The sequence below is a fragment of the Phaenicophaeus curvirostris genome, chromosome 2, assembly GCF_032191515.1.
Source record: "Phaenicophaeus curvirostris isolate KB17595 chromosome 2, BPBGC_Pcur_1.0, whole genome shotgun sequence".
In the NCBI taxonomy this organism is placed as follows: domain Eukaryota; kingdom Metazoa; phylum Chordata; class Aves; order Cuculiformes; family Cuculidae; genus Phaenicophaeus; species Phaenicophaeus curvirostris.
Window position 1 is genome coordinate 9,334,519 of NC_091393.1, and position 72,089 is coordinate 9,406,607.

The window sequence follows — 72,089 nt, forward strand, 5'->3', positions numbered from 1 at the left end:
AAAACCAAACAAGACCTTAATTTCTCATTGAGTTTTGAATTTCCTGAAATCTAAACTTGAAAGAGGTTTCATCTCTCACTCAAGAGGTAAAACCGTCTGGTGAGAAAAGGCAAATAAAGGTTCACAGTGCACGGGCTTTCTGCAAATAAATGACTGACTGTCTCACCAGTGGGTCAGTGTGATGTAACTGCAACAGCATTTCAGCCTCATCTGTGTTGCAGGACCTTGGGAAAAGTAAGTTCAGCTTCTTCTGATGATCCTGTGTCATCACAGGAGGGTTTTCAGGGTACATTCTTTATATGTTAATAGTTTTGCATATTATTAAACTGGATCTAATTATGCTTGGTTTGCTAGGAGCAGCAAATCATATTCACAATTGTGTTTTCATTTAAAAAATTATTCTATATAAAGATTTCATTAAGATGTTAATTGCTACCAGAATTTTCTGCACATAAATAATAAACAAGAATATCTAACCATTATTAGAAAATAATTTCCACATGTACAAAGACATTTACTTTAACTTGTTTTAGATTTTAAATGAGAAGTACTGTGCCTGTCTAGAATTACCAGAAGACCCTCTGTTATGAAAATGTGGCCTTATTTCCATTTCTACAGAGTGCTATTTGCCAGGCGGCACTAAAAAAATAGGTGGTACCTTTTAGCATTGACAAAAAGAATGGCTCATATAAAAAAAAATCTAATAATAGGAAACATTGTGCAGGTTTAAAACACTGAAGAAGTCAGCGCAACATAGCACAGGCTGTGAGTTTTAACCAAACAAGGGTGAACTCCGAAATTCAAAGAACCCTGAGTGAGGCAACCAGGTCTCTTGCCAGAATCCCTTCGAATTTGCTGGTCTTCCTTTGTGGAGAATCCACTGGGAGATGAAGAATGGAGCTTCCTGGCCCTTGGGTGGCTGCCAGCTCACAGGTAGCAAAGGCAGCCAGGACACGGCTGTGGACAGAGCTCCTTCCTCCACTGAGGTGGCAGCAGTTGGAAATGACACCGGTAAGCTCAGTCACACCACAAGAAAGCATCAGTGCTTGTGCCTATTGGTCTCAAGGTGTAATGGCAAGGTTTGGTTTATTTTTGGCCTCTAGAAAGAGGCTTTCTCCCTCTTGCAAAACATTTTGGACACTGAGATCAAACAAGCCCTATGTCAGGTCTGCTGATGTGTCCTGTTGAGCAACAGCCGTCTTCAGTGACATGGTGAGAAGAGTGAAAAGGAAAAGCACTGGCAGTATCAACAAATTCTCGCTTCTGTACCTTCCCTCTGGCACCACAGGCTGACTCTATGTGCAGGAAAACAGAGCTTTTGCTTGGGAGAAAAGTGGAAAGGAACAAGAGGAATGTAAATGTGGTGTGAATCAGAAAACACATTCAGAATTATAAAAAGTCTCTACTTCAAGAGGAGCTACAATTGAAGCCTGAAAGCCTGAGCAATAGGAACTAGGAAATAGAAAAAGGAAATTAAATTTTTAAGACCCTGTATATTTAGATGGTGTTATCTTCAAGACAACAAACAGCAAAGGGCCAGGAAATTCAAAATTAAATCCAACACTCTCCTTATTTCCTGATCTTCTCTTGTTAAGCATAAAAAGCACAGCCAGGATGAAGTTAACATTATAGTTCCTGCCATGTGACTCTACTGGCATCATTTTCATTGCTATATATGTGTGTACCAACCCAAACTGAAACTAAAAAAAAAAAAAAAAGATTAATTGCCTTGACATGCAGAAAGAGGCAAGCCAAGAATTTCAAAGCTGTAGTTCACAAGAAATGTAACAAGCCCAGCTGCTGATCCCACAGGTTTTCTCTGTAAATCCAATGTGAAAGTCTCATGGAGAAAGTTCATGTCTGGTGTCAGCCTGTTGTTATTAGATGACACTTATTGATTAGTGTCAGCTATCTGACAAGTGTTTATCATACCAGAATTCAGGTCATGTAGTTCTTTGGTGCTGCTCTGACACATCTGCAATCACCTACAGTGCATTAATTCCTGTGAGATGACTATGAATGGCAGGAGAAAAACTTTGTGATCTCACCCTACCCTCCTCTGCACTCACCAACTCACCAGGGCTGCTGGCTGCCTGAATCTCTCATCATGCTCTGTTGTGGTGTGAGATCTTCTGAGGCACAAGACAATGATCTAAGTAACAGGATGTGTCTAATGCTGTGGGCAGTTCCTGTGCAGGGAAGCTCATCTGGAGAAACACACAAGTGGGACCGTGGGACATGTGGGATGATGCAATGAGGTGCAGTCAGCTCCCATCCAGCCAGATGCCCATGTCCAAAGCCCCAGGAGAACACCTACCGATGAGAAGTGTATGGTAAGTCCTTCCCAGGATTTGCAGGTTTCATCACAAGGGTTAAATGTTAGGAATAAAACCCACCAAAGCTCTTGGTGTGGAGCTGCTGCAAGTGATGCCTGAGTATAGCCCCACCATTACATGCTTTATGGAAACTTTGAGGGAAAAAACCCTGTGAAAATGAGACAGAAATTTGCCATTTTAACTTCTGAAACTTCAGAGGTCTCCAGCCTTTCTTTCGCCACACTGTCACCTCTACAGTTAAAAAAGCTTGAACAAAAAGAGAAGGAAAAACAAAGAAAGACTCGAGAAGGGAGTTGGGTTTTGGCACAGTCATGGATCATTATTCGTTTTATTCATCCTGAAGGGAAAAAGACAGAGAGGTGGAGTTCCAGCTTCATAGAAATAAAAAAAAATGGCTTGTTCATTATTCAAGATGTTAAAACACAAATTTCATACTCTTTAGAATGAAAACCAGAATGAAGCATCCATCCAGTTTTGTCCAGCACTAGCCACAGGCAGCGGCAAAGGAGAGCTTCCCTAGATGCATGCATCATGCGATAGTCCATATGATGCAGGTAGCAAAGGAATAAGAGAGAGCTCTAGCAAAGAGAAGAGGCAATGACAAGGCACCCAAAAGCACTTCTGAGTGCAATTTAATTGTCGCTCCTCTATATATTAACCTCCCGCTCTGCTTAATTGTGCAGCAACCAAATATCCCATCCCAGATCCGTTTTCTCGCCTGAAGGGAAGGTAAAGCTACTTCTCTCAGGAGAGAAACTCAACTACCAAACTAGAGGCTAACATGCAGAATTTCTCCCTGCATCCTATATGCTACCCTCTCTAGTCAAGTTGTACCAGTGTATGGAAACATGAGAGATTCCTGAGGCAGGGCATGAGGGGAATCGCTGCTAACAGCCTGTGAGTGGTGAAACAGCAGTCCAGGCATCTTCTGTTATTTTAGCATAAAACTGTTTAATGTAAGATGCAGACACAGGCATCCCCTCCAAGCTTAACAAGGGTTGTGTTCCTACTAGCACCTTTGTACATCTAGACCAATGAGTCTTGAATTCTTCTCTGAGTAGTGGCTGGGCTCCGACAGCTGCTCCTGGTGAAGACAGAGTGGGTGGGAGACATGAAGATGGATGAAGCAGTAAGTGAAGTTAGGAGAAGGATATGGTACAGGGAACACACAGGAACAAATCTTATCCCTGTGCAATCTACCAGGGCCAAATGAGAAGCTGGTTCAGGAACAAGGAATGTCGTTTGTATCTACCAAATGAGAAACCGTGTCTGCAAAGGAGTTAGGATGTAGGGATAGCAAGCAGCTGATTACAGACATCAGTGTCACAGGGCATGTATGGTTCTTGCCTGAATAGATAATGCTGTTAGAAGAAGTATCCAAACATGAGAGATAAAAGCTTTTGAAGAGACCTTTAAGAAGCTTAGTCATAAAAGAAGATTGAAAAGTGATTGTCTAGTATGTGTTGGTGAGGAAAAAATTTTCCATGAAGAAAAAATATGAAGCAGTAAAAGACTGGTGATTTTAGCAGAACCAGAAACCAGTGGCTAAAAAATGAAGCCAGATATGTTCATATTGTTTAGCAGAGAAATCAATTGCCAAAGGAAGCACTGGACTTCAGGCCTTCAGTGTCCCCAAAGTAAGGCTGAGTGCTCTTCTTGCAGGTATTGTTTCAACCTCAGCCGAGTTACCAGCCTCAGCAGAATAAAAGACAGACAGAAGACAGACAATAAGACCAGATAATCTGGTGGGTGCTTCTAGATGTGCACTTTGTGGACAGAAGAACTTAAGGTCTTTAAAGCTTTCTTTGAAAATCACAAATGTCATCCCCTGAGATTAGCAAGCGCAGCGCATAGGAAGCCTGGATAAAATCAGTGGTTCAACAATAAAAATAAGAGATTCAATTATACATAGCTTGCCTCTATGCTATTCAAAGAGAGCAGGAGTTTTGCCTTCCACTGGCTGGGAACCTACTGTGAACACCACTTGGACTAGGAAGACTGCTGATGTTTTCAAAGAAGTACATCATTCACCTGATGAACTTTTTACGAGACAAGGAATTCAACTTTATCCATTTATCTACAAAGATAAAAGTCTGCAGGCTTTAAAATTGAGAACAGATAAAAAAAACTGGCTGTTGTTTCAGGACCATTTACAGTGAAGTAAATACACTAATCTACCAGTTTATAAGGTTTTTCTCTCAGCATCCTGCCCCACTGAATTCCTCAGTGGCCTTCTCTTCCTCCTTTTTCAGTTGTTTGGTTGAAGTCCTAGCTCCTTATCAGACTATGGCCAAAGTTAATGGGGAAAATGGGGGAGGGGGAAGCCTTTCAGCCTCTATTTTGCCTTTAAAATGCCTTCCTACTAATCTCCTTGGGTATGTTCCCCAGGTTTGCTTAACCAGCCCTACCAATCCTGACAGCATTGGCTGGTCCGCTGCTCCCCAGCTCTTCTGCTCCTTTGGTGTGTGCTGCAGGAACAAGCCTGCACCCCGCTCTGTCTTCAAGTGCACGCCAGAGACAGGGGCTGGACAAGTCCTGTACAGCCCACGTACAGGAGTGACATTCTTAACACTCAGACTTGCCATTTTTACAGTTTTCCGTGATTTCTTAATTTCTGAACTGACAATTCAGATGTTCTGCCATGTTCTTTCTATCCAGCCAGTTCATCCCCTCAGTGAAGATCTTGCTCACAGGCATCTCTCTTTTCATGCTATCTGCTCCTTCTCTACACTCCCAGCAGGTCACTAAGCACAGCTTCTTTGTCCTACTAATCTCAGGATGCTGCTTAATTTCTTTTTTCTTCTCAGCCTTCCTTCCACGATGATTTGTCCAGCACTCCTGGTTTCTGCTCCCTTCCCAGTTTCCCCCCTCCCAGCCTATCTTACTCTTGCTCTTTCCTGCCTCTCCTCCATCATCTTCAAGTCACAGTGTCATTCCTTTCCTGTTCAGCCTTAGTCTTACTACACTAAGGAAGAGCTAATGATGGAAGAGTAACGTGGGGGGGGGGGGGGCTGGAATGGAAAAAGAATGCAAGAGAAATGGTCAGGACGGGATTAGCAGCCTATTTTTCCATTGAGTGGATTCACAGAAAAAAATAAAACATTTGACTGCACTTCCCGCATGCCCAGAAAGAGAGAGAGTAGCCTGGGGATCATGGATTTCTGCCTTAAAGACTAAAATTTGGCAGCTATAAGAAGCAGAAAATTGGCTCATTGAAAATATCAAGAGATTTTAATTAACAATTTGCCATTATTCTAGGCGTGATACAACATAATATTATCCCAAAGCGGTATCTGCTTCATCTGCATGACAACTTCGTAATATTATTTAATTCTTATGTTGTGATAACATGTGATACTCTCAGCAAGGATCAGGACATCGTGTTATAAGATTTCATCGGCTCATATACCACAGCATACATCTCTACAGGAAAGGGCTTATGGTCCAAAATGAAGATTTAATCAGCTCAAGTCTTCTGATTTTGCCCAGTAACTTTCTGATTATAAGAACACGAGGATAGAGTGCAAAACACATGTAGGCTAAGTAATTTTAAGTAACCAATTATCCATATCCAGCCATGCTGGATTTGGGGTTTAATTGCTTCAGACATGCAAGCTTTTCCTCCAGATATCTTTTCACAGCCCAGAAATACAATTTCCTGTTAAAGTAGCATTGTCCTGAGAATTCACCATAACGAATTCTCCAGTCTGAGCACTCTGACCCAGTTCTAAGTCAGAAGTTTTCTGTACAGCTAAGCCAAAAACTTGGTAAATCATAAGTGAAAAATATTGCTCTAATATAACACGATTCTCATAATGAAGTAGAAGCTGAAAACTCAGCTCCTGAAAAATCCACCTCTACACTTCACAGACAAATAACAGGAAACTGCAGAGCTCTATTTCCAAACCCCACATAAAATGCTGCACATTTGACTTAACATTTAGCTGTAACTTTGTGATCTATATAATCATAAATCAAATTATTTCCTTATTTTCTCCCTGTAATAGCTGCACAGTGCTGAAATTTTGCCACCAATCACGGATCACTGCATCAGTTTTCAGCTAGCATTTCTTTATTTTATTTTATTTTATTTTATTTTATTGAGTATCAGGTTAAAAAATGACCCATATTTCTGTGACAATCTCTCTCTTGTATGCATAGCAGCAAAGAAAGAAAAAATGTACATACTTATTATTTTGTTAAGTGTGTCTGACTAAATGAAGTTATAAAAAATAATGAAAATCTCTGCAATTCACCATAAAAATGTCATTTCCAGAAAGAGCCAGTAAGACTGTCAAAGAAAAAAATCATTTCTATGGTATATACTATTAGACAATACATAAATCAAACTGCACATACATGAAGACTTAAATAACTATATAAATGCATCCTAAATTTCCTGAGACAGATGGTGGAATGGTGGATCACATACAGACAAGACATGCATTCTCAAAAGATTTTTCTTTAAGAAGAATTAGAAAGGAAAGGTGAAAGAATAGTGGAAAAATACTTACAATATTATTAAATTAAAACAAACCCCACGAGATTATGCTGCTATATTAGACAATGCAAAGCAAATGAAAGCAAGAAGGGATGATAGTAATTTTGGCCTTGAACGGGAGATTGATTAAACATATGTGAGGACCTATTAGTTCAGGAAGGAACGTAGGTACAAGCTTAAGTTTAACCTTTGCTTTGGCCCCTGTATCCTGGATCCAGCAGCTGGAGTACTGGGAGGAGATACCAGAAGTCCTCTGTACAGCAAAGGCAGGTGAGAAGTTCCCCTGGCAGATGAACTGAGCTTGATGGCCCTCGAAGGTGTGGTGTATGGGCGATGTCTGAATGAGGACAAAACTACGAGCTCCCAGAACACTGGGATTTCTGTACAGATCACACTTTGTAGAACAGACAAGGGAGGCTGCCTAATCTGCGTTGTCCAAAAACACTTGTAGGCAGAACAAACTCCCAAGATTGTGAAGATATTTTTATGTGACCTTTGCCCCTTCTGCTTCTAGTCCTTTTATGCTTCTCCCCTTAGAAATTCTCCAGAATCTCACTTCAAGAGCTTAAATACCATGGATTTAAAGAGGAGTTCAGCACATGCCTAAGGCCTGAGAATAAGAATAATTTCATACCTTGGGGTGATCATTAACGATAATGTTTCCACTGCAGCCAGCAAACAGAAGAAGATAGAAATATTATACTGAAATCTATGGAAGAGGAGAAACTCTTGTTGGTTCTCTTAATTAACGCACTACCTGAAACTACAATCATAGAATCATTGAATCACTAGGTTGGAAAAGACCTTTGAGATCATCAAGTCCAACTGCACTTGTCCATTATTAAATCATATCCCTAAGCACTTCATCTACCCTTCTTTTAAACACCACCAGAGATGGTGACTCAACCACCTCCCTGGGCAGCCTCTGCCAGTGCTTGATAACCCTTTCAGTGAAGAAATTTTTCCTAATCTGAACCTCCCCTGGTACAACTTGAGGCCATTCCCCCTCGTCCTATAACATATCACTTAGGAGAAGAGACCAACACCCACCTCTTTACAACCTCCTCTTAGGTAGTTGTCAAGAGCAATAAGGTCTCCCCTCAGCCTCCTCTTCTCCAGGCTAAACAACCCCAGCTCTCTCAGCCTCTCCTCGTAAGACTTGTTCTCCAGCCCCTTCACCAGGTTCGTCACTCTTCCCTGGACAAGCTCCGGGACCTCAATGTCTTTCTTATAGTGAGGGGCCCAAAACTGAACACAGGATTCGAGATGTGGTCTCACCAGTGCCGAGTACAAGGGCAGAATGACTTCCCTGGTCCTGCTGACCACACTGTTTCTGATACAAGCCAAGATGCTACTGGCTTTCTTGGCCACCTGGGCCACTGCTGGCTCACAGTTAGAACACCTGTTTCTGGATATCCTTTATCCATCATGGCTGTCCACCCTGTTACCAAATTAATAAGTATATTATTCAGACAATGAGATAAAAAATCAGGGAGAGTTGCTACAGGATGTGTTAAGATAGTAATTTTGGACTTTCTATGTGTTTCATACTGCATCTAGTACAAAGGGCAATTCATTTAAGTTTATATTTAGGGTGAGAGAGTGATAATATAGTGGTTGTGTGATGGCTGCTTGGACAGAGTAATCTTAACTTCAGGAATTGCCTCACTTCTTGCAGTTTCTGATAGCAGCTTCAACAACAGAACAGCCTGTTTACCCTATCTGTTGAGCAGCAAGGCATGCTACCGTATTTTATGCTACAGTTTTTGTATGAAATTTTCTGAAGTTTTTTTCTCTATTTTATAGGAAGCTTTAAGGAGTTAGAGGACAAAAAAAAAAAAGGCAGAAAATAGCACTTTTTTCCAAAATATAAGCCACTAGTGAACAAAACCTCCTTGATCTACCCTAAGGAACCCACACTCATCAGTACAGATTAGTTCAGCTGTTTCTGCGTTTCATTTTCTGGGCCACTCTGCTTATGTATCTATTACTTTTTGCTGGATTTGCCAGCAGACCATGGAAATTTAAAACCTTCAAAATATTAACCCAAATAAGATTGGAGGTTCTTTGCAAATGTTATTAAAACACAAAACAGTTGTATAATATTACATCTTTGCATCATTACAGAAAAGAATATTCTAGTTCCCTCTCTTTCTCTTTCAGTTATGCTACACTCTAATTACAACATGAAAGCACGAATTCAAAAGTCAATCACAGAGCAGGTCTTCATTTTTACCATACTTTCAGTGGAAGCATTTTCCTGATTAATAACAGCTCACCTTGGTCTATTTTTAAGACCAGCGTTCCAGACCTAATCTCAGACTCACCACAACACAGTGTCTTTGACTTCATGGGATCAAAAACTCAATTTGAACATGTAAGCTAGTTTTGTAAACTGCAAAATTGTTATTGTCTGCTTTTTCCTTCTCTATGCATTTTCTTCTTAAAGTTGCAAGACTTCTAGGTTTGTCCACCAAATGATTTAAAATGACATAGCTAATGATAGTGTTACCAAAAATATCATTTCCTTTTTTAAAAAAGACATTTTTATAGACTTAAGTGCACATCATTTTTGAAGATGATGTTTTATTTGCAAAAATGTAAATGATCTTTTCACTGAACAGCAAACAACGCAATGTATCTCTGAAAAATATGATAATGCTTTTTTAAGGATGTGCAGATGGTGCAGTTAGAACATCTGCAGCAGCGGAGAATCTGAAGAGAACAGGAATTCTTTGAGAGGATGAGTTACTACCTCCAATCTATTTTTTCACAATTTTTTCACAATGTTCTTTATTGAGAAGCATTCTCTACCCTGAAGTGCTCAATATTTGGCCTCTTTCCAGAGCTTCTACTATACTCAAGAGAAAATCTTAATCATAAAATCTATTAAACATTTTAATCAGTTCTACAGTCCACTTTTCAACATGTCATCAGCTCAGTTTTTTATTTGCATCAAACAATGTTTATTTACACAAACAGGAAGCTCCTTCATAAACAAGACAGTCCTGTAATGGAAGAGGGTTAGAGAAGGTCAGCAAGGATTGTTAGAGGTATGGTGTGGTTTTGGAGTGAATTATCACTAGGTAATGTTGCACTTTTCAGGCCAGAAAGAAAATAACCAGGGAGTATGTTAGAGGTCTAAAAGACAGCCCCTTTCAGGGAGCAGATAGTGTGGGTTGACAATTCATTGTATTTTCAGGTAAGGTGTGACAAATAAAGTTAGCAGGAACTGGATTCAAGCTTGACAAAAGATGCAGTTGCGCTTTGGATCTCCTTGCCACAGGATGTTTTATGTGACAGAAGCTTTCATAGGTACAAGGGGATGCTGAACAAAGCCATGAAATCTATTCAAGATTGCTAACTGCTTCAAAATTGCATCTGGTTTAGAAAACCTGCAAATGCCTGGAAGCTGGAGGAATATATGTGGGAAATATCATACAGCCTTGTCTTGGTTTTGTACTCTTTCCTATACATGCTTTTTTGTCCATTGATTTGATTACAGAGGCAGGTAAATCCTTGGTCTGACCCTATGGGGCTGCTCTTCTGTTTGCATACTTTGGTCTCCTTGATGGCAGAAACGGTTACATGTGCAGATGTTTAGGTAAAATTTAATGAAACTTAAGAAGAAACTTTCAATGATCTTCCCTACCATAACAAATCCTTCCATGTTTCAAAAAGAAACTGGATTATAGTGATTATATAGTAGGTGCTGTGTTTGAAGATCATCGGGAGGTAAGAGGCACTTTACAAAAATATTCTCTGCTTAGACTATATGACTAGTTTCATGTAGTCTAGATTGATAACTTCACAAAATTAAGACAGGTTAAACACATAAATTTAATGTCCTCACAGAAATCTGTCTTTGGTTCTCCGGTTCAGAGGTGACCAGACTATTAACTACCTAAGGAACGAGATCCACCTTAAAATAGAAGTATTTTTACCCATTTCACTTAAAGCTCAGTAATCCAAGACAATGAATGAACTGTAAAAAGTACTTCTTCAGACCAGTATTTGAAACATATTTTAATTTTCTTTATATTGCATTTCTATGTAATCCATTTTTCCCCTAATTTTCTTTAAATACTTCACCTCTGTGAGTGAGGACTCAACCACTTCTTCTATTATTGCTAATGCAGATGATGAGAACACTGTACCTATAGGTTCAGTCTCCAGTTCCTTGAAAGGCCAGTGCAGACCCTGAGGAGCGGGGCTATTTATTCAATGTTACATAGTGCTCTTTTGTTGGCCAGCTTCTCAGTTTGTTTGTGTTCCCCAGATTTTGATTTCCAAATACATTTTACACCACCCCTGAAATGGGAGAAAAAAAAAAATAAATGAAAACATACTTTGAAGCAGGTTTACAGAAATTTCTCTGAATCATTCCCTTCTCATCCACAATCACCGTAACTGCTTTAGGAAGTACTTCTTTCCCATCTCCAGCAGCTTGTTCCTGTTCCTCTGCTGGCAACACAAATACTAAACCACAGAGAAACTCAAATAGTTCACCGTAGGTCATGTTCGTCATCAGTAAAACCATATTTTGATCAAACAAAATGTAAATCACATTGTATGCTGTCCATCTCCCAGTGAAGAATCATAAATGTTGTGTCAAAGATTACACCAACTGTCACAATGATTCCAATTAACAGGCCAAAGGTCAGAACGGCACCTATCATTGTTCTCCCTGGGTTTTTTATTTGCATTTCTGAAGAAAAGAAACACATGGTCATTATAACGTTTATATTTTCAAAGTAATCAGGAATTTAATCCAATGTGCAGGACTGAAAAGGAACAGGGCATGATTATTTACTGTCTGACATCTTTCACAGCCTTCAGGCTTTCACTATATCAGCAAAAGTTAGAGTAGCAACTTTCTATACCTTCTTTACAAAGGCATATCTAATCAAGGAAGATGCAAAGAAATGGAGATCAAGCTATGTAGAAGGGATACATGTCACTTACCAGCCATGAAACACAAAGAACTGCAGTTCCTAAAGACAGGAAAAATTAGAGTGGGAAAGGTATCTGTTTGATACATATTAAGAATGATTAATATAATAATTTTTTTTGCTTTAAGGAATGCTTTAATATAAAAATTTAATGACATATCCATGTAATATACATGAATGATAAAGACAGGAGAATTACCACAGGCTGTCTGCTGCTCAGGGCAGGCTGATTTCTTTGTTCTGTGCCTGGTAACAGGTGCTCCATCATCCAGATCTGAGGCACCGAGGTACCACCATGCTATAGAATAATTCTAACAATGGTAATTGCTGCCATAATAATGATAATAATGAAACCAGGAGAAAGTATGCTAACAAACGACTGGATTCAAGGGTTTAAGTGCTGCTTTTCAGTTCCCTGTCTCTACCTAGACCTGCAAAGCCTTTATTTAAGATAAATAACCCCTGAGCATGGCAAGGGATTGTTCTACATGGCCCAGAAACAGATAGCAAGGAGGAGCTGCATGAAGCTGAGAAATGAAAAATGTAGCAAGGAAATAAATTAAAAAAAACCTATTTTGTAATGCTGCAGCCTATTTGACAATTCATCTAAGGAAACCAAGGGCCCTGGATTACTTAGGATGTTTCTCTAAGACCAAACATACCCATTAGGAGATGACTCTAACAAACAACCGAGAAAGAGTGGAAAATGCTGAAGATGGTCAACCAGCTTCCCTCATCTGTTTTTTTGTCATTGTAAAAAGAAACACCTGGAAACCAAACCCAGTCACCCTGCTGTGAAATTCAGTTGACCTTATTTGTTCAGCCTCATTCAACTAAATCAACGAACCACCAGGCATCTTCCCAGATCATTCCAGCTTTGACAATTTTACACAGGCCAAGCCTAATCACCCTTTCATTTTCCTTCACTTAATTTCCAGAGCAATAAGTTGCTAGCTCATTGCTAACTGGCATGCAAAATTTGTGTACACACTGGCAGGAATTCTGTGTAGCAGAATTTCTATTCCTATTTCATTTCTACTCCTATATAGGGTCCTGTGGCACTGTCTTTACTGTAGTATCTAAGCAACTTTTCCATCACATAATTTGAGTTCCGTTCTCCTACATCACAGAAATTTCATTCTGAAATTGTTAAAATACAGCTCATCTAGAGGTTTCTGCTGATCTTTCTGCAAGATACAGGACAGGTAAGAATGAATGGTGAACTTGCTGAGAATATCATATAGACTAAGTCTGCATATTGGGGTTTTCATAGTAGAGCTACTTGCTTTTAGACTAATTCACTTTACTGACTGGATGGTGTCATTTTAGAATTACATGCAGTTGTGGGGAATGGAGGTTAATGAAATTTTTTTTTGATTTTGCAATTTCATTATTGTAATGTATTTTCCCCTTGCCAAGATGTGAATTTATAACTCTAAGAATAGGTCTGTTTACTGACTGTAACAGGAGCCTGCTGAAGAGAAAAGCAAGTTTCATGTTATCCACAGCTAATCTAGTAAAGTTTTCTTCCTAGGCAAGAAATTCTTCCATTAGTCAAGAACCAGAACTGCCCAAGAGACAACAGGATAATACAAAGGGGAAGCCTCCATATAAACATGTGTTGAAAATGCAGGTAGGAAGCAGACAGGAAAGTGGCTTCCCAATTAGTTGATCTACAATGAGTAAAGAGTGCTTCACACCAGGTGCACTTTTAAGGCCCTGACTGGATGTCTAAAGTCCAGGCAATGCTCCCAACTGCACTCAGACTTTCCAACAGCTCAAATGGTCCAAGCACTGCATATATCCTCCACCCAAGTGCCGATCTGCTATGCCTACGGGGGGACAACCGGCTGGATTAAAGGGAAATTTAAGTGTTATATCTGTTGTTATTACAGCCTGCTAAGAAGCTTGACAGCTTTTATACCATCTTTGCACCACCAGAACAATAGGACCGTAGAAAATGACTGCTTTCTTATTTGGGCTGAAAAAGATACATTGCATACCTCCCTCACACCAAGCACCAGAGGAGGACAGCAGCCCAGACTCTCCAGTGGTGTGGCCCAGTAACAGTATTTGCCTTGTATACCAGTTTAACAAAGCTGCTTTGATTTCTATGCAGTGCGGTGCATCACTGGACTGTTCTCTGCCTTTGTGGAACACTCACATCTAATTTTCTTAAATCCAAATACATTCAGAAGCATTTCTTACCACTGCTAGCATTTCCCACCAGAAAATATCAGCAATACAAATTCTGTCCCTGCATCCTATTAAGTAATTTCTGCAATAAGAAACAGATTCATAATAAAGTATATCGTAACGCATCAAGAAAGTGGAACACTTGCTTTTCAGCACCAGTTCTGTCTAAAGGAAAACTGCTACTTCTGCCAGTTGCACTGCTCCTCTTGATCCTCGTCTTCCCCTGGGTTTTTCATTGAGCTGGAGTTCCTCCTAGACCATGATGTTGACTGTAAAGCAGTGCTCTGTCTACAAGCAGATGCAGTTATTTATACAGTCCAGCAGCCATAGGCATTCTTTCCACCAGTATTCAGATGCAGAAAGTATGTATTAGTTTGGCAGAGAGGAATGAGATTTTGCACCTACAGACTGGTTTCCTCCCTTCCCCCCTCCAATATAACTGTGCTGTGAAGGTTTTTGTTTCCTTTCTAGATTAGCCATAAACTTTTCTTATGTATTGAAAGTGTATGGATATATTCTAATGGCAGAGCAGGATTACATACAGAGGAAATCCAGGCTGTTAATCTTGGGTAGTAAAGTTCTGCATTTCATTTCTGTGCAAATGCAAGGACAATGTGGCCATGCTGATTACATGTTTGTACAGCAGTCAGTTACAGAGATGTGACTTTTCTCTCTCAAGGAAGATATTCCACTGGAGTCATCAGCAGGAAATATACTGAAGAGAGATGGGGGCTAGAATGGCTTTTGAGATGCAGAAACATTACTGTGTTCATCTCCACAGTAGTGCCGCTAGACACCGCTCGCTCTCTCGCTCATGAGAAGCTTGGAGCACAGCTGGGATCTCAGTAGGCTGACACCTTTCACACAGCACCCTAATGAGGATCATTCTCTGCTCTTGCATTCCTCCCTTGCAGAGTCCTCCCTCCTCACAGGACTATTATTAGCAAATATGAATAAATCACCTTCCAACTCCCAAGTCTTCACAAAACACCGAACATCACAACAAGCGGGACTGTGAAATCCTGTCTCAGGGCAGTGATTTTGTAAGAAGGACATATAGATATGTCAGTTATTAAAATATGGGATTTTTCTTGCCAAGGTCCCAATATTTTTTTATGAAGACAAAATACCTTTTCCCTGTTATGTTTTTCTTACTGTAAAAGACAAAGACAACTCATAGGTCTTAACAGTTATGAAAACAAGTGGAAGAGCCAAATAACAAAAGACCACTCACTTATGCAAAAAGGTCATTATGACTGTTCACCAAAAGGTCACTGAGATGCACAGTGATCCCTGGTAAAGGACACATGGATGTTCTCTGCATAGATTTAAAATGAACTCCTATGTAGTTTTGCAACATGGCAAATACACACAAATTCCTCTGAGGTTTTACCTGCCCTTTTGCAATATCTTTCCTTTCTTCCACTGCCCACGCCTCAAAATCTGAAGCATAGGTGTCATGCTATGTATTTTCAAATGGTGGCTTTGGGGCCAGGCTTGCAGATCTGGTCACTGAATCTGGACCTTGCTGTTCATGCAGGTAAAACATCAGAACTCTGGGAAAAGGAGAAAGGATGGGACAAAAGTGAACACATTCACTCCTTTTCTGCTGTACTGACAATTTTTAGCTCTGTCAATGACTTCAAGGCTTTCTCTCTAGGAAAGTGCCAAGAAGAAAGGCCGCTCGCAGAGCAAACACATTTCCACTTCCCCCACCCCATCCTGTAGCACTGACATGAAGAAATGTACTTCTGTGAAATAGTGAAAAGACTGATCTAGGTGATGAGAAAGACATAGAAACTTAAGCTGGTTGACTTGAGTGAGGCAGAGAGGTGGTCAGAATTGCCTCAGGTGGATTTAAAAAAAAAAAAAAGGTAATTGAGTTAATGGAGAAGACCCACTCTTTTCCTGACTAGAACCGATTTGACCTTTCAGCTGAACATGAGCCAGCAGTGGCCCAGGTGGCCAAGAAGGCCAGTGACATCTTGGCTTGTATCAGAAACGGCGTGACCAGCAGGTCCAGGGAGGTTATTCTCCCTCTGTACTCGGCACTGGTGAGACCGCTCCTTGAATCCTGTGTTCAGTTCTGGGCCCCTCACCACAAGAAGGATGTTGATGCTCTGGAGCGAGACCAGAGAAGAGCAACAAAGCTGGTGAAGGGGCTGGAGAACAGGCCTTATGAGGAGCGGCTGAGAGAGCTGGGGTTGTTTAGCCTGGAGAAGATGAGCCTGAGGGGAGACCTACAACTACCTAAGAGGAAGTTGTGGAGAGGATGGTGCTGACCTCTTCTCTCAAGTGACAGGGGACAGGACAAGAGGGAATGGCTTTAATCTCCACCAGGGGAGGGTTAGTCTGAACATTAGGAAAAAAATTTTTCACAGAAAGGGTCATTGGGCACTGGAACAGGCTGCCCAGGGAGGTGGTTGAGTCACCTTCCCTGGAGGTGTTTAAAGGATGGGTGGATGAGGTGCTGAGGGGCATGATTTAGTGTTCGACAGGAATGGTTGGACTCGATGATCCAGTGGGTCTTTTCCAACCCGGTGATTGTATGATTCTGTGATCTCCCAAGATCTATACAAGACCCTCTTCCCATAGACCACTTGGCCTGTTGTACAAGGTGCTGGTGCCCAGACAGGGAGGGACTGGCAGGGCGACTCTCGGGAGGAACAGCTGGGACCACCCTGTCCTGGACACAGCTGTTTACAGCCAGCTCCAGGCAACTCCAGCTGATCCAAACGGGTGGGGATGGCAGCCAGCTAGGGCAGCTCACCACAGCCACCCAACCTGTGCTGACTAGAGATCTTCATGGGCAGTTTTGGATGCTGGAAGAAATTCCAGTTCAGTCCTGTAGATCACCTACAAAAGGAGACTTTTGTCCTGTTTCTGATGCTGATTTTATGATTCTGCCCTACTTGACATTGCAGCTTGGAGACCTGATAGATAAATGGCAAAGAAAAAGATGTTTGCCCAGCAGAGAGACTTAGATTTTCTGAGGTAGAGAGAGAAGCCATCTCACTTGCCAGGGGTGATAAACTTGCCTCAAATTCCATAATCCTTATTTAAAATAATCTTTTAATGAGGAACTGGGAAAGGCAGCTCTGTACCATGGGCAGAAATGTTGCCCCTCTCCAGAGTCTAAACAACACAGCATGCTATGCTTCCAGAGGACAGAGCAGTTCTGCAAAATACAAGGCAGCAGCTAAGAAAGTCTATGTCTGAATACAAGGAGTCTTACCACATCCACTGATGCTGTCAGAAGGATCCTTCTCATTTCACCCTGATCCTGTTGGAAAAGCATAGGCAATCTGATCTGGCTAAACTTCTGACCATCCACAGAGCGCAACACTAGATCTGTATGATGAAAGTCCCAGTACAGCCTCAGCCAAAGGATGCTGATCTGGCACTAAGCAGCTCAACCCATTCCTTTTAAGCTACTTAACAAGCTTTTGAGTTCAGATTTCTGTATCGCCATAAATATATTCTGAACCAATAAATCTCAATCCTTGTAAGAAGTTCTCAGTGGGTAGGTCTGTTGGGTAGGTTTCATCTGACCGCTTTTCACCAGGACTACTCAGTCACAGCTTAAACACAAGTGTGTGAGTCCTCCTGTTGATGACTCACTGACTTCAGTCAATGAGACCATTTGCATGCCTAAACCTAACACAGATTATGTGTTCTGCTAATTCAGGTCTCAAAAAGGAAGCTTCCTCTGTACAAGAAGTAATGTAGAGTCTGAATATTGGGACAAAAAAATAAAAAAAAAAAAGCTTTGGATGTCTTATGAGTGCCAGATGGATTTAGAAAATGAATAAACAAATTCCATGTTATGTACAATGTCAGAAAGGACTTCAATAGAGATACAAAAAACAGCCTATCTGTGAAGAGAGTGAGGGAAAAAGCATGATTCCAAGCCAGACGGTTTTACCTAGGTAAGCAACATGGAGGGGAGAAACATGAGGATTTCTCCACAGATTTATTTCTTTCTAGTCTGCCATAATTTTACATAAGACCTGAATCTACATTATTTCAGGAAAAGCTTAAAATTTTCATGAGCAAGCCACTTTCACCCTTTCTCTGATTAGGAAAGGTAGAGTTTCTGAGCGGCTGTTCTCATGGTTTGAGAAAATCAGCACACTGCTACCTTTCCTGATCAATTCAGCAAAAATCCCATTAGTAGTGGAAGTGAGAAAGACAGTACTGGGAAACTGCCTCATGATGTATTATTTTTAATGTTAAACTTTGCTAAATCCATTGTGTATAATCTAATTCCAAATGGCCACAAAAATTAAAAACTCAAAGGTTGTTTTCCTGCTTCAGTATTGAAGTGGAAAGGAGATTTAACTGCAGAACTCATCCTATGTGGCTAAGTGAGGCAAAAAGATGTCTATGTTAACCAACCTGGGTGCAGTAAAAAAATAAGCAGGTAATAGAAAAGCTTCCTTATTTTAGCTTGAGTTTTTACAGAAGATAAAGGAAATACTCATTCCTAACACAAGGAACCTCTTCACTCCCATCCTGCCATTTTCCTTTATGTGTCTCTTTTATTGGCCTGCATTTCATGACAGTTATTACCACAGCACACAAGGTCCTACCCATATACTACTGGTGACATGCAATCTTACGAAGATTGAATACAACATAAAAAACACAAGGCCATATCACTAGAAGACTGTAAGTATCTCTATGAGATCCCCGGTTGTTGTGTAGACTGCGTGTTTCACAGAGGTAATTGTATTTCCATCTTCTTGAGTTTCACACTGAAAAGTAACAGAATAGGCACCTCTGCAAACTTCCATAATAAAAGCTGAATCACTGGGAAGAATGTGCACTGTCTAGTCATATATAAAATCAAAGAAAAGGAGAGGGGTGTATTTTTACATACAGAACTGCAAAGACGAGTTGCATTGTGACAGACTCACAGAAAAGTGCTTATCCTACTTCAACAGCTTTCAATCTGTCAAGACCTCTTGGCCCCTGGAAAAATTCCTCACATGTCACCAGCACCTCCTACTTTAATAACTGGGAAGGGCAAAGTCGTTGTGACTTGCTGGCATGTATTCACTCACCAGACACTATGCCCCATTTCTCTGAAATAACAGTAAACATTACTCTCTAAAATTATCGTTCCCCATGAAATTGAAGCTGCATTAAGGAGCAAACCCATCTGAGTCCTCATATTACCAACTTGCCAGTGAGAAATCACTGTTTATTTGGGTTATGACAGCAAAAGAAATAATCTGCTCAGATGTCTGTACAGTTTAGATGGAGCATACAGTAAATAGATGAACTATGCAATTTTTCAGCACAAAGTGGGGTTCAATTACTCACCTTATTTGGAATTAGCATCTTCCAAATGTAGTTAAATCAATTTTCAGGAGGTATATAAATACAAGGCATCTTTGCGCTGGCATGGCCCTCAGAAATTGGTATTCCCCCTATAGGTGGAATTTTTAATAGGTACATCATCAACTATCATAAAGTTAATAATTCTTCAAACCACAGAATGGGACTTGGAAATTATCCTTTCCCTTAAAATTACTTCAAATACTTTTTGCTTGGTCTAATATCTGGAACAAAGCATGCAGCAGAAAAATGGTATTTTACAGGGACTTGAAATCAAACAGACATCAGTACAGAAATGAGATCTGAAACTACTGGATTGCTCAACAGGGTACTTGGAGGGTGGAATGCAATCACCGTGTTCCACTTCCACCACACTAACAGAGTATAAGGCTGTTTCCTTCAATCAATTTATTTGCTCTAGATTACTGTATCACAGTGTTTCAGTTACATCCACAGTCTGCAGTCCCCCAGCAATCCTCCACAAGGGCAATACATTTGCTTCAGTCCCAGGGCATCTACTGGTTAACAGAACTTCTTGAATGCCAATCCCTTTGTGGTGAAAAAAAAATGTATTTCTCTCTGTGTCTTCATTTCCTTTGAACTCTGGTTTTTATTTTTCTTTTTTTCTGGATGTTAATATGATCTATCTACCAAATACCAGGCAAACTAGATCTTAACAGCGTGCCTGCTAAAGTTATCCCATGTTGGTATCTAAGATTTCAAGATAACATTTACTTCTGTCAGACTCTGCATCACAGAGAGCCAGATTCTTAGAATCATCATGTGTCAGAAGAAGGATTCAAAATGAATTCAAAACTTTTCTTACGGAAAAAGAATTTGAAGTGACACTAATGTATGTTCTGCAAAACAGTTAATTCACTTTAAATATCAAAGTATTTAGGCTCCTGGCCTTTAAATGCTCAAATCAGATGGCACAGAGAATCCTGTACAAACTGCCAACTCAGTCTGCCTCCAGTCTTGTGACTGTCTGAGTGTCTTCAACTCCCACTAAGGTCAACAGAAGCTGAAGGCTCTAAAAACCTCCTGGCACCGGGACTGGGACATCTCAAGTTACCTAACAGTGACCAACAATGAGTGATATGCCAACAGCCTCCAAAATGATGCCTCTCTGAGCATGAAGACTTGTGGTCAGTGAGAAACAGATGGAATCAATTCTTACCCACCAGGACTCTATCTGCAACATGGAGGGTACTGCTGAAGACAAAGAACAGGAGACAACCGAACACAATTGTGTAAATCAAGGAAAATTCCCACACAGTGTTCAAGGAAGCAAAAAAAATGTTCACTCTCCCTATCAGGATTTCAATGGGAACATCCCCGTTTTGACAATTACAAACAAATTCAAAACAAGTGCTATAATTGTTTTTGCCAAACAGTGTGTACACAGTTCATTGGAATGACATAGATTGTGGGGGAGGCAAGAATAATATGTTTAGGGCCAGTAAACACTGAAGGTTTTGCCATTTTTCCAGAAGCATTTTGTTTACTAATAGGCATGGGAAGAGGAGAGTTAACCCTCATCTTGCAGTAGAATAATAAATAGGAAATTCGTTTGAATATTGCATTTGTGATGCATCTGCCTTCCTGCAATGTGTATTATATAAACCAATGGATTTCAGAATGTCTCAGAGATGTCATGTAACTCGTGAAACCGTACATCTAGTGACAGAGGGAGGCAACACCACTTACTGAAAATGACACAAAATGAGGATCGTTCTCCACTCCAGAGAGTGTCTCATCTCATGGATACAGAGACAGACAGAGACATACAGAGACATACAGAGACAGAAACCTATGAAAACCCAAAAGGCTGGCTTGATAAAACCTGGGTGCTGGGCTAACCATAGTCACGTTCATCAGGAAAAATCTCACCATGTCTTACCTACATGAATGAGTCTACGGAGATGCTCTAACAAATGCAGTCTTAACTATACAAGCCACCCTAACAGAAAACTGGACACTATGCAGTAAATACATTCCCCAAATGAAATTCACCCAGAGAAATGGAAATTAATAGACTGGTGGAAGGTGGGGGGATGAAAAGGGATGCTCCACAATGAACTGAATACTTAGCATTACAAAAAAAGCAGTTACTAGACAAATTTAGAGTTAGGAGTGGCCAAAACAACTAGACCACAATGAGACTAAGGCAAATTTGAGGCAGGTATGACATTACATCATTAATATATGCTTTAAGTATGCTTTAAGACCTCTGTAAATCTGGACTTTATAGGGAAAAAATAATGGAGTCAGTTCAGAAAGCAAGAAATAGAAAGGGCTAGATAGATGAATCTAGGGAAGAAGAAGGAGTATGAAGGACACAAAGAGCTTACAGCTTTACTGGAAGAACCAAGAAGCTACCTTTCAGCCTTTCAACAGACAAACATGTCATGCATTGAACAGCCTAGACTAGAATGAAGGCTACAAACATGATCTGAAGTCCAGATACAACACCAGATATGCCCTTTTCTTTTTTGTTAGAGCTTCTCTTTCCTGGTTCTTCAGTAAGACTATACACTTTTCAGTATTAAAGGAGTCAAACATTTATATTGGATCTGATTGGGATGGAATCAACTTCCCTCATAGCAGCCCTCACAGTGCTGTGCTTTGTACTGGTAGCTGGAAGGGTGTTGATAACACACTGATGTTTTGGCTACTGCTGAGCAGTGCTCCCACAGCATCAAGGCTGTCTCTCTACCTCTTCACACTCCACTCCCGCCAAAGGCCAGCAGGCTGGGGCTGGGCAAGAGGCTAGAAAGGAACACAGCCCTGCTTCCCTGAAAGTGTCTGGACATCATCCGCTGATGGAAAGTAGAGAAAAATTGTTTATCTGTTTCCTTTGCTTTGGTGCACGGCCGTTGCTTTTCTTCATTAAACTGCCTTTATCTTGACCCATGAGGTTTTCATCTTATTTTCTGCTGCTGTTGCACTGAGAACGGGAGTCATAGGACAGCTTGGTGGCATCCAGCCAAGGTTAACCCACCACAACATTAACTCTGAGGGACCAAAGATAAAATGGAGACAAAATTTAATGAAATTCCCTGGAAATATGGAACGTTTGAGACATCTGCTTAAGGGATGGGACATAAGGAAGATCTTCTTAGATCCAGAATATGCATGCATCAGAGCAAGTGAGGTTATTAAGAGTATGGAGACACAAATACAGCATCAGTATACGGAACATAAAAGCAGATTTGAAGTGATGAAGTAAAGAAAGAGAAATATTTAAGTATGTAGAAGCAAAACCAACAATCTCCTAAACCTGTTCTCAGATGTGAAATAGGAGAGAATCAAGGAAGTTCTGTCACTGGAAATTTGAAAAAGTGGCTGGAAGAAATAAAAAGGCATACTCTAGAAAACATCAGACTGATAAGGGCAAAAACTTGACTCTCTCTTTTTTTTTGTGGCCTTACCAGAAGGCAAATTTGTTCAGACAAAAATAATATCATTTCTGATTCAAGAGTGCTTCCTAAGCAATATAATTACCAACTCACAGCAGTTTCTATCATCACCTCAAATGCAGAGTTATCTTCTTAAGGCTCATCTCATTTTTCCTCTCTCCCTTCCTACTCCAGAATGATACCTCCCTCTCCATGGCACAATTTCCAAATCGTATAAATGTGGAATACAGAACAGGCTACTGCAGGCAAGCAATTTTTTGGCAATATTGTATGTGGGAAGACATCTGTGAGAAGCATCAGAAGATCTTTCATCTTCTGAACATCTCACAGATGTTCACAAATAGCGAAAATTGTTACTTTGGGGAAGGCAGCTCGTGTGCCAATAAATGTAGGAAACTGGTTTAAAATAGGAGCTCGCAGGCTGTGAAATTAATAAAACAACAGATCTGACCTAAACTCCTAATGACAATCAGCTTGATTGTTTTTGTTAATTATAGTTATTGGCAATTGAAATCAATGAGAGGTGAATGAGGGCAAGCAAATTACAACTGCTAAATTGCTACAGTTAGCACTTTTTTTTTTTTCCAAAAACAAATGACAATATGTTTTATTCATCTGCTTTGCAACTTACCACATGTAACTGCATAATCCAAATTCTACTTCCGTGGACACTGGCATTCAGACCTGAATGTAAAGTCTGAAGTTACATCTATAATACAAAGACAGGGATGGAAATGCCCAATTAACAGGAAACTCACTCCTTGAAATCTTTTCTACTTTTTAGTTGAAATGGTATTTGCCAAATTTTTGCTTTCACTAACTGAACCAGAAAAGCAAGACATTTATGAAAAATTTATCATAAAATCCAGTGTGAATAGCATTCATGTTTAAACATTAAGAGGATTCTTGAAAAAGAAAAAAAAATATTTTTCTTATAAACCACGCTATGATGTTAAATTAGCCTACTGAATTCTTTCAGAAGTGTGGTGTCTAGGTTCTATGCAAATTATAGGTCTTCCCTGAAAAGAGTTAAGAAAAATTTTCATTGAACAATATTTAGTTAACTAGTTTCCTTGGTCTTTCTGGCTAACATATACCTTCCCACATGATTTTTTCCCCATCACACTTCAGGGTCAGGTTTAGGCAGCTAGCACAAAGATGAGTCAACCAGGTACAGTATTTTAATTAGATACTGGGGTTTAATCACTATGATTGGGTTCCTTCCATTTTGTTGTAGTACTTCGAGGTTACAGAATGGGTTTCACAGAATGTACAAAAGCAAAAGGTTCTCATCTCCATCTGGGATTCAAATCTGTATTATATATTTTATTCCTTATGGCATGCAATTTGAATGTTTGTTTATAAGGATGCTGAGATACAGTAAATGTTCTATAGTGAAACTAACTTCGTGAAGCTTCTTTGGAAACTATTCATTAAATATGCAATAGGTCTTTTCAATTCTTTCAAATGCAAAGAGAAAGCACTATGACTGTTTTTACAAGTCTACACTGCCAGTCCCGCCTACTCAGATTATTTTTTTTCTGATAACAAATACTTACCAATGTAAAGTTTGCTTTCACTGTCTCTCATTTTTTTTATATTCAAGATTTATGTTTACAAAATGTTTTTTCTGTGCAGCAATGCAAGTTTATATATCACTTCTTGCTACTAAATCTCTGAGTAACATTTCCATTTTTCACACAGTATCCAAAACTCTAAATTTCTCAGGCTGAAAGGAACAGATCCATTTCTCTTGCAGTCAGTGATATACAGATATAAACCCTGAATTCCTCCATTGCAAAGGATTTACACTACAGCAGCATAGTGCATTCTCCACAATGATGCACTGATACTGAACTGCTTTTCCCAAAGTTATAAGTGAACCATCAGTCTTATTCTTCAGTTATCTCTAACTGTCTCTATGGCTTTGACATTTACTTCAGCATATAAGCTGTGCTTGTCAGAACAGTCTTCTAGTGCATGCACAACAAACCTTAAACAAGAACTTGACTATCCAGTTGAATGATAAAAAAATCCAACCTTAGCCAAAATATAAGGAAAAATATGATAAGACTAAAATCCTATGAAAACAGACACAAACTTTAAAACAGCTAGTGTATCCTCGAACTTTATCTGTAGTGGAACTTAAAAAATAACAACTTCTTTAGAAGATGGTTTCCACCATGAACATCCGATCATGTTTCCCTTATTTTTTTTAAATCAATGGCGCAGTCATTCAACAGTCTTATCTAACAACAACAGCAAAGAAAAGGAGGGGAATTTAAGGATCCTGTCTACAGTCTAAATACAGTCCTGTTTTCACCTTGTACTGTGTTAGTTACACTCATTCGTGTGCGCAGAATAAACGTAAACATCCAACAATGAAAGGAAAAGAGGGCAAGGGTATCTTCAGATGATGTCAATTCTCAACTCAACAGATTTCTCACAAATCATATCAGGTCATGGTAAACCCCAAACATCTACCCTGGAAGTATGCCTTACAGTGGTTCAGTCTTGAGGTGACAAGCTGAGTGTAGCCTCAGCAGGGTGTCATCATATCTGAAAGGAAAAGCTGCCTTTTCCAATCCAGACATATCTATTTAAATTAAAAAAAAAAAAAACCAAACCAAACAAAAAAAAAACCAACAAAAAAAACCAAAAAAAACCCCAAAAAGCTTCACAAACAAGAAGGGACACAAAACTTCAGATATTACTAACACAAGTTTGAGGGGCTTCGCCAATTAGCAAAAGCAAACATATACTAATTATAGGTGAAGATATCAACCATGATACCCTTTCAGGTTGCTTCTGGCTTCAGAAGCGCCACAATATGCAATGTGACACTTCTATCAGAGTTTCATAATGTTGAACAGACTATACTTCTAAATAAAAAAGATACTGTATTTTCTAAGTAGTAATACTCCAAATAAACCTTTAAACATATCTAAACATTGCAAGCTGGGTGATTCTAAATTAACAAGTTAATCAGGAATCACTAATCCTGATTTCTGATTTAATGATTTTTTTTTAAAAAAAAAAGCAATGAAAAGCACGAACCCTCCATGCCAATATTGCAATGCAAAGTTTTGTATTGCTTCTTTTACATGCATTTCCTCCACACATTTTAAATGAACCAAAATGTTAAGAAAGCTTCCAATAAGAAAGTACAGACCTTTCCACTTATGTAAGATAGCTGGTTCTGGTTGCATCAGGTTCAGATAAAAATATAGCGTCGGGCCTCTGCAAAAAAAATTATGTATATAGCTGCCATTAGCATTAATAGGAGTTACATATGTAAATCCCACACATGTTGATAAGAATGTGCTAAGGAACTGCATTTACATTCCTATCAGGGGGCTGCAATTAGTACCAGCACGGCACAGGCAGTCTGTATTCCTCTCTCCATTTGGAAGCCTTGTAAAACCTATGTAGAACAGATAATCTTTGCCACTATACACCATATTAATTACAAGCCACATCACAGCATACATGCAGAATATTTTGACAAGCGCTTCTTACCAAAAATGTCAACAGAGAGCACTCAAAGTCATGGTTGTGAACTGCAGGGGAACAAGCTCACCCCGGAGCCTGGCATCTTCACAACACTTGTCAAGTATTGTGGCTTTAGTGTTCACGGGGTCCTGGAGGTCAAAGTGCAGCAGGCAGGGAAAGTAGCATGGCTCCATCCCCAAAGGGGCACTGCAAGGGGCAGCTGAGGGGCTGCAGCTTTCCCAGGATGGAAATCTTTCTATGGACAATCGGCTTTGTGCTTTAAAACACATCAGCTGTGACCCTGTGCGGTTCGTTGCTCCATGACAGACGGAAAGGGTTTGCACGTATCCGAATCTCCTTAGCCCACACTTTTGGCTATGAGAGTGACAAGCAGATCTGGAGCTTTCCCCGTCTCCCCAGCCTCCCCTCCTTGAGGGGGACCCCTGTGATGCTGCATTGCTTAATAAAGCACCAAATCCACTCCAACACCTTCCCACTGCCTGCATATGACACTGAGGAGAGATCATTCCATCCTGGCAGTGATTTAGCTTTGCTCAGGAAGCACAGCTCTGCACAGCCCAGCAAATATCAGCTCTTCCACACGAAACCCTGCTCTCCTTGCACCCCTTGCCTCCAGAGAGGGAAGCCAGGTGGGAAAGGGGGAACTCCAGGGAGTGGGAAGGACTGGATCTGCAGGAAAAGGCACAAGCCTCGACACCTGACCATGGTACCGCACCTCCACACTTCCACCCCGTAGCCAGGGTGGCTGCTCCGGCGCCCCGAGGCTGCAGCAGGGAACCAGAGTGAGAACAGCTTGCAGCCACTCTGTTTGCCATTCCCTGGTGATGGGAATGCTGCATTCGCATGCTAGAGCACAAGCCCCTCTTTCTAATAAAACAGATGGCAAACTTTGTGGCGTCTCAGCTTTGTGGCTACCTGCTAAAGGTGGTCCCAAGTAATGATATTTGCATTTGCAACTAAAGCTTTTGCTGCTCCTAAGCCCAGAAGTGCGGGTCTAGTTTCAAATCTTTGTGGCTGACTCCTTTTTCTTAGAATCTTATCCTAGGTTTTCCACCACACCTTTCAGCTCCGCTGACGCCAAAGCCCTGTGCAAAGCGGGTGGGGTTGGGTGCATGGGGGTGGTACAAACTGAAGAAATCATAGAATGGGTTGGGTTGGAAAGGACATTAAAGATCATCCAGCTCCAACCCCCTTGCCATGGGCAGGGACACCTTCCTCTGGTTGCTCCAAGCCCCATCCAACCTGGCCTTGAACACCTCCAGGGATGGGACAACCTGTTCCAGTGCCTCACCACCCTTACAGTAAAAAAATTTCTTCATAATATTTAATTTAAATCTCCCCTCTTTCAGCTTTCAGCTTCTTCCATTCCCTTCTGTCCTATGCACCTATCTTCAGTGCGGGAAACTTGCAGTCATGAACAATGGGCACATTGGACAACAGTTCTGATTGTGCCAGGCCAGAAGTTAGAGAATATAAGAGCCTGCCTGCAATGAGTGTTCCTACCATCCAAAATCAGTGACTGCCAGTGATGCTCCCACGTTTTACACAGAAACCATGTTATAGTCACTGCTTTGATGTTCAGAAAGCCTCTGCAGATGCCCCAAGCTATCTGGGCGAGAACTTCCTCCTCAGCAAGAATGACTTCCATCAACCACCACATTTCCCCAGAATAAAGAAGCACAACCCACAGGCGGTTGCCTTGTGAGTGCAGAGCTGGACCTGGGCTGCATGAAATTTGCTTTCATGGGAGCTGAAAATGAACAGAGCTCTCCCTGCATTTGAGATTACCCATGTATCTTATCTTTTTGACATAACCAGAATAACTTCTTCCCAGGACACCTGCTCTCACATGTGCAATAGCGAATATGGAAGAAAATTCCTGGAACTGATCATGCTACTTCCCTAAAGGCTAGAAGAAAGATTATTACTTTTATAAAATACTTGGGAGTCCCTCAGATGTTGAAGGCAGAGAAAGCTGGAGAAGTGGGAAAATCCTATTTGATGGGTAATGAACCATCATCTATTCAATAAAGTTCATGAAACTGTCAAAGTTGATGTTGTCAAAATAATAATTATATCCTTATTAGTAATAGCTTCTATTTTTATATCTTCAGGACACAACGTCATCTAGAACTAGGAAAAAAATCAATATTGAATACAACCAGCTGTCTTCAGAGAAGGGAAAAATGTTGACAAATTAGATTAAATTCAAGAGTGTATTCTGGCTTTTCTTTCATCGAGATATTTTCATCACACTTTCTAATCTGTATGCATATGTAATATATATCTATATATACACAAAGGTACAAATATATTCTGTGTCACTGTGGCTGTTTGTGATGGGATGCAGGAGACATTTTCCATGAAAGAAAGATTAACAGTTTCCGGAAAAGTGGGACTATGTACTGCTGTGGGAGAAATAGATCTTCACCATCTCTACAGAATAAGCAGAAACTCCACTTTTTAGGCTGAGACCCAGTAAAAGGTTGGATGGCATTTTGTGTATTTTCTCAACATTATTAGTAAGCAGCAAGGTCATTTCAGTTCCTTTCTTGAACTTCACGTACTTGGTGTGAGTCTTCATCTTTTTCTATTGTCTATCTTCTGCTCAGACCCTCTGATTTTTTACAGACCCTTCTTATTTTTCTGTTTTGTTTTTTTTTTAAAAGAAGATAACAATACTAATGGTGACAGGCAATATCCACTTGGCTCATGCTTTCAAGTGGCTCTGTGTAGCAGTAGTGAGCTCCCAAGTGGGCAGGGTTGTTCCACCTACTCGTATTGCTCTCACAGCTGGCTGTACCACAGGCTGCCCAGAGAGCAGACTGGCAAACAAACAGATTGGAAAGAGCTTGCAGCTGCTTGTTCTTCTCCCCAGTCTCAGGACAGCCATAAAGTGTTTCTGCAGTGGGAGTATGTATTTGGAAGCTTTCTTCCAGGCTGCTCCTTTTCTCTCCTCGCTTGGCACCATCTCCCACGCAATCATTTTCCTCAGCCATTTACAGGAAGAACAGTCTGCCTGGACTTGTAGCCAGTATCACTCCCCTTCCCAGGGTTAGGAACAGTGGGCAGAGTTACAGTACTCTTTAAAATTACTCATATGTGAAGCTGGGGATGAGAGATGCAGTTTGGGGCAGCAGGCAGAGCTTCTTAAGTGTGAGAAACACCTGGAATATGATTAGCTCTTGATTCTGCCTTCAGGCTACATGGGATGTGAACTTTCAATTTAGCCATATAATGCAAAATGGTTTCTTGCTGACTTTATTAGTCTAGTTGCTAATTAATAGACCAAATAGCACCATTGCCACAATGCCAACAGACTTGTACTTTCGCCTGAACTCACTCTCAGCAAGAACATGGCTAGATTAGATGCTCAGTAGTTTTCTGAGTTAATAACTGTACTTGTGAAAGGTTCAAGTGGTGTGCCGCCAAATTACATAGACCGCATCTACAGTGAGCCAGAGGAGTATTATCTCTTTTATTCACACTGATAACACAGGTTGTTAACAAGGTAAGAAAAATGTTTGATACACTTAGAAAACATGAGTTCTATGCAGTGCTGTTGTCTGTGATAGGACTCTGTTGGCCAATACAATTTCTTTATTCTCTGTGCATGGCCAATAAATAATTCTGTAACTCATATCTCACAGAAAGCTCCTGCAGCAGGAACTCATGCCAGAAGGTCAGCACATGTGTAGTGGTCAAAGGGAGATGGGCAACAGTTTTGAAAAATGCCTTGTCTTGTTTTGTTCCTATACACAGATAATAGCATGCTTCTTCCACTGGGTAAGAATTGTTGCCATAGTAATGTTTCCAGCACTCCCTTGGATCAATAGCAGAACACAGGGTTTTTCAGGTATTTCTGTTGTTTGCAAGCCTGCAGTCATATCCCATATATATTTCTCTTCCCTTCTATAAAATAAGTATGTTCAAAGATCTTTCAGCGCTATAGAATTATGTGAACAAAGAACATAAACATGGTGTATAAAGATCCTGAGTCAGAATCAGGCCTCTAACAGACAAGTGCAGCTCTGCTTAGACAGTAAAGTTGCATTTGCTTAAAGCACCGAACGTGGCCCTTGTAGGCCTACCAACGCCTCTCCAAATGCAGGAATCATAGAATCATCGAAACATAGAATCACCAGGTTGGAAGAGAACCACCGGATCATTGAGTCCAACCGTTCCTATCAAACACTAAACCATGCCCCTCAGCACCTCATCCACCCGTGCCTTAAACACCTCCAGGGAAGGTGACTCAAACACCTCCCTGGGCAGCCTCTGCCAGTGCCCAACGACCCTTTCCCTGAAAATTTTTTTCCTAATATTCAGCCTAAACCTCCCCTGGTGGAGCTTGAGGCCATTCCCTCTTGTCCTGTCCCCTGTCACTTGGGAGAAGAGGCCAGCTCCCTCCTCTCCACAACCTCCTTTCAGGTAGTTGTAGCGAGCAATGAGGTCTCCCCTCAGCCTCCTCTTCTCCAGGCTAAACACCCCCAGCTCTCTCAGCCGCTCCTCATAAGGTCTGTAAGGAACTAACAGAAGCCGCAAAACTGCTTGCATTTTTTTGCTGAGGGTCTGGATGTAGTTCCATTCACAAATCAGTGGGATTTTTTCAGTTAATTTAAAGTTCATTCACTACCTCATGGTCACTGTATCGGCACCTGGTGTATTGCCACAGCATAGGTTCAATCGAGCTAGATGCTACTAATTCTAGGATGGGAGTGAAATGGGAGCTTACCTTAAATTGTTGAGGGACGGATCTACAAAAGCATGGATTTAGTCACTGCACTCCTGCTTTCAGCTACCACCTTCAACATGCAGATCCTCAGAATCTGCCCATCTGCTCTAGACATGCCAAAAGACTGTGTACATGTTGAATAGAGGCCCCTACATTTCCCCTACATAGCCTAGCAGTGAGGGCACATCTCAGCGTTTGCAATAAGATCATTTAGATGTTTACTGGGAACAATTCCATTCCCAGTAAAAAGTTTGCAATAGTCACGCTGTGTAGGAGTTTTTAAAGTCAATATGAGCTGTTCATGCTAGCTGGCCTCTGTCTGAGAATGGCTACAAGCACGTTAATGTATGGAAACACGATTTGGTTTAACACAAAGCACTGCTATATCTAAAAGTCTTTGTGAATTTAACATGAAGAGCTGAGGACAGACTCTTCTGAGGTAGAAAGTGTTCTGCTTGCAATATTGATGTACAAGCAATAAAGGAGAGCACAGTTTTACATCTGTTTAGGAAAAACATCTCAAACTCTGCATAGAATTTCTCCATCGGGTAGTGATTCTTTTACTTCAGTAGTTCACATCTAAACCTTATAACTCACAAGACTATTATGCATTTTTCTATGTGTAGATTCCTTTACAAAGAGCGGTATTTACCTACAGATGCTGCACAAAGCTCCTTCAGGTATTACAGTTGTTTACTTCTAATTGGAATGGTAATGTTATCTTCTGCAATTATGTGGTACATTTTTTAAATAGTGACTAATATTTCATTGCCTGCTGAAAACATCTCCAAGTCACAAATACAAGTAGTTTCTGCGGGAACAGCAGCAATCAGTACTATAGATGCAACTTGGAGAGATTCATTAGAGTTCCCCCACAATTCCTCGGCTGGTATCTGCATGCATATATCACCATTGAGCACAAAAAAAATTGGGCACTACTTCCTCTTTTCCTCTTATTCTGACATTTTTCCAGATATCTGGTATTTCATATCTACTTATACTCCCCCTTCCACTGAAACCTAAGGAGCTTTCCTTTATCTTCTACAGCTCCTCTTCCTTGCTGGCTGCAAGGTCCTCTTGATTAGATCCACACATCTGGCCTTCCAGAAAGGAAGACGAGGAGAAAGGAGTAAGGGGAGAAGGAGAAGATACATGCCTGGGTTTTGTCATGGGATACAGTCAGGATGCATCCAGGCTGCTGAACATTGGAAAACACTCTCAAGTCCTGTGGCTTGTAAGTAATCCTTTGTCTTCATGGCCTTGTAAAGAGAAGGACAGGGGAATTCAACTGAGTTTTCTGTCCATGGGCAACAGCATGCTGTGATGATGTGTGTTGCCCATGTTATTTAGGAGGTACACACACCTTTCTGTCACCCAGCCTTTTTCAACAATACCCATTAAACATTTTATGCCAGAAATATCAAATGTATTTTTAGATTTTCTGGTACAGTCTCATCCATTCTCATGTTACTCTGAACAGAGCATGGTGAGAAAGGGTAGAAATACAGTAATTCTATGTGAGGAGAGAGAGATTGAGAGCTGGGAGAATCATTGCCGAAAGAGTACAAACCAGAGGTCACAATTTGGTCTCATGGATTTTGGTCAGAGTGGTTGTTCATGTGTAAACAGGGACTGCACACTAGTCCAATTAGTTCAAAGCCTGCTCATGTGAAGGACAACTGAAGTTTTCTTAATAACATCACAAGCACCCGCACCCAAGTCCTGAGTATCAACAGTGCTGAGAAGGTTCAGTTTTATCTGTTTCTGGCTTGCACTCAGAACCAGTGAAAATAAAGTCTGCACCATAAAAGATATTCCGGGTTTTATAGATAAACGGGTAAATTTATAGACTGGCATTTCAGGACCAAAATTATACCCTTAAAATACAGCAGCTGCAGGCACGAACATCGCCTAGTCAACCAGCTCTTCCTGTTAAGATTCTAGCTGATACCTTAGATCAGCTCGAGAAGCTAATTGCTGTAGTGAGGTCTTATTTTCTAGCTCAACTGCTGTTTGTTCCCTAAGGGAATGCCCCAGAGGCTACCCCTGGCACTTCAGCCTTTCTGTTTACCCACTCTCTCATCCAGAATTCACCCGCCTCCACATGGTGTTCCTTGGCATCCTCACTAGCACAGAGCTTGCGATAACTCTAGTTTTGCTCCTCTCTGCACACAAGCGAGAAAAACGCCTGCATATAAGCCAACACACAAATGCCCTGCCACCTGGCCAGAGGCAGACTGCAAGGCACTGCTAAAAAGATGCCAGAGCTTCCACGCTGTCCCCATCAGGCAGTTCATTGCATTCAGGGAACATGCTGGTTTCATCTGTTGTCCCCTGCAGTTTGGCAGAAACATCCTCTGAAGAGACCTAGCAAGAGCTAATGCTTATTAACTTCTCCTCAGATATCCATGGGTCTGGATGCTCTGAGATACCATGGTAATGAGAGCAGTAAGAGTGTCTAGACAGACAAACAGACAGTAGTCCCACAGCTAGGAGAGAAATTTTGCCAGCAGATATTTCATCAAATTAACTACTATGTATTCTGAACAGAGGAACATGTGAATATGCAGCCCATGTGTACTCTGAACCTAGTGATTGCCTGCTATGACAGTTTTTATAGAGTATCACAGAGCCGCTGGCAAATATGCAATTAACAAAATACTTAAAAAATTAAAATGGCATCTAACATTTGACAAGCTGTGCTATTAAAAGCACTTCTTCAGTAGTATAAGATTTTCCTGGTAGTGATAGGGAGCCAAACCAATCTTCCAGATTGCAGTTCTTAAAAGGAGGGAATTAAATCACTTCAAAAGACTGTCTCTTACATAGTCTACACTTGAAAGTCACTATAACCATTTCTGAGACAGATTCCAAAGTGCAAGATCCATTTCTGTCTTAGATGTTGATCAGTTGTGCACCATTCCCGTACATGTATTTGCCTTGATGAAAAAAAATCTTGATTGACTCAGGTGCAGAAATTAGGAGTTACCTTGAATGCATTTGTTTGTTTGTTTGTTTGTTCTCAAGCATAAATTATGTTTGAACAATAAGGGCATGGCTCTCCACAGGGCCGAGCACTTGCAGCTCACATTTGACTCAGCTGGAGGTAGATGCCAAACAGCTCTGAAAAGCCAGGGTTGTAACTGTTCCATTGGACAAGATTTATCCAAACAGTATTGATCCACGACTAAATCTCAGTATAGGGCTGCCTTTCCCTTTCCAACCTACCATGCTTACTTAGAGGTCTAGATTCTGTGTAAAACATTCAGAATAATAATTTTTTTTAATTAAAAGACTGCAGTGAAAGGAAAAACAGGCAAAGATTAGTGCCTTGCTCACTAGTACAATAAAAATAAGTAAATACAATTCTAGTCAATTATCCATCACTCAGTACAGAGGCTTCTACTTAATCTAATCACTGGTTAATTAGATTGTCTGTTTTATTTGATCAAATCTACTGTAACCAAATCGCCTGCATTTGCATTGTGCTTTGTTTATTTTGATGATTTTCTATTATTAAAAAGGTCACTGTCAGGTCAATTTAGGCCTGTATTTGTTGTTTAATACAATGGGGTTTCATATTGCATAAGTATTTTTCTGCAGAACCCAGACTTTTAGAGCTGTGCAAGAACTCAAGGATCTAAAACCCAAGAATTTCAAAGAAATTAGGTGCCCCGCTCTGATTAAAAAGCAATATCTTTGACAACCTGCGCTACATTCAATGAGATATTTCCCAGAATCAATAAGGCATTTCAAGAAGGAGTATAGAACCTAAATGGAAAATGTACGCAAGAAAGGGTTTAGGCTTGCCGTTTCTAATTCAGAGTCCACTTTGTTTCCTCTTGATCCCAAGGCAGGCTGGGGTAGTGCAATGCAGCTGTGCATGCAGCTGAGCTGCTCAGCTGGTGGATGGTAATGTGTTAAGCCAAGGTAATCTGGTTGCATGTCTCAGTGTCTAGAGAATAAGTCCTATTTTGTCTTTCAATGAGACCTGGAGCATTTTTAGAGATGTTTTACCTTTCTCTAAGCTGACAGGTACGCTTATATGATGTAACTCTCTATCCCAGATGCCAAAAGTGAAGTGACGTGCAGACTAAAGGCAGAGTATGAAACAGGCCATTCCTGGGTGTTTTGGAAGAATCAGGAGAAAGATACTTTTTCTTTTAACAAATAGAAAAGATTATGGGCTTCAACTGAGGGGATTATGATGCCTTGGTCCCATAGTAACATTAGCCCAGTGCAGTGAGGACACCCTCAAGCTACTCAAGCTGGGTCAACTGATAAGCAAACAGACCAGAACTGGGACACTGAAGGGTTCAGAGGACCTGAAAACAAGAATAGGCACGACTCTTTAATTTTTCCCATGTAAATGTGAATACAGTGGCGTTTATTGCTTCTCTCTAAAGTACTGTTCAAGACCATGGTAAGTGCATGAGGGAAATTTCCTTATCTTGAATTTGTGAGAGCTGGGATTGGTGATAAGAGCAGGGATAGTATAATAAAGAGTGCTAATCTCATCATAGCAATCCTGCTGTGTATATTGCTCAGGGCCAGTTCTAGGTACAGGCAAAATAGGCAGTTGCCTATGGCAACAGACTGCTGGTGAAACCAAAGTGAGTTCAGGCTCCTGCAGCTGCCTTTGTCAGTGAAAGTGCCCTGGAGAGCCAGCCTGATGGCTGTTGCTGGAAGAATCATGTGGGGCCATGGCTCTTTGTGGCAGCAGTGAAGTCTTTAGGGCTTCCTTCTGCAACTGTTGTCATCCACCCTTTGCTCCCCTGACACTTCTGCCGTAGCAGAGGTGGAAAGCATGACTCTCCAGGACCCTCTCCAGGCTCAGCTACTGCTCTTCTGCATCAAAATTCAGTCTTGCCAGCACTTCTGAGATGTCTGGAGCTGACTTGCATTATGAGAAGCTTACGGTTACTTGGGGCAGCTTGAGGTTACCCAGACTTATATCTTTATTAGCTCCTCAGAGCAACAGCAACACCAGCACCAACAGAAAGAAATCAGAAATGTGTCACGCTGCAGCAGAAGAAACAAGACGGGCCTTGCAGAAATGTGCCGGCAAAGATCAAACAATTTTTTATGAAATCACGCCAGAGAACTAGCAATATCTCTGTGCCAAAATGATGTTGAGCATGGTAAGTGAAGAATTGTTGCTGGGTCATTCTCTGAGCTGAATCAAAGCCAAGACCCACCAGCTAACAGCCTCACAGTTCTACCCTTTCCTGTTGCATCTTTGAACCAAGCAGAGTCTAAACACCATTTGTGCTGAAAAGTCATAACTATGATTTCCAGTGCTTTTGCATTATAAAGCAATTTCTGAAAAGTCATGATTTCTCATTGGCAGGTACTCCATCATTGGGAAGCATGTGAAGAGGTGCTTTTTTGAAGAATTTTATTCCAAGGCTCATGTACTGGTCTGCGTGCATTCATGTTTACAGAGCACTGAACTGTGTTTGCTTTGTTGTCTTATTACTAGGAATATTATCTGCCTGCAAAACACTACATATTTGGGAAGGGATTTGGTGTGAGGGTGAGGTTACTCAAAGTTTATAATTTGCTCTCATGACCAATTACAGTTGATGCCCGCTGCTGAAGTAGGTAGGCTGATTGAAAAAGGCAGCTCCTTTTTTCCATGTTCATAAATGATCCACTGCCTTTTGGTAGTGGTCTGCGAAGGTATAGCAAAGGCATAAAGTTAACAGCTGGGCATATACTCGCTCTCACCTCTTCTTTACAAGGTGAGATTCAATTCTGCCTCAAAGACCAGTTCCTGGGTACCTGCATATTTTCTGCCTTGCTTAACAAGCTCTCCATACCTGTGCAGTCTGGAATTCCTAGTTCTGCTTTTGCCTGGACCACACTCACAAATAATGTCCAGATTTATTTATTTTTTGTCTTTTAGCTGCAGCTTATTCTCAGTTACAGTGCAAATCCAGAGCCAGCAGAAATGACCAACTCCAAAACTGGTGGGAATTTAAAGGAGGATCGGCAGCCAGTCAGTGAACAGCCAGTCAGTAAACAACTCAAAATTCTTCCATGTCACTCTCAGTTCCTGGTTGCTCACTCCTAATAATTACATGTGGAGAATTTGATTCATTTATTTGTGGCACCACTGTGGAATCAGCAATAGAGTCATCATCCCTCCAGCTTAGTTAAGATGACATCATTCTAGAGACATCTCTTCCTGCCACCCTAGGCAGATGTTTTCTCCCCTTGCAGTGGTGCCTGTTCATTTAAAGCAGAGTTGCTCCACAGCCTCACTCCGAAGGAGTCTTCCAGCAAAACAGCTCTCGGTGTCAATGCAGCAGTGGCTTTGGAGACCTTTTCACAGAGCTGCTTTTTAATTGCTGTTATCTGTATTCATAGATTCATGGATCGAAGGCTGGGAGGGACCATCGGATCATCTCTTTTGACCTCCATGAGCCCTTAAATGTCATCGCTTACCCCTACATTGAACTCTTGTTTAGCTGTAGCACGTGTTCCAGCAGGGATGCAAAGTTACCAAGGGACAGAGAATTCACCACTTCTTCTGCAGGTTCATCTCCTCTGCTGTTAGAAATACACGCCGCATTGTGTCAGTGCCTGAGGGAGCCATCTCGAGGCCTGAGGCCCCATTATGACGGCCCCACTATGCATAATTTAAAAAGACAGATATTGCCTCAGAGAACTTGGAGATTGTAAAGTATACGTGAGGCTTAATGTCAAATAGAATATTATGCAGCTGGTTTCAAGCTGCTTGGCCAAGTGAGGAAAAAATTAAACACTACAGTGGCCTAAAGTAGTTTGGGAACAAAGGCTGGAACATAGAAAGTAGACATGAAGTTTGCACAAATGTCACAGGCACAAGAGGAATGACTTAGAGAGGGTGGTTGCCCTTAGCATGGTGGTATAATCTATAAATCTAAACAAATAAATAGAATGTGGAGAAGAAATATAAAATAATAATTTACAGAGAAAAATTCAATCAGGTCCCTGAGGTTTAAAGAGTAAAAATAGCCCTGAGGAGAACTGGACTTTCTGATCTTTTTCTGAGCTCTGGGTACCTGTGTTCTCTTTGCAAAATAATCAAAATAAACAGCAGGCTTAAGGATTTTAAAAATACTGAATAAAATCAGCTCCCACATATACAAAATGTTAATGTTATCTGGTGGTATATTTATTAATCTGATTAGAAATAAAGTATGGACTGAGTAAAATAATGTAATTATGTCCCTGAATGCAGCTTGAGGTAATTCAGGAGTTTATTTCATTCTTTTGTCCTGTGGAATAACATCTCAGTTTTCTGAGAAATACTTTTTCCTTCTAGAAGGCTTTCAGTACTGGTTGAAAGATTACATTTCAGTAATGTTTCTCTTATCTCCTCTGAAGTATCTATTGGTATTTTCAAGGTATTCTTTTTCCTTCAAACTAAGAGGAGAATTTAAACCTTAGTATCTGTGGACCTCATTCTTCATTGCATTACATTTCACAGAATCATAGAACCATAGAATAATCAGGTTGGAAGAGACCCATCGGATCACTGAGTCCAACAATTCCTATCAAACACTAAACCATGCCCCTTAGCACCTCGTCCACCCGTCCCTTAAACATCTCCAGGGAAGGTGACTCAACCACCTCCCTCGGCAGTCTGTTCCAGTGCCCAATGACCTCTTGCAAAATTTGGTGGACTATCTTCTGCATGATTCCAGTCTGAAAAGAGGATGAGGTGTGTTTTCCTGATTGGCTCACCTGTACAAGGTGACAGTCGCTGGCTCTTGGGAAGAATCAAATGTTGCTGCCTAGGGTGAGAAGCATTCAGCCTCTTCTGTTTCCCTGTGAAGCAGCACACGTCCCACTGAATTTCAAGTTGATATTGTCTTAACTAATCAGGGTCCTAGAGCTATTGCAGTAAGCATTGAGCCATTTATAATGCACTCAAATCTTCTTAGATTCTGAATTAAGGTAAAGTGCTGGTAAAGACAGCGCTATCTACCCCCACCCACTTGCACCCTTTATCACTACAAGTCATAACACAAAGATCCAAACTGAGGAAACACTGGATGAGCTCCTGAAAAAGCATCACTGGAAAGCTAAATTTGGTGAAACTAGCTGCAAATTACTTCACATGGTAGTAACATGGGCATATAAGAAAGGGTTTCAACTTTTTGGGCTGTTTCTGCTTGGAACCTTCCAGATGGAGATATGCATTGCTTGATGTAGCTCTACTTGCTCAGATTGCATCTCTAGGTTTCCAATAGCTTGGCAAAGGGTCCATGTGGTCCTGTAACAGCCCCAGTCAGTCCCTCATTGCCTTTGAGGCAGGCAACAGCAGTACTATCAAAGAAGAATCAAGCCACGAGAGCAGGCAAATGGAAGCAAATGGGGAACATCTGTGCTACGGTTAGTTTAAGCTGAGGCAGGAGCTTCAGTAGAAAACCTCTGGCCAACTGCTACACAGAGAGAGAAGCTGTTCTGTAATATTTCTTGCTCAGATGTGATGGATGTTCAAACACCTTTGAAGACACCCACTTACCTTTGAAGTCAAAAACAATATTTAAGATAATCTATAAACTGGCAACAGGCTCTGGGCTCAGCTGAAGGAAGCAACTGATAGACTTGCAGTATCCAGCACAACACAGTTCAGGAGACTCATTGGTGCAGAGGGTATACATGAATGGTGCCTCTGATTAAATGCCACCAGCAATCTCTTAATCTAAGATCAGGGTTAGCAGATGGGCAGAGACATCCCATCTTGGTCTCGAAGGAATCTATCTGGGCCTTCCAGGCATGCCTCAGCTCTGCCCAACCCTACTCAGTCCTGTGCACGCTACCCAAACCCATGCATCCTTTCCGGGCTATGACTGTGGAAGAGCATGATACACTAGCATTGTATGAAAGCACCTTGGATCTGGAAGCACTAGCTGTTTGCAGTTGTGATCTTTTCACTCCTTCATGCTTTTTCTAAGCATGCTCCAGGCTCAGTGTCCTGTGCAGTGGATGGGGAAAGGTCTGTGCTGAGACATCTCTTTCTGTGCATGGGACAGAGGCACTGGAGCAAGGGGCTGAGGGACAGGAATGTGGTCTCTGGAGGGATGCCCTGCCAGACTGCCTGTGCATGCCAAAGAGCTCCAGGGAAAACTCAATGGACAGGAAACCTATTTCCTCCCTTAATTTAACACTGTATGAGAAACTGCATCCTGGGCTGCATCAAAAGAAGCATGGCCAACAGCCTGAGGGAGGTGATTCTGCCCCTCTACTCCACTCTTGTGAGACCCAGCCTGAAGTATTGTGTCCAGTTCTGGAATCCTCAATGTAAGAAGGATATGGAACTGTTGGAATGGGTCCAGAGGAGGGCTGCAAAGATGATCAGAAGGCTGGAGCACCTCTGCTATGAGGACAGGCTGAAAGAGTTGGGGTTGTTCAGCCTGGAGAACAGAAGGCTCTGAGGAGACCTTATAGCAACCTTCCTGTACCTGAAGGGGGCCTGCAAGGAGGGACTTTTTACAAGGCCATGTAGTGATACGATGCAGGGGAATACAATGAGCGGGAATGGCTTTAAATTGGAGGAGGAAAGATTTAAACTAGACATTAGGAAGAAATTCTTTGCAGTGAGGGTAGTGAAACAGTGGCACAGGTTGCCCCGTGAAGTGGTGGCTGCCCCATCCCTGGAAGCGTTCAAGGCCAGGTTGGATGGTGCCTTGAGCAGCTGGTCTGATAGGATGTGTTGCTGCCCATGGCAGTGAAGTTGGAACTAGATGGGCTTTAAGGTCACTTCCAACCCAACCCATTCTTCGATTCTATGAAAACAAGAGGTCGCTTAGGAAGCAAGATCAAGATAATTTTGGTTGTTTTACATGACATACAAGTGACTTGAACAAGACATTCAGAGCACCCCTTCTCCTTCCAGATGTCCTGTCCAGATGTTTTTTAAAAGGTGGATAGATGAGGTGCTTAAGGATATGGTTTAGTAGCAGATAAATATGGTTGGACATGATGATCTTAGAGGTCTTTGCCAACCTAGTGATTCTATGATTCTATGATTCTACCCTGGTGTAACTCTAAAGACATCAGTGTAACTACAGGTTTATCAACAAGAAAAGGCAAACTGCACCCCTTGAGCAATGTAATGTGGGAGCATCAAAGAGGCAGAATTATTGGTGCTAAAGAGGAAGACTGGTCAGCAGTGCCTTTGACAGTAATGAGGGAGTAAGAGGCTCTGATGGAAGTTCCTCTCAGTCTTTCATCATCAGAAGGGCAGTAGCTGTATTGTGGAGCCTTCTAATACACAATGGAATTAAAGTGAAATTGCAGGCTCTCAGCAACCTGCCACATTTTAAGAGCAACTCTTGGGGGGAAATGCAGGAAAAAAATCTCCTTTTTTCTCCCCTATAAAAATGAAATAAATCAAGTGATGGTATATGTCAGTTCCTTCAGAAGTCTTCACATTTCCCTTCACTCTCAGAATTCAACTTAATAGGCTCCAAACACAGACTATTTTAACAGCCCGTATTCTGACATCTCTTGGTGTTATCTAGGAAATGTCAGCAGCTCAAATGCAGAATAGAAATGCGGCTTCAGTTTTCTTTCAAGCAATTTATTTTTTTGTCCTTTGACATCCAATAGCTGCAGGGGTGATGCCTTAATTCCAGAAATAGCTGAAATTAAATGAAATGTGATAAAAAGAAACATCCAAATTCCAAACAGGTTTCAGAATAAGTTTCAGAATATGTAAATTTAGAAACATAAATTTAAATATAAACTGCATGGAAAAAATTAAGAACATTTTGTCTGCTTGGAAAATATAATACAAGATGTTTTCTTCTTTTTAAGGGCCCGCAAGTCTGAAATTCCAGGCAGATGGAAATATTATAAATCCTATGCAGGCACATCTTGGTCAATTTAATTTAAAGTAATGTAAAAATTATTGAGGTGCAGAGTTTCTACGTGTGATGCAAAAACAAGTTTATAACTAACTAGATGCAGACAAATACAATGATTCAGTATGTTATTACATCTTCCTCCCCCTTCTCAAACTTCTCTGCCATTTTGCTCTTGAAGCCCTTTTCACTTTGAGGATTTTTTGACATATTTCTTTATCGATTTTCAGCTTTCCTTCACTTTGTCATGGTCCCCTTGTACTTCTGGTGGTTACAAGAGTCCAATAAGGACCTGACCTACCTCATTTCCTGCAGTCTTAAGTCTTGAACCCCTTTAGCTGATTTGGATTGAGAAGTTTCAGTTCTGCCTCACAAATCCAGACCTCTGATGAAAACAACACCTTTGATTTTCTTTCTGACTTTATTGCATGTTTGTAATCTTAAACTCAGGATGCCTAAACTGTTCCTTGGTTTCCCCCTACACGAAACTCTGACTTCTTCCCATCTTTCTCCAGTATCACAGGTGTGTTACTTTGACTCAGTCTTCCCAAATCACATCTAGATTTTGGCCTTTTCATCCTTATAATACTTGTCCAGAAGCTTGTTTTCTTTTGACATTAACATTCTCTTTCTCATTGTCTTTCATTGCAGCAATTTTAGGTCCCTGAAGTTAATTTAAAATATTAACTGTTCAGGTCATCTTTCAGACTTATCTCTGGCCACAACCCACTGCTCTTCAAGTGTGTGGCTTAGTCCAAAACACTGCTGTTTTTTCTCAACTCAGTGATGATTTTTCTTTCCTACACTTGCCATTCCAACTGACATTCATGTTCATGCCATTTCTCTTCATTATCTCTTTACCACAAGTCAATTACAGCAATACCAGCAACAAAACCTGCTACCGAAGAAACCTCTAAATCCTACACCAGCTCCAGTGTCATCAAACAGCAGGTTATCCCCTAAATCATATCACAGATGCCTCTGCATCTGTGTTTCTATCATACAGCCCCAAATCATATGACTGCCTCTGCATCTGTGTTTCTACCATACAGCCCCAAATCTAAAAGAAACTGCCAGTGGTATCACCGGCTGCTACCATAATATAGGTTCATTAGTGACAAATATCAGTATTCTGCTTAAACCTTCACTTAAAAAAGGAGATAATATGTTTGAATTTTTATTTCCTTTAAATGCATTAAAGAAAAAGAAACCTGAAAATCCAGAAAATTTCGTTCCGATTTTGTATATCCACAAAATCTGAGTGTCAGGCATAATGTTGAAAAGCTTTGCTACCAAGAAAGATGCAAGATTTCCCTAACAATCCCTAACAATTCCCAAAACAATCTGTACTTTTTTCTTATCCTAACAAGGTTTAAGGTCATTCAGTCTTCATCTCCCTGTTAAAGTATTGTGTGAATTAACAAAATGTAATAGGCACTTAAATACCATGCTGCTACCACCTTGAGTCAAATGGATATGCAAAAGGGGCAGTAGGAATGCGTGATAGAGCACATTTTGGAATTGAAATGAATGTTTTCTTTAGCACTAGTCTAACTCAGAGGACATCTTGGATTCAAATTAAAGCACTGTTGGCAGCTGCTTATAAAATTAGGTTCCAAAAGGACAGTGCAAATCTTTAATTCCTTGCAAGCAGCTGCGAGGAATCTCTAAGAACTTCAGTGCTGCATGGAAGAGAAAGAAGGACTGGTTTTTTTCACTGTAAATGTTTACCTGTTCTACCAGTTTTGTCAGTATATTGTATTTTGGATTAAAAGACTTTGATAGCTGAAAGTAATCACCAAAGAATAATAACCTGGCATCCTTACATATCCATCAGAAACATGGATTGGCTCAGTAATATAAAAAAATTGGCTAGAGGACAGAGGCTTAGCTACTAGCATCCTAATTGCAGAGATTCAGAATAGGTTTTATTATTTATCTTCCTTTTCCGAATGATTGTCTTTGTGTGTGTGTGTGCGTGTGCACGTGTAGAAAGCTTGGCAATGATACAATCTTGGGAGGCTTTTAATCAGCTCAAGGAGCTTAACTTAATACAAGAAAATGTATCAAAGCAAATGTTAAAAGAAGTTGGCCTGTCAGTCAGTGAGCAGCTGAAGAGTTAAAGGACAGAATGTGACACCCATTAGGCAGCAAGTGCTGGGACTAACAAATGCCAAGGTAGGGGCTGCAAAAAGCCCACAGGCTAATAAATCATGAAAGGTAATGAACAGCTGAGGATCTCTCTCTGTTACGTGCTCTGCCCACCACACTTACGCACTCAGAGAGCAACTAAGTTTGCTTGTGAGCCAGGATCCAGCAACTAAACTGCATTCACACATGACTAAAGGGAACCTTAGCAGTAAGGATGTGACATGTGTAGCTTAAATTTATGACGGTTCATCTGCTATGTGAGTGGTATCTTGAATGGAGTCCAACAGCTCTTCCGTCAGCTGCATCCATATGCTATGCATGTGTTCCCTGCTAAGCACATCTTTTAAATTTAGTCTGTGGGTGCATGTTCTACACTTTCTCCATGTTTGTGGCTCTTTCATGTGAAAAATACTCCTATTCATTTCAAAGTCTGTCTCGAGCTCTTAAGACGCCCTCCAGCCATTCACCCATGACCTCAGTGAGATGCCCCAGTGCCCTCCCTCCCTGTTTCACCCTGGCTGCACGGCAGATATCGCAACTCTTTAGGCTGCACTGTAAGTTGTGAGCTCCTTGGGGAACCGTTAGTGCTTCCCTACACCTTTGTTCAGTGATGGTAAACATCTTGCTGGTGTTTGCAATGATGTTTACTCCTGCTTAAAATATATAGTTTCTTAGGCAGAATGATCTGAATATGGTGACGAGCCTCCCCACACAGCATCTTTTCTGGTGGATTTTAAGCCTCACCCATTAATTTTTTAAAACCAATGTTTACCACTAATACAAAATCCCTTGTCACATTTTTACCATATGGGGTAAGAGGTGAGTGTTTATCTCTTTGAAAGCAATGGTTGCCCTCCATGGTTCTCTCTCAAGTCTCCAAAGTGAAAAAACCTTTCCTTGAAGAAACTGTAAGCCAAGCAGAAATAGGTGTCAAACTACTCAGTATCACAATGGCATGCACACAATAGATTATAAAAGCCTTTTCTCTGGCAGGCATTTGTTCCCAAGTCATCTTCTGGAACAGAACATACTGCCCTACACATCAGCAAAGAACTGAAGAGTCAAGGAAAATAGAAAAATTAGAAGAGAGAGAAAATAAGAAACACTCTTCTCACGACTAGCAAATATGGAGTACTGCTCTGATATTAAAGATTAGTGCCATTCTTTAGGCTTGAGAGTTCAGATTTATGAAAGAAATACGTAGCAGTTCCCAGAGGAGGTGGAAAAGCCAAACGCTCAAAATGTAATGAATCTGGACACAAAATTACATGTTCACATAAAAATGCCATGAGGAAAAAACAGAACAGTGAAGTGCTAAAAAGTATTGTCTGCATGTTCAGTGATGAAATTGTAAGCTAACATTTCAAAATTGAAAAGTGGTAAAGCTTAAAATGCAGAGGGATTAAGGAATCTGCTGTAGCTCACACAGTAATCTGTGCCAGAAAAAAAGTACAGAATTTGGATGTCTTCTGGTTTTAATGACACACACAGTTTCCTCTTCCTACAGATAACCCTACTGATGTGGTCGTCTTGCAAGGAGAGGGTGAATTAAAAAATAGCATCTATTCAAATATTTAGCACATGCCCACAGTGGAATACATGTTACCTAACTTCAGCGGTCTGAAAGTTGGAAATGGGATTCATCTGCCCAAATTTAGATTCCTACAGTGCACACGTCAACAGCTGAGCTAGTCATACTGACTCCTTTATAGGCAATGAAGAGAAACAGGCACTTCTGATGCGTAAGCACATCTCATCCTAAAAAATACATATAAAAGAGATCCAGCAAATCACATGCAGAAGTGGATTTTTCTCCATCAACTATAAAGATCATCCAGCCTGTTGTTGTTATGATACAAGCTTTTAAAGTTTGGTGAGATGAATCCCTCTCTGAGTGTCTAATCTAAATTGGTCATTCTCATTCCCTCATCGTGCTGACAGAGAGAAACAGTCACTTCCAGAGGTCTTGGTCATCTTGGTCATCTTGGTCATCGCCTTCAGCTACAAACACATAAGATAGCTGGTATGAGCTGACCTCCAGAGCTATTTGCTGCTGAGGAGTGGAAGAGTCTGGGATTCCTTAAGAATGTGAGCTGAGAGAAACTGAAATGATTTCAGCCATTCCTCATTCTCACAAGTCTATTTTTGTGGCTTTAAAATGTTGCCTCCAGAGATGTGGAAGGCTCAGGAAGACAGGGCCAGGAGGAGGGTGTTCCAAGGGTGACTGAAATCTGAATGTGTCGTTTTAATTTACATGCCGTTTAAGCCATGGTCTTCCCTGAAGTCTTTCCCTTCCTCTGTCAGTAAATACCACTGTTGTTGATGAGGAAGGACGTGGTTTTGAACAAAAATGCCATGCTGTGCACACAAGTCTTGGAGGCCTGTACCAAAGCCAGCTTGTCTTCCTACCCCAAAGTCAGAGCATTCCTTGCCTGCTAGCACACACTAAACTGGGGAGAAAATGCAAAAAAAAAAAAAAAGAAAAAAGCAAGGAGGCACAACAGTGAATTGGATATTAAGGATAATGAAACTGGAAATGGCTTCTCTTTTTTTCATCCATTTGTCCTGTTAGAGAGATAATCCGTCAATTCACAGTTATTTCATCCCTCTCTGATTCACGCAGTGATCCCTGGAGTATGCAAATGGTGGGCTGCAGGTTTTTCTGGTCACTGGGCTGCCTTTCACCACTTGGTGCCAAGTGAGGCGTGAGGTCTCCTGCAGAGCTTGAGCGTAGCTCTCTGATGTGGCTGCACACACATACACGTACACACACTCAGAGCACCATCTTGGGGAAGATGAAGTGACATGGGTTGCAGAGGGACTCATTTTTCATCCTTCCGGATGCTGACGGAAACACTCAGAAAATATATGCTTTTGTCTTTGTTTCACACTGTCCCTTCAGAAAGCTGTGCTCAGAATCTCACACCCCTTTTTCTTCTTTAAGCGACCTTTAATTACCTGCTACATGCAAAATGGATCCCCATTAAATAGAATTTATCCTAAAACAGTCCTGATTTAACAGTAGTAATTATTGCTTTCTGCCATTAGCCTTAGTCAGTCCCCTGGGAAGCCTCCTAGGAGCAGGAAGAAGATGAGGATCTCTGCTCTCCACAGCAAGGACTCTGGTTTGGCTGCCATGTGCATACAGCCCCAAGCCTGGGGACTGGGGACCGTTGCACTTTAGGGTTACAGACGGCCAGTAGGTTTTTTCGCTTTTTTCTGTGGTCTTAAAGCAGCTCTTTGGGGTACAACGTTGAGCCCCACTTGAGGAGGCATGGAAGCCAGGCTCCCTGTTGTAAACACAGACTAGACAGCCAGCAGGGCTTGCAGGTCATCAAACAAACCCACAAGCTGCAGAGAAGCCCTGTACCTCTGTCTCCCTGTCCTGCTTTTGCATGCGAGTTGCAGTAGCACTACAGCTCCTAGGTCACACGAGCCCTCCTCATGAGCCAGGGACTCGGGGAGCTTCGCCTCCCTCTCCTCAGCTCCCAGAGGCATTGCTGCCTGCTGTCTGGGCAGCAGCTGAGCAGGCAGCAGCAGCTGTAAGGCTTGCTGGGGGGAGGGGATCATTTCTTTAATTTCTCCAGTCCTTTTGGGCTATCCCTGTTTGTGGGATGCTCGCAAGGCTGTGCTCCTCTGGGGCTAAATTATACCTCTGGATTAATTATGCGGGAGCTGTGTTCCCCACCAGCCAGCTCAGAAGAAAAGTTTGAGTGTCTGGAGGGTATTTAAGGACCACTCAGGACCAAACTTAGGTCCAAACTCAGGACTGTACTAAGAACTGAACTTGTCACTGCAAGGCAGGGCAGATGTCTGGATCTTTCACTTGGTCTTATTTTTCCAAAAGTCTTTTTCAGGCAGGGAAGTAACCTTGCTCAGTTGTCGTGCCAGAGGCCAGTTTCCCAGCAGTGACACATGCAGACTGAGGATGCTTGGGCAGCACGGGAGGAGCTGGCCCTGGGTTAGGTCCAGCTCTGCTAACCTCTGATGTGAGCGTAGAGCATCAGAGGAGCTGCTTCAAAGCACACAGGAGCGACAGTTCCCAAAGGCCCGGCAGAATTGCTCACTCTGCCTCTTTATTCCCACCTGTTCTCACTCTGACACACGCCGGGGGTGAACACCAGAGTTTATCCTGCAAAAGGTCCATTATGAATACAAAACAGGGCACACAGAGGGTTCCTTCCACGGACAAAGGTTTCCAGGCTTCAGGGAGCTGTGCTTCAGCTGTTTCCACAGCAGATTGTACCTGGATCATTTTGTATTAAATGTGATGTCTATTAAAGAGTATTCAGTGACTTAGCAATGAGCTGGGAGAAAAAAATGCATATACACAGTGAGCAATAGATCCACTGCCTGTTTCAGGGGAAACGTCAACCCTGTGTTATGAGAAACAGTGAATAATAAACTCCTTATTCACTGCCGCCCATGCACCTTTTCTGATTTCCTAGGGTGACTCTTTCCCCAGGTGGAAAAGAGCCAGCTCTGTGGCATCCCAAGGCATTTCTCTTCCTGCAAGACTGCTCTCTGCAGATCTAAATTCAAACCACTTAAGACGAAGCTCAAACCTTGCTGTCACTCTGTGTCTCTGCTCACTCTATATGCACATCCTTGTCAGGGCAGCTTCTGTATGTGCAGAAGGAGCATCTTCTTTCCCCAGTCCCTGTCATTTCTGTCCTTCCTGACTTTTCAAATTCAGTATCCATAGGTTACAAAGCTGGCTGCTCGCTTGTTCTGCTCCTCTGCTTGCAGGACACCTAATAATAGCACTTACCTGGAACATTTAGTTCTCCAGGAACTGCACAAACCCTGATCACCACACTGGACTTGTGAAGGAGTTGAATATTCGGTGCCGATTTATCAGAAGGATTGGGAAGGCTGACAGCTCCCCCTTCTGCTCTGACCCCCAGCTCCTGCCTTATACTCACATGTGAGGAGTCAGTCACACTTGTCCCCTGTTCCTTCACCGCACGTTCTTGGGACTGTATGTGTTACCCAGGAGCAGGGACTTTTCTATCTAAAACCCTTATGCTGTGGTCCTGCATCCAACCCAAACCATGGTACACAGACTCATGACACACACACAAACTGGTTTTTTTCACAGCATATATCCCCAATATCATCGCGCTTAGCCCCACAGCACAGCTGTGATGCTAAAAACGTTACTAAGCGTAGTTTTATGGAAAAGTAAAAGGAAAGCATAGTGAGTGGCTAATGGCCATGCAGGGTCAGAGGCAGGGATAAAACTGTCCTCAAGACCTCCGGGGGATTTCCAAACGATGCATATTCTTCTGAGACAGGATGCAGACATATCAAATGAAGCAGCAGATGCTAGTTCCGCCTGGGACGAGGACTCACACAGAACATCACAGCGAGGCACATCTTACGCTGAGCCCCATCTTACGCAGAATATCTGCACACAGGCAAATTCCTCCCCCTTCACTTCCTAGATCATCCTGCCTCATATCTCATCCTTACCAAATGGGATTCATGAAATCTGAAAACAGATTGAGTAGTGAAAAATAAATAAAACTGTACTGCACGTCAACAATGTTGCCTACTATTCCTGGAAGGTACATATCAACCACTACACAAAACTACTGGCATTAATAATTCCCACATTCTCCTCTATTCCATCAGTGCCATAAGTCTTGCTAAGTCTCACATGAAAAGATCTGGATGTGATGGACTGTGCTGAGTTTGCCCAGAATTCTCAATATTCAGCTGAAAATAAACTAGAGCCCTGATGCCAAATCTTCAGTGCTGATGATTTTCTTCCATCTCAAGCAGAAAAAAAAAAGACAGATTTCTCTTTTTCTGCTGGAAGTTAGTCATATAATCCTGTAATCAGTAGAGTGGTGGCCTATCATTCGCAAATCAGAATAGATGTCAGGAGAGAAAATATAAAAACTGAACATTCATTGCTCATCCACCGTAATCACCATAAATATATCCTTGTATCTGAGAGTAGAAGTGCCAGGTTAGTTTTATCTGCAGAAACCTCTTCACATTATTTCTTTTAAAACTGGTTAATGTCTCCCAACCATTTCATCTGCTACCAGACTATTAGTCTGTGGGTAGATCTGACTCTTGCACCCCCTTCATGCATCCAATATATTTATTTTTCGGCAACTGGTCAGATTTTTAATCTTCCTGCCCCAAGTCAGCTGAGAGACACCTCCAGACACTGTTGGCTTTATAGCATCTCAGACTAGCTATCCCAGGCTCCACACAATTGTCCGTTATATTCTCCAGCCTCCCTACCATATCACCTGTCATCCAAAATCCTTCTGACAAAACGCACTTCATTGAACTTCACTTTGATCTGTACTCTTCCCTTATCCTCTTTCTGCTGGTTTCTCTCACTCTGTTTAAAAGTCTTCCCACCACTGTCCAAGCATAAAATCTTTCCAAACATAGCAGTAATCACAGCCCTTTTTCTAACTTTCTTCCAATTCCTACAGACTCCTCAAAGCATTTCTTGCCCCTTTCATTTCCTTTCTTCATACCTCTGTTGGGGCAGCATGTGGTACAGGGGAGGACTTTCCCTCCCGCCTTCATCCGTCACCACAGAGATCTTCCCCTAAACTTCACCTCTTTCCTCACTACCTGCTACAGGTAAAAGACGAATAAATGAAAGAAATCATAAAATCATAGAATCACAGAGTAGTTTGGATCAGAAGAGACCTTAAGGATCACCTAATTTCAACCCACAGAAGTCTTCTCTAGGTTTCCCTGTATGCTCTGTCTTTCCTTCTTCTATCTCTTAGAACATCTAAAAAGAACAATGACTGTCTTTGGATCTTAGTCTGCGTCCATCATATTCATCCTGAGTTACAAAGAATGGGGAGCACTCTGAGTCTGAGCCAACAAGTGCGCTTTCAGAAGGTCTTTGGACCCCTGTCTGTGGGGTATTCCATAAATATCAATCCTCATCCTAACCTTGGAGGTGTGCTGCTGGTGTCAGGAGAACTGGGGAGCAGGGGTAAACCCCCAGGCAGGCAGAGTGACAGTGAAAACACATAGTAACTGATCATTAGCACTAGGTCTCCTCCAGTGGTCATGTGTAACCAGACAGGAGGAGACCCTCTACATATGGAGACCCCCGAGGGAGCTGGGTGAGAGAAGAGGTGGCAACACTGAGCCCTCTGGTACCTACCCCTGCTTTTTTTCTTCCTTTTGCCTTTCCTTCCCTAGGGCTCCCTGTCCACCCTGTTCACCATAGGCCTTTGGCTCCTTGTCGACTCACACCCCTCTCAATAAAGTGAAATTATAATGCTGGCAGGCTTGGGGTTATCGCAGCTAGCACTGCTGGTGCATTAACAGGGGCAGCAGATTTCACACATCTCCAAGCCATTGTTTCAGGCTGCCAGGAGCGGCAGGAAGCCTGCACAGCATCAGTTACGCTCTGCTCACATTTGGGGGTTAATTTGTAATCAAAAAGGCTGGAAAGTTGCTTTTTTTTTCCTTAATGACAGCTCTGATTCTGCAGAAGTAGAGGATTGGCAAGGGAGAGAAAGGTATGCTGTTTGCTTTCATCAGCAACTGTGTCTAGTATTGCTGAGGTAAAACCCTACTGAAGCCAAGACAATCTGTAGCTTTCATGCCTGTTTACTTGTCAAAATTAACAGAATGGGGAAGCAGAAAATTGTGTCTTGCCCTAGTGGCTTGTTTTAATTCTACAAATAGTCTTGATAGCCTCAGCCACAGCTGATACATAGCAGGAGTACAGTCTTTTTCCTTGATGAAGAAAAAGCCAATTTATAAAGGCACATAAACCTTCCTGATGCAGTGAGCCAACAGTGCAGGTGTTTGGCACCTCTGTCCTGGAGACAAGGAGATTGTAGGGAAAGAGCCTCTCTCAGCTTCATTTATTCAGCGGTCCTTTGGCTGTCCCAGCTCATGGCATGGTGGACCAGGTTTCCTAGAAGTGCTACTTGGAGGCCTCCAGCTGAAATGACTGTTGGTGCCCCCTTGTTGCCACAGCCAAGTCAGGACTGGGAGTAGGAAAAAATGAGATTTGCCTGTCCAATACGGAAAAGGCACGTCTCCACAGGAACAGATGGAAGAAAAGGGTTGTAGGAGCCTCAGCAAGCCTATAGGAGTAGGACCTGTCCAAAGAGTGGCCTTGATTTAAGACTCCAGGAACAAAGGACATGGCAGGTTGGAGAGGCCCTACTGGATTCCCACCACTGTGGGGTGGCCATGGCTCATTCCAGGATGGATGGAGGCTCCCAGGGATCCAGCATTGCAGTCACTAGCATTAGACAGACATAATTGCGATCAGCAAATGAGATACAATTTTAGACCAGAAAGCCCAAATGGATTTTAAAATAGGCTTTGCCTAAGGGTAAAGAAAGAATCAAGGTGAAATTTTTAATTTGGGCATGGGCCCAGCCTTACAAGACTGTATCTCAGACAAACAGCCTCTGAAAGGACTTAAACAGGGGTTGAGATGGGAAGCATCTGGTGACATGGCATGTTCTGGTTTCTACCGAACCTGACTTAAGAGTGATTGTGGCCATCTAGTGTGGTTATGGAAAAAAGTCAGCAATTCAGAAGCCAGGTATTTTGCACAAGAGAGACAGAAAGATCCACATTGGTGTAGAAGGCACCAGTAAGACCACAATCCAGCCATGCCAGGCTGGTAACTCACATCCATGAAAGACAGAATCAACTGGAATATCCCCGAGGATGTGCTACAGAGAACAGAAAGCCTCACTTAGAAGAAGAAAGCTAGCAAAACAAAGGATCTGATTGCTCGCTATAAACATATTGGAGGCAGACATCAGGGAAGGAAAACAGCTGTTAAGCTGACGGGACAGCACTTGCACAAGAACAAAAGGGTATGAACAGGCCATGAATACATTTGTGAATGTGATTAAGGGACATGGTGCCTGCAATAGCAAAGGACTTGCCTTAGTGACCAGGACGCCCCGTTGCTTTTAAGTTGTGCAGTAAATCCCCTGACTAATTTTTCTGCTATTAGCTTCATGTTCCTTGCCAGCTAGTCATTTTTAATTCCTCAGGGTGTAACATCCCAGTTCATTTGTCATAGGAAAGACATATTTAGAGCAAGAGCACCTAACCCACCTCCCCGCCCACATCCCAAGTCATGCAGGAGATGGGAAAAGCTGTTCCTGATGTCAGTGAGAGAGAGCTGGGAGAGAAAAGAGAAGGGACTACCTAAATCACACCTCACAATAAAAGCTACACAAACGTTAAAAAGCAAGGCAGTTGATGAAACGTGCTTACCTGCAGGGTCAGACATACAGCTGAATGGGATCCCTAAAGATGAAAACTTGAATTTCTCAGGTGAGGACACATGGGGAAAGTTTTTGCACTTGGTAGCTGTAACCAAGGTTTCTGATTTTTAGTATTACACTAGGCAGGCTGTGGAGACCATTTCTGGCTCTGTTGGAGGCATCTTCCTTGCTTGCTGTGTCCTGGAGGCTGGGGAGATAGAGAAATGGGCAGTCTGCTGGCTTCATTGGAGATGATTCTGCAGTTCCCCTCACTGCTGTGTGTATGAGGGAGGGCAGGTATTTATGCTCAGGGCTCTGAGGAGGCCATGTGCTACTTACTGTGGTTCTGGGTTCATTGTCTGGGCAGAGAATCTTCCATCAGTGACAGATCATTTTCAGTTATTTTGAGAAGAAAAGAATGTGCTTTTTTATGTGGGTTTCTTTGGGCTCCAGAAACTATAAACGTCTTCATTTTTAAGTGTCAGCCTTGACATGCACAGCTGATTTAGACCTCAGTGATAAATATATCTGCTCTGCTATATATCATTTTTGGGGAGTTATAATTGAATTAAAATTGTGTACTACGTGGGCAGGCTGTGATAGGTAATTAAGTTTATTGATTATGCCACAGCTCAGTTTGTCAGATGTACAGCGCACCCTGCGCTATAATTGCTATTATGCATACTGGACAGAGCTCATCTCAGACGGTACAAACTGGCATAAGGCCATTCCTTCAGCAACAGCTTCCACCAGTTCAGGACTTTGTGTTACTGCTGAAGCTGTGTAAGAGGTTCACAAGCAAAACAGACAAGCCTTGCCTTGTTTGGAAACATTGTAAAATTATATACTTATCTATCTCAGCAGCCAGGTGGATTGAAAGGTCCATAAAGCTCCTTTCTATGCCTGTGGTGGTTTATAGGTTCACGTGGAGGCTATACTGAATTTTTGCTTTCAAGTCAGGAGCAGAAATTGCTTTGACTGAGGACCACACTGAGCACTGTCAGATTTTTATTCCAAGCCCTAAACTCAGCACAGAATTGGTTGGGTTGCAAGTCAGAAAAAAACAAAATATTTGCAGAGCATTTCTTCTCAGGCAGCACAAGTAACAGATTTCACCCAAGCCAGCCATAACTTTTCAGAGAGTAAGAAAAATGTGGTCTGATGCCAGTGCTAAAACCAAACAAGGAAGACTGGGAATGCTGGGAAGAGGGATGGGGAACCTTGGTGAGAGTCTTCTTTTTTTTCTATAAACACTATGTTTTTGTAGCTAAAAGTTAGTTCATTGTTGCATATGTGCAGAACAACCTGCAGTCGGAAAAATCTGATGGGTCCATGTGGCAGCACTGACTTTGAGAACATCATCTTCCTCTGTAACAGGTCTGGCCAGGTACGGAGTCCCACTGCCTCCAGTGGAAAAGAGAGCAATTTCTAATTTTCAGGAACATGTAGTGGCATTGAAGTCTGTAGTCCAGTAAACCCATGAAAGCCTTAATCCAACAAATCACAAAAGTCACTGATGAAGTCTGTGGGAGTTTGGCTGGAGTCAATGAGACCACTCACATTTTTAAATCCAGGCTTTGCTGGAGGAAGTCTTTCAAGCTGAGCCTTCAAGGAACTGAGAAGCTTTTGAAAATCAGATACTGGGCATCCAGATTAGTTGGGAATACTACTTTCTCTCCAATTTAACATACCTGGGCTTCAGGAATCAAAGAACAAAACAAATTAACTTGTATCTCCTGTAGAATGAGATGCATATTGCCTCCAAGACTTTAGCTTGAAGCTGAGGCATATTTCCTAGCCAGAAGACTGAAAAATACCATGAGAAATGGGTCTGAGAATGTTTTTTTTTTTCTGAAATATGGTAATCCAGTTTCAAGGAGAAGAAAGCAGTAAACCTATTTTCAACTATACTAAAAGATGATTTTTTTTCCTTTTGGTCTCTTTGTCTCTATTCAAATCCTTGAGCCTGTTTATTGCTTTCTCCTCATGATTGAAATGCTCCATTGCCGAACGTTTCTTCTGCTGGGCTCTGGCTGCTGCTAAGCACTTCAGTTTTAAAATGTGAACAAAGAGAATGTGCCATTAGGGAGGGAGGTGCTGCTGGAAGGAAAGTCAAGGCTGAGGCTATCTCCTCTGAATATGTGACAAGATGTTAAAGATGTATCTTTATTCTCACATACAATAAAATACTTTTAACCCTCTGTTAAACCCCAAAGCTGTTTCCATGGACTACATTCAAAATGCATTGGGAAAATAAATGACAATTCACAATCCTTTGTTACCCCACATATGATCTGCTTTTGCAGTTTTTACAAATCTTAGAAGAGAATGGGAAATCCCTCCCCAGTCCCTATTGGAAAGTCCATTGACAGTGACCATGGAGGCAACACCTTCTTGTGATGGTCTTATTGGATTGCTTCTCCCATGTTCTTCCCTCGAGAGAGGAACACGCTCCTCACCTCCCATGCAGAGACACAGAGAAGAGGTGACCAGCCCTCTTGTCTCTGGGAGAAATTTCAAGAGCCATAACTGGAAAGCTGAAGAGGGGCAGGTCTTTAGGGAAGACCACTGCCAGGGCACAAAAATAGAGTCCCTGCTCTCTTTGTCCTCCCCAGGTCACTCAAGGTACCAGGCATCCCTATCCACAGCTGGTGAGGACTGAAAACTTCTTCACTTTGTCTCCAACTCCAGGGCCTCCTCAGTCATTGCCCTTTACTCCACACTGCCTCTGCTGAAACAGTACTGCTGAGGTTCTGACCTCCCCTAGATGGCAGGTGTAGATGTCTCAGGTTGCAGCAAAGGCAACAGCCTCAGGCAGCCATCCTTGCCTCATACATCTCCCTCCCTCTCAGATTTACCAGAGGACTTTGTTAATAAATCTCCATGCTTGCATTAGTATTTTCTTCATTGGGTAAACCTTTAAAGTACCTCCACTGCTGGCAGGTTAAGCACAGTGTCTCAGGAGGGTGGCAGGTAGAAGCTGCATCAGGCCAGGGCAGCATGAACAGATGCAGGGAATAAGAATGGGCATGCTTAGCTCTGCACCAGGCTGCATGGACACAATCCCTCCTCCCCTGCAGGCTATATGTGCCTTTTGATAGCCTCCAAACGGGGGATTATCACAGTCCTGTGAAACACACCTGGCTATGGATTGGCCCAGCCACAGAACCACTATGGCCTGACTTACTGAAAATAAAGATAATTATTCCTATAGGCTTTTATAGTGATTTATAGTGCTAGAATAAGTCTACTCTTATAGTGAAGAGGGTACACTGGGGAAAAAAAAAAAAAAGAGAACCAGATCTGAGAAGCATTGTAGAGGTCAGCAAAGCTTTGTTGCTCTGTTGAATTGCTGTTGAGGATTTCTCCCTCTGCATATGCTTTTCATTGCAGGGAACAGGTTATTTAGGTCTGCTTCACTATCTTTTGGGAATGATGGGTCTTAAGGAACTTTGGTACATCCTTACCTCTATGGGACTGGATTCATTGCCACCATTTCCTGCCCATAAGGAGGACATAAACTGTGGGCGACCTCCCACTTACCATGATGAGATTTTTCTGAGGGACCCCACCGGGTTACTGGAGGAGTCTCTCCTGTGGTAAGCACCAGGAAATCTGCGGTTTCTATTTCCCTGACAAGTGCCGGTGTTAAGAAGAAACTGCTAAGCTGACACAGCTGAGCTTACAAGCTGGATCTGCCTGTCATGATAAGGGGATGGTAAAGCAATCTTAGGCAAGAAGGGGCGAATTTCTCGTCAGTCTGTTTTAGCAGTGACAGAGAGGATATTCCTGGAGTTTACTCTGCTTCTGCTTAGGGTGATGAGTTTTTAAAGCAAATAGACGGAGATGTGCCAGGCAGTGAGAGCCGGGGCACAGATCGGAAACAGCCGGCTAGCAGGAAGCAGGATGATGGGGTGTCTCCTCTGGTGGTGTAAAGATGGATTGTCAGCTCTCTTGGAAACAGAAAGAACTGCTCCTTCATCTTCTTTTCCTCAACCGCACAATGTTCCTGCCTTTTACCTCCCTGTCAGGTTGAATGTCAGGTTAAATTATAGGAGCAATGATGGAAAGGAAAATAAATCAACATTTATGAGTGTTGGTTCAACTTGTTGCCCTTTCTGCCCTCTTTCTTAACCTGCAGACCAGATAGTTCTTTTTTCTTTATTCCTTATTGTGCTAATCGCTCTTGGAGATGCAGCCATATTTGAGATACTTGGCAGTCATGAGATGGAAAAGCTGACTGTACAAAGACCCACCACTCTTCCAGGTTGCACGCAGCATTGTCAAACCCCATTCCAGGTATAAAAAACAATCATTGCAGTTTTGGATGGGACAGACGTAAGCAAATCAGAGCCTGATGAATATTCACCTGAACAGAAGTGACATCTTGGCAAAGCCACCACAGGATGTATCTATGCGGATGGCATTGAAAGATATATTAGTTGTTCAGGGAGAAAGAAATTCTGCTATGGAAATGCAGGCTTCAACCTGCTGATAAAGCTGTGACTGAGTGCTTGGGGCAGTCATATTTTCTCCTTGCAATGTCAAGGACAGATTTAAAAATTCTTGAAAGTCATCTGGCAGAAAATGGCCTCTGAGATCAGGGCAGGACTCTCTGCAGGTTTGGAAAATGGCTTCGCTTTCAAGTGTTTTTCAGTCCATTGGGTACATCACCAGCAAATCAGTTGTATTTAAAAATGGGCCCCTTCCTACAGAAACTGGAGTTTTCAATTATTTTATAATAGGCCATGTTTCCAGAACACAACTGCTACAAACTGATTTTTCTACATGAAGCATAGGCTCAGTTCCCCAGTTCTTTCTGCAGGTTTTTATGCAATTCATTTAAATGAATTTCTTGGAGAAAAATAACATCTGCTACCATTTCAAGCAATTTGATCTATTTCTCTCTCTTAAAGGGAGACTTCATGCCCTTTGTATTTACAGATAATAACGTTAATATGGAAATTAAATTAAGCTTGAATATAAAGCATACATCAATTTCAGGAAGGTAAACAGGTCAGTAAATGTATTTTAATGGTTCATTGAGTTGGTAAACCCATTCAGCATACTTACAGTAAAGAGATACAGGTTCTTTTATGCAACTTCCTATTTTTTAATAGTACTTTAATAAAGGATTGAAAAACAAATACATAAACAGACCACTGAGAGACAACCGCTTTTTTAAAATTTTTCATAGAGGACAGTGAGCTTCGTGCTGCACTGTAGAAATTGTAAGCCTTAAACTATATCAGACACCACAGCTTGTTAGCATAACAAACATAACAGTTTTAATATCTTGTTATTGGAATACCAAAGCAAGCTGGAGTCAAACCTCCAGGTATACGAGTTCCTGCAAATAAAGAGAACATATTATTCTCGCACATTGTCCAGCTGGCTGCACAGTAAATGCAAATACAAGCACCCTTTGTGGGGGATCTCTCAACTCCTAGGGCAAGATGATTTGCAGCAGGTTAGGATCAGCCAGTGCCTGTCCAGCCTTGCTCTTGGTGAGGAGCAGAGAAGCTCCTTTCCCTGAGCCTACTGACCGAAAGAAGGGTGTTGTGCCCTTGCAAGCCAATAAGCACAGCATGGGGTCCCCATGGAGTCCTCAGGATCCAGGCATTACCCCCATGAACACTAAGCCTCTGTGTCCTCCCACTCTGCTGACCAACCAGCCTTTTGATGCCAATGCCATGGGCTACCCTGCTGACTTCTAGCTCAGCTCAGGGGCCTGCAGACTTATTTTTTTTTGACACGTTGATAAAATCTTCCTGGCGTGGGTGGTTTTAAATCCCTCTTGGCCACTGCTGCACCGCCACTTCTCTCCCACAGACTTCCTCAGGCAGGATCCGGGTGCTTTACTCAGGTTATTAACAGGAGAGAAATCAATTTGCATGTTCCAGCCCTTCAGAGTATCCTCATCACCCATTAATCCTCTATCCCACTCTTCTGGTAAGCCATAGGCTGGTCTTTCATAACACCAGGGACATCCTTCAGGTCAAATGGCTTTCTCCTGAAACCTGATGAATCCCAGTCTACTGCTAAAACCCCTCAAATCAACCTGCGCACATCTCACTGCTAAGCTCTGCAGGCAAGCCTGTACTAGGTTGGTTTTTTAAGTCTTTTCTACCTAGAGTCTCCTGAGGGATAAAAGCAAAAAAAAAAGCATCATTTACATTTGCAAGCTACCATTTTCCAGAAGTGGAAAGGCATACTTGGGCATCTCCCTCCTTTTCCTCCTCCAGATAGGAAGGAGGAAACAAGCAATTGCCTACTCATGAGCCAGCATCAGTTTTCCAGGGAATGCAATGATCTGAAGGAGGTTACACAGAGAATAGTGGTGATTAGGAAAATACTAACTCAAAGAATGCAGGCTCCTGGAATGAACACATGCATAAAAAGTTGAATCTCAGTTTTCACAATTTACTGGCAAAATGCATCTCATTTTCTCTCTCAAGTTCTCTCTCACCATGCTTATATCTGGCTTACAGATAAATCCAATCAGTTTAAATATATCTGGAAAATATGACCCTCCTCGCCTCCATCTGCCAAGGAAGGCATGTTTTCCTCATGACATGCAGTAGTGACTCCTGAGACCCTACAACAGAGCAGGAATAAAAATGCTCTCTGCTTTTGGCCATTAAAGAGTCCCATACCCAAATCTAACTGCAGTGTTTCTTTCAAAAAGTATACAGTTTTCCCTGAGTATTCCAGGACTGCATTTGACCCTCTGTTAGCAGGCCAGGCACAGCTCTCCATTTCAAATGCTACAGCCGTGCCACCAGCCCTTGCAAGACAGAGGAGACAGAAAGTAATTACCCTTTGTAGAAAGGGTTGTTGAGTGTCAGGGCTACTTCAAGCAGTTACGAAGCAATGTACCGTGCACAATGCCTGAGGATGTGGTGCTGCCAAAAGGCTTTGGGGAATATGGGATTCAGTTCCACTTGAGTATCTGGGCTATAGGTGCAAAACTGACCTGCTGCTGCTTCATTTGAATGTCATGGTACCCTTTGTGTAGACCTTACTGTCCTCTTCACATGCTGCATTGCTGTAAGCTGCTGCCTGGAGGAAGATGGAGCTGGCCCTGCTCCCAGACCCACTCTCTGCCCCATGGAAACGTGCAGCCTGGAGCCACAAGCTTGGTCACGCTTGGAGGTTTTTTGTTGCTCTTCATGTCTCCTGCATAAAATCTTTGGAACACAAAATCTAGGCAAAGCTGTACTCAACCTTTAGGGGTTTGAGTCCTTCATTGCATCCCTTTCCCTGCTTTCAGAGATCTTCTGTCCCTATCACCACCTGGAAAAGAGTCCTCCCAAGCCTGGATGTAATTTTTAGTCATTACTTTAGTAATCTTTGCCCAGAATACATTTGTCTTGGGGCAGAAACATGTGAGATGTTCTAGGCTCCCTTCCCAGTTATACTTTCTCCAGAAATATGCATAGATTTTAATGTGTTCCTGCCAGTTTACAATGCCTGAAAATGAACTGTTTGTGGATGGTCTTAAATCCTGCCTGTGCATTGCTGTTTATGTTTGTTTATCCATTAAGAGCCTAAACTGCCTTTATGGCATATATTAGGCCACGGGGATGTTTTACGAACCAGACAATAAAGGCTAGTGCACAGGTAGTAAAATTATTTATTTCTCATTCCTTCTCCAGTCAGTGTCTGCTCTGGTGTGTCCACCAAATGGAAAGGGGGGCACTTGGAGACTAGATCTGCCCATGGCACTAACAGCAGCTGGCTTTCAGAGGTAACTGGAAGGGGCTGTGAAAGGCAGGAATTGTGCCTTCTGGCACTTTTCTTCACATATTTCTAGGACCAAAATGCTTTTTTTTTTTTTTGGTCTTACTAGTTGCTGTGCATTTTCAATGTGGAAAGATATGGAATGCTGATCTTTATTGTGCTGGAGGTCTTTCTTCTACAGGGCAAGAGCCATCCCAAGGGCAAGAGCCCTTCTAACAGCAGAGAGTGCCTAGCAGCTGCAATGCTAGGCATTAACAAAATCACAAAGTACTCCTGTGCACCAAAGGATTTGGTCAAAATTACTTTGCACTGAGTTTAATGTCTCATGTTTTGACATGTGTAATAGCAGGAGCCTTGCAGGTCTCCATGTGGCTGGGAGGCAGGGGCCTGAAGGTGTTGCACAGATGTTTTTTCTGGAGCAACATTTCATGCATGTGGTCCTCACCTAGCCTGAAGGAAGTCTCAACATGAGAAACCTGGTGCCCACAAAGAGCAGCACCACACAGCCCAGGGTGCAGCTGGGCAGCAGCCCTCTTGATGGTCCATGTCAACACAAGTGGCCCTTACATTTGCAGGGAAGAGAAGTCTTGCTGGGTTTGGATTCACTTCCACAGCTAGCATTATGGCAAAAGGCTGAGAAATAAAGCATCTGAGTGGCTTGCCAGGTTTTGTGTTCCCAGAGAAGCAGTACATTGGCCCGATCATATTCTGGCCCTGTACTGCATCAGTTTTGAGGGGCATGTGGTTCAATGAGGGTGTTTAGAAGTAGAAAGGGCCAAACCAAATCTTTCTCTCTGGTAGCAACTGTAACATGACACCAGGAAGAAATATTACTAAATTATAGCAATGTGTCCTTATGTCCCAGGCAATCTCTGATGGAAAACTTAAACTAGAAATTAGGTCATAAAACAAGTTCCATTGCACTGTTACGCCTCCGGTACAGCAGAGGACCTTGGTGCTAATAATCTGCTATGTTGTTTCCACCCATTTAGTTTTATGGGTGTCTCAAAAACACATTTGCAGATCAGACCTACTATTATGTTCAGACACCAAAACAAACCCTTTCTTACCTCCTTGTTTTAAATCCCACAGCTAGGATAACCCACTCGGCAGCCTCTGACACGAGGATCAACACTTGCAAATGTGGCAGAACAGCTCTTCCAGAATAACAACGTTGTTATCAAACGTTGTGTGGGCATTTTAATTCCAGAAGAAGAGCCGCTACCCCAAGGCTTCTTCCAGAATAACTATTTTGGTAAATTTCCAACTGTAGGCAAGCCCTAAGCTTTTCAGTCACGACTGGAATGAATCATTCATTGCTTTAGGAGAATGCAACAATCCTGCATATAGAGCGTCTAAATCTTTTTGGCTCAAAAAGCTATGCACTCCAGAGTTTAAATGCGAGCAATTGCTGCAAATTGTAGGTAAACTCTTCTTCACTTGGGTGGTTCTCACTTTTGCAAATGGTTTTGCTGAATTTAAAGCAACTGCTCAAAGGCTTAAGTGCATCTGAAGCTAGCGAAATGGAGACCAGTGAATTAACTGAAAGCGGAGTATCTGTGATGGAGGAGGCAGACAGGTAGGTGAGTTACCTGCTCCTTAGGGGAGAGGAAGATAGCAAAACTGCAGGTAGAAAACTGTACAGTGGCAAGTCTGCTAAGAAGCGGGTGGCAGAGATTTTGTACTCCTCCTTCCTCTCACAGCATAAAATCATGGAATGGTTTGGGTTGGAAGGAACCTCAAAGATCATCTAGCTCCTATCTCCCTGCTATCAGCAGGGACACCTTCCACTAGATTCCACTTGGTCAAAGCCCCATCCAGCCTGGCCTTGAACACCTTCAGGGTTGGGGCATCCACAACCTCTCTGGGCAACCTGTACCAGTGCCTCACCACCCTCACAGTAAAAATTACTTCCTAATATCTAATCTAAACCTCCCCTCTTTCAGCTTAAAAGCACTACCGCTCATCCTATCATTGCACTCTCTAACAAAAAGCCCCTCCCTAGCTTTCCTGCAGGCCTCCTCTAAGTACTGGAAGGCTGCTATAAGGTCTCTCAGGAGCCTTCTTTTCTCTAGGCAAAACAAGCCAAATCACTCAGGCTGTCTTTGCATGGGAGATGCCCCAGCCCTCTGATCATCTTTGTGGCTCTCCTCTGGACTCACTGTAACAGACCCATGTCCTTCCTGTGCTGAGAACTCCAGAAGTGAATGCAGGGCTCCAGGTGAGGTCTCACAAGAACAGAGTGAAGGGGGAGAATCACCTCCCTTGACCTGCTTGTTACACTTCTTTTGATACAGCCCATGACACAGTTGGCTTTCTGGGCTGCAAGCATACACTGCCAGCTCATGTTGAGCTTCTCATCCACCACCACCCTCAAGTCCTACTCTTCAGGGCTGATGGAGAAGTTTTCAGCTGTTTGACCAACGGCTGTGCATCCACTGTAGACTGCACTTGGAAATGGAAACTAGCTCCTTCTCAGCCTCCCTGATGCTGTGCATTCTTCTCACTGCCCCCTGCAGCACTGCCTCCTGCTACAGGAACTCCTCCACCTGAGAACACATTTTGCAGGCAGCTCTGCCACCTGCCCCTGCCCCAGGAGAAAGGTTCTGGCACTTCCTGCAGTCTAAGGTCTGCACTGCAACATCCGCCCTCAACGGCTCCATCTGCACAGAGGCATTGGCTACCACTGGAGTAGGTGGTGTAGACTGCCCAGCTGGAGCTGCAGCCTTTGCTCTGAGATGAGTGCCCACTATTCTCCTTTGAGAGGAGGATCATAGAATCATAGAATCATAGAATGGCTTGGAAGGAACCTTAAAGATTATCCAATTCCAACCACCCTGCCATGGGCAGGGACACCTCCCAGCAGACCAGGCTGCCCAAGGCCCCATCCAAGCTGGCCTTGAACACCTTCAGGGATGGGGCAGCCACAGCTTCCCTGGGCAACCTGTGCCAGTGCCTCACCACTCTCACAGTGAAGAAATTCTTCCTTATGTCTAGTCTAAATCTGCCTCTCTCCAGTTAATACCCATTGCTCCTCATCCTATCACCAGAAGCCTTTGTAAGCCCTCCTCAGTTTTCTTGTAGCATCTTCAGGTACTGGAAGGTCGCTATAAGATCTCCTTGGAGCCTTCTCTTCTCCAGGCTGAACAACCCCAACTCTCTCAGCCTGTCCTCCTATGGAAGGTGCTCCAGTCCTCCGATCATCTTTGTAGCCTCCTCTGGACCCGTTCCAACAGCTCCATATCCTTCTTATGTTGAGGATTCCAGAACTGGACACAATTCTCCAGATGAGGTCTCACAAGAGAGGAATAGAGGGGCAGAATCACCTCCCTTGACCTGCTGGCCACACTTCTTTTGATGCAGCCCAGGATACGGTTGGCCTTAAGGGTTGTTAGTGCACATTGATGGCTCATGTTGAGCTTCTCTTTGACCAGCACCCCAAGGCCTTCTCTGCAGGGCAGCTCTCAATCACATCATCCCCCTGATGTGTACTGAAAACGGGGATTGTGCCTACACACGTGTAGGACCAACCAAGGGCAACTTAGCCTTGTTGAACCTCATGAGGTTCTCAGAGATCCACTTCTCCAGCCTGTCCAGGTCCTGGGTGACATCCTGTCCTTCTGGTGTAGCAACTGCACCACTCAGCTCGGTGACATCTGCAAACTTGCTGAGGGTGCACTCAATCTCACTGTGAATATCATTGATGAAGATATTAAACAGCACCAGTCCCAGTACAGACCCCTTAGGGGCACCACTTGTCACAGATCTCCATCTGTACTTTGAGCCATTGACCACTACTCTCTCAATATGACCCTCCAACCAGTTTCTTATCCACCGGACCATCCACCCATCAAATTCATATCTCTCCAATTTAGAGAGGAGGATGTTGTGGGGGACCGTGTCAAAGGCTTTACAGAAGTCTAGATAGATCACATCCATTGGTTTACCCATGTCCACTGCTGCGGTTACCCTATCATAGAAAGCCACTAAGTTGGTCATGGAGGACTTGCCCCTGGTGAAGCCAAGATGAGTGTCCTTGACCTGTGCAAATCATCACAGAGTGTGGCTGGGCGCTAGATTCTGAGTACCTCAGGACTCGCATTCAACCAGTGAAATGCTCTCTTTGGAGAGGTACTCTCCCTCCTTTGCCCTTCCTTGTGCACTTCATCACAAACTGCCATGGCACACCCTGGCTCACCCTGGCTAACGCGCCACATACTCTTTGCTCACCCTGCTCACTGCACTCCTGGTCACTGGAGCTCCCTAGGGCTGCCTTTTGTGGGGGTGAGGGTGGCCACTGTTACTGCTGGACCTGCTGGCACTGCAAAAGCTTCCGTCCTGAGAGCTGCCACTGCCTGGTGTATCTCTGTAGGTCTCAGTGCTTCCCTTGGAATTTCGCTGGTTCAAGAAACCCCCCTGAAGGCCACGACCCACTGCTCTCCTGTGCCACCTGCCTACACTGGTGCTGATCCCCTGTGTGCCACTGAGCTTCACCTTGACCCAGTATGACGCATGCTTTGGGACATGGGGATGACTCCTGGCCTGTGCCATGCAACCCATCACCACAGCATCTCTCTCTGGCCTTGATTCTCACACAGGAGCTGTGTTTGAGCATCTGACACCTCACTGTGTTTCTCCTCATAGCACCCTGCACAGGGATACAGCTCTGTCAGCTACATCACCTCCGTGTTGCAGGTGGGACCCCAGGTGTGCAAGCAGCACCCTCAGTGCCAGTGTGCTTGCCTATCTGGGTTTAAACCTGCAGTGGGACCAGTCAAAGTTTGCCCTGGGTATTGCTTCTCCAGCAGAGGTCCAGAGCTACTCCCTGGGCTGCAAGGGGACTTCAGTAAAGCCTTTGACACAGTTTCTCACAGCATCCTGCTTGGGAAACTGTCAGCCTCTGGCCTGGACAGGCGCACACTCTCCTGGGTGGAAAACTGGTTGGATGGCCGGGCCCAGAGAGTGGTGGGAAATGGTGTGAAATCCAGCTGGAGGACAGTGACAAGTGGGGTTCCCCAGGGCTCAGTGCTGGGTCCAGCCCTGTTCAATGTCTTTATCAATGACCTGGATGAAGGCATCGAGTGCACCCTTAGCAAGTTTGCGGACGACACTAAGCTGGGTGGAAGTGTCGATCTGCTGGAGGGTCGGGAGGCTCTGCAAAGGGATCTGAACAGGCTGGACCGCTGGGCAGAGTCCAATGGCATGAGGTTTAACAAGGCCAAATGCCGGGTCCTGCACTTGGGGCACAACAACCCTATGCAGTGCTACAGACTAGGAGAAGTCTGTCTAGAAAGCTGCCTGGAGGAGAGGGACCTGGGAGTGTTGGTTGACAGCGACTGAACATGAGCCAGCAGTGTGCCCAGGTGGCCAAGAAGGCCAGTGACATCTTGGCTTGGATCAGAAACGGCGTGACCAGCAGGTCCAGGGAGGTTATTCTCCCTCTGTACTCGGCACTGGTGAGACCGCTCCTCGAATCCTGTGTTCAGTTCTGGGCCCCTCACCACAAGAAGGATGTTGAGGCTCTGGAGCGAGTCCAGAGAAGAGCAACAAAGCTGGTGAGGGGGCTGGGGAACAGGCCTTATGAGGAATGGCTGAGAGAGCTGGGGTTGTTTAGCCTGGAGAAGAGGAGGCTGAGGGGAGACCTCATTGCTCTCTACAACTACCTGAAAGGAGGTTGTAGAGAGGAGGGTGCTGGCATCTTCTCCCAAGTGACAGGGGACAGGACAAGAGGGAATGGCCTCAAGCTCCGCCAGGGGAGATTTAGGCTAGACGTTAGGAAAAAATTCTTCACAGAAAGGGTCATTGGGCACTGGAACAGGCTGCCCAGGGAGGTGGTTGAGTCCCCTTCCCTGGAGGTGTTTAAGGCACGGGTGGATGAGGTGCTAAGGGGCATGGTTTAGTGTTTGATAGGAATGGTTGGATTCAATGATCCGGTGGGTCTCTTCCAACCTGGTTATTCTATGATTCTATGATTCTAAATGCTGAGCCCTCAGCTACAGTGCTGCAGGACGGGGATGGATGCTGTTGCATAGGAGAGGTGACAACAGAAAACCCCTGCACATGTGTCTTCCTTACCTAGCCTAGCACGCGGATCACATGCCCCTCCAGGGCAAGAAAACTCTAGGATATTCACAAGGCAATTGAATTCCCAGGGTGATCTGTGTGCTGGATTAGAGTTGTTTTTCAGCCTGGTTTTACATTCTTCGAGTTCTCTCCATCTTCGTGTATTTAGACTTGAGGACAGCTAAGTGAGAGCTCTCCTGTGTCTCTTCTCTCTTTTCTTTTCTCTCATTGTTATCTTCACTCTGTGCCAAGCGATTTTGATGTTTTCATTCTCTTTGGAAGTCTGTCCCTGTCCCTTCCTTTGTGGCAGCCTTCTTGAACTCTTTTCTGTTTACTGCTACATAATTTCCAAAATCTGATGACAACATATATATGCAGCATCTAAAGGCTGATCATACCATTTATTTACATCATTGCATCAGCATTACCCAATAACAATTTCCATCTACAATTTAGCATCTCTCCACTTCTTTTTGGACCACCACTGACTGGCACTTTCATTTCACTTCCCTTCATGACACCAATATGTTCTTTTCTCGGAGTGACTACAGTCAATTATTTCTTCTATTCTGCATTGCCTCCTGGAGTTTTTACACTCCATTTCATTTGCCATAATGTTGCCTGGTTGTCTTGCTGTGTCAAGACCCTTCTGATGTTCTTTGCAATTCTCCCTAGTTTTGACGTACTGCAGTAACTGTGTTTGAAAATATGGCATTTTCTACTATTCTCTTACACTTCATCTTCACTATATCAGAACATGATCAGGCTTGGATGCAACAGAGGGCCTAAAAACAGGAAAAATCACCTGACACACAAAGCTATGAGTCCCTTTGATATGAGGTCCCAGGCTTTTTATTTTTGGAAAAGGTAAGGAAAATATATTCTGAGGTCCAAGGGGTAGTGCCCCACATTATCAGTGCTGAGTTCCTTCTTCCTCAGTGGGTGTCCTTTCACATCACTTCTGATCTAATCATCAGAGGTTTTGTCTGAGAGCCATTTCTGCTTTTATCTTGTTGCTATAATTAAATTGCTTATCTTTTACAGGGGCCGCTGGTCTAGAGCATCCTGTTTTAGGCAGAAGGTGCAGCACACTAAAGGATCCTAAACAGCAGCTTACTCAAAGTAGCTTGTGAGCATCTTTTCATCTGTACAGCTTTGGTCTGTCCCAGTAATGCAGGGCAAACACAGAGGAAACTGTGAGTAAGACTTGGGCGACTCATTTTCACACTCCTCTCAGTCATTCTCTAGAAAGAAGTAGCCTGGTCTTAGAGGAAGAAAAAAAAAAATAAAATGGGAGAGGGATGAAAAAGATTTGGAGGAGAAATTCAGTAAAGGAAAAAGGAAAATCACAGGCAAAGGAAGAGAGAAGGTGTTCTGCAATGAATTGTTGAAAAAAATGCAATCCCATCTTAATTTTATTAGGATGTGGGGTATCTTTTGACATACTTTTCACTGAAAACAGCCAAAACATGTTTAAATGGATACTTAAATAAAAACCTTACCATTCTTCCTTAATCTCAGATTGTCTTATTAACAGCTCAGATTCACAAAGCAGAAAATCGTATTATGCTATATGTACACCCAAGCAATAATGTTTGCTTTTAAAGATATCTCTTTCTCCTACACACTCCCAAATCACTTAAGAGGCTTTTATTAAATTTCAGAGCTTTCCTTTGCAGACAGCCCAGGAGTAGGAAATGTTGTCTAGTTAAGAGCAAGGGAAGGTAGGCAGTATTGAATCAAGAAGTAAAATGAAAAGAGAAAAAAAGACATTAAAAAAAAAGGTAGAGTTCTCCCTCCTGAACCATCTGACAATATATATCAAAATTATAAGAGGTCCCTCTTTCATACAACCCTGTTACAAGACAGCAGTGCGTGGAAGAGCAGGAGTCACCACAAAACCAAATAGAATTGTAAGAAATTAACTGGCTTTAATCACCCAGTGATTTACAGTAACACAGCCAAGAGGATAGAGCTGTGAGAATGGTCATGCCGCTCCGAGGGTATATATTTACCAAGTGAAGATGGGCAGGTGTTGCTGCTCCTGTACTGAGGCTGTAAGGGCTCATGCATGATCATTAGATTAATTTATTTTCCGAGGGACAAACAGGAAGTTATCCTGCTTTGCTACATTGGGGTAAATCCCCAGTAACTCCATTGACCTTTTTTAATTAATGGGTGGACTCAATTAATTTGTTACATTGTTCTCCTCATTAACGGCTTATTAAGGCAGGCTACAAGAGCAAATGGCAGCATATGGATTTCTCCTGGGCAGGCACTGCCTCCCAGACAGCGAGGTTGAAACGGTAGCCAATGTGCTGCCTGGGCTGCACTCCAGCCGCACCTCTGTGCTTTGTAGAGCATCCTCATTTCCTTACTGATTCAGAGAGAGCAGGGCAGGAAAACAAGTCCCAGAGGAACCTGCTCCAACATATCTCATGGTGTATGAGGCATTGCAGTGAGGCAGATGATGTAATATCGATTGTCTCTTAGTGAGAGAGGAGGGGAATGTCAGCCAAAGAAATTATGCCTGTGAATAGCAGATGAGGAGGAAATAATGAGAGAATTGGTGGAGTAAATGAAGACATAAAAGCATGTAATACAAAGAAAGAAGCATTTGCTCTGACCCCCATGACCTGCTGTGGTATTAGTGTACAGTTTTAGTAGTGTAATGATCATTAAGGCTCTGATCTCCATTACTAGGAGCGTGGAGATTTCTCTCCCTCATACAAGACTGTGCGTTTCAGTCTGGTATTAATAAAAATTGGTTTCACATATCATTACACTTCCTCAGCTTAATCATCTTTGAGTGTATTGTGTGTTCAACTGTTGCCATTTTGGGCAGAGCAGTGAGCCAGTCATCTTAACAGGTTGTTTCTTCTAGCATCGCTGTACACTCTCTTTCATCGTACACAAGTACTGTCACTGTGGCCTCCTTCTGCAGACAATAAGTGAGGCTCAGAGCTTCGACACAACCATGTGAGAGTTTGCATTGATGGGGTTGTTTTGCTCCCTTCAGATAAATAATACTTTTTTTTTAAGTAGCAAACCTACAAGTGACTATGGAACATGCAAATGTGTCAAGAAAGGCTCGCAAGGCATTTTCTAGCAAAACAAACTTTCACCCAAAAAACCAGGAAAAATATAAAACTGAAATTGGGCTGTGGAAGCAGGTTGGTTATGGCAGGGTTTGTTCCCTGCCGGCTCAAGGTGATGCTGATGAGAGGACAGCATCTTCCAGCCCCAGATGGGGCTTAGTTCTGCTGTAGGAAGCACAAATCCACAGGAGCTCCAGTGCAGGCAGCAGCTCACTGGGATTTGAGGCTGCTCAGCTCGTGGCTGGGGAGATCCTCAGGAGACCGAGGCAGCTGTTCCTCTGTTCAATGTTGTGGGAAAAAAAAAAAAAAGGAATGGTTTGATTTTTCCAAGCAATCTTTTTCCCTTTTCCTCCCTCCCCACAGTTTCCTTTTCAGGGGTAAAATGACTCATTTTTCTACTGAAACAAACTTTTGCAAATGTCAGGATTTCTTGTGGAAGAGAAGTCCTATGTTTCAACTGGCTCTCAGCAGAGACATTTCAAACCAAGGTATCTGCAGCATGTTTAGTTTCCTTAGTTACGTGCCATATGCGTCTAGGTATAAAGGGCAGGGGTGTGACACAGCTAATACAGCTTTCTAAAGTATCTAAGTTCTTCCTTGGCTTTTAGAGAAGCAAGGAGTGTATGTATAGAGCCAGGAAGACAGCAACAAGAGTACGTCTGACCTTGCCTCTCCTCCACCCCCCTTATCATATCAGCATGTCTCCAGTTCCTGCTTTTCATTATTTGGAGAAAAACAGTGCTGCAAGGAAGGGGATGGTTATAGTGTACTTACTTCACTAATTCAGGCTGTACACACAAGCCTAAGATCATGTATCCTTTTTCCGAGACACGAATAGGGGCTGCCTAACTTCGATTTCTTCACCTCAGTCAGTCTGATCTTGTGCCTAAGGTAGAAAGTCCCTCCTGTCCTCTCTTCCAGGTCAGAAAAGCCCTGGACTATAATCAAAATGCAACGAGGAGTCTCGTTCCTGGGATATCGCCTTCAGTTGGGGTGATCCTTCTCTGCCTTGCAACATTTAGGACTAGGTCACTGAAGGCTGAGTTGCCTTCTCTGGAGAATGGTGGCATATCCCCCTCAAAACTAGCTATAGTAGTATTTCATAAACCCATGGGACAAGCCCACATCAGTTCGAGCTAGGTTTGGATCAAGCCATTGATCCTGAACACCTCTGAAGATGCTACCTTGCTCCTGGAGGCTAATTTTTCTAGATGCTTCCTATCTATATGAGAGCAGGTCCACGAAGCATGGACCTAACAACACAAGGATGCTTGCCTAGATCTGCAGAGTCTGAATGTTTTCAGAAACTTCCTCCTTTTCTGAGGCATGAAGATAAAGTTTCATTTTGGTGCTGTAAACAGATACTGGCTGTGGTGGGTAGTGTAGCTGTTGCAGTGCATTTGTTTGCACTTGACCGTGCATGTTATACTCTATGCTGAAAGGGATAGTTGGCTGGCAAAGCAGAAAGCTGCTTGTTTTTTTCTTCTTGTAGTTGTAGCTAGAGTCAGGAGGGGGAAAAGGAGCAGGTCACCTGTGGAAACACCTGGAATGAAAGGTAAGGCAAGGCATGGGGCTGAGAGTGGGAAGTAGGGTCTGGCAATAACAACACGAACTGAGTCCTGTGGGGGCTGGACAGCATGAGAGGGATTAGAGGGAATGGAGGTGGGTAGACAGAGACTTCACCTGTAGATGAAAGACACAAGAGGTTCATGAAAGTTGACAGCCTAACAGCAGGACTGCAGGGAAGGATAGGTTGACCAGGAAAGAAGACATTGATTTCTACTGCCTTTCTTTCTGTTTTGTCGTCCCCAGGGCTCTGAGCTTCCCTAGTTCAGGAGTTGCCACAGTCTTGTTTGGATTCCTGCAAAACCCAGCTTCGGTGATCCAGCTGCCACCTTTGGAGTGCTTGGTGATCACTTCAGGGAAAGGTAA

At 42.6% G+C, this 72,089-nt stretch overlaps 1 protein-coding gene across 1 annotated transcript; it reads right to left on the minus strand.

Annotated features, from left to right (window-relative positions):
- Positions 1-11,054: 11,054 nt before the first annotated feature.
- SPACA1 (sperm acrosome associated 1) lies at positions 11,055-29,262 on the minus strand. The gene is given in 8 exon segments (XM_069850940.1): positions 11,055-11,149; positions 11,426-11,524; positions 14,166-14,218; positions 18,687-18,817; positions 19,314-19,420; positions 19,777-19,827; positions 19,830-19,877; positions 29,040-29,262. Coding segments are annotated over 8 exon segments (807 nt in total).
- Between the last annotated feature and the right edge of the window lie 42,827 nt (positions 29,263-72,089).